This window comes from Vicia villosa, linkage group LG3 (genome assembly GCF_029867415.1).
Source record: "Vicia villosa cultivar HV-30 ecotype Madison, WI linkage group LG3, Vvil1.0, whole genome shotgun sequence".
In the NCBI taxonomy this organism is placed as follows: domain Eukaryota; kingdom Viridiplantae; phylum Streptophyta; class Magnoliopsida; order Fabales; family Fabaceae; genus Vicia; species Vicia villosa.
Genome location: NC_081182.1, coordinates 35,989,468 through 36,059,275, shown reverse-complemented (window position 1 = coordinate 36,059,275; position 69,808 = coordinate 35,989,468). Strand labels below are relative to the sequence as shown.

At 35.0% G+C, this 69,808-nt stretch overlaps 4 protein-coding genes and 1 non-coding gene across 6 annotated transcripts in view; 4 read left to right on the top strand and 1 right to left on the bottom strand.

Annotated features, from left to right (window-relative positions):
• LOC131660998 (CBS domain-containing protein CBSCBSPB1) overlaps nucleotides 1-4,805 on the top strand; it is a 7,108-nt gene extending 2,303 nt beyond the window's left edge. The window contains exons 6-14 of the mRNA XM_058930387.1: nucleotides 100-213; nucleotides 334-400; nucleotides 872-977; nucleotides 1,061-1,128; nucleotides 2,875-2,969; nucleotides 3,045-3,178; nucleotides 3,829-3,914; nucleotides 4,014-4,103; nucleotides 4,350-4,805. Of these exons, the coding sequence (XP_058786370.1) occupies nucleotides 100-213; nucleotides 334-400; nucleotides 872-977; nucleotides 1,061-1,128; nucleotides 2,875-2,969; nucleotides 3,045-3,178; nucleotides 3,829-3,914; nucleotides 4,014-4,103; nucleotides 4,350-4,523 (934 nt within the window). The 3' untranslated portion in view covers nucleotides 4,524-4,805. The remainder of the gene's footprint in view (nucleotides 1-99; nucleotides 214-333; nucleotides 401-871; nucleotides 978-1,060; nucleotides 1,129-2,874; nucleotides 2,970-3,044; nucleotides 3,179-3,828; nucleotides 3,915-4,013; nucleotides 4,104-4,349) is intronic.
• A 32,970-nt stretch (nucleotides 4,806-37,775) lies between these two features.
• Nucleotides 37,776-40,152, top strand: LOC131660996 (non-specific phospholipase C6). Its single transcript, XM_058930385.1, has 3 exons — nucleotides 37,776-39,021; nucleotides 39,239-39,415; nucleotides 39,526-40,152. The coding sequence occupies exons 1-3, from the start codon at nucleotides 37,938-37,940 to the stop codon at nucleotides 39,822-39,824; spliced, it is 1,560 nt and encodes a 519-aa protein (XP_058786368.1). The 5' UTR covers nucleotides 37,776-37,937; the 3' UTR covers nucleotides 39,825-40,152.
• Nucleotides 40,153-40,710: 558 nt separating this feature from the next.
• Nucleotides 40,711-45,646, bottom strand: LOC131660997 (mediator of RNA polymerase II transcription subunit 30). 2 transcript variants are annotated; one of them, XR_009301089.1, is made up of 4 exons: nucleotides 45,200-45,646; nucleotides 41,517-41,606; nucleotides 41,060-41,225; nucleotides 40,711-40,977 (listed from the first exon to the last, which is right to left on the bottom strand). XR_009301089.1 is itself a non-coding variant. In XM_058930386.1 (3 exons), the coding sequence occupies exons 1-3, from the start codon at nucleotides 45,554-45,556 to the stop codon at nucleotides 41,127-41,129; spliced, it is 546 nt and encodes a 181-aa protein (XP_058786369.1). In that variant the 5' UTR covers nucleotides 45,557-45,646; the 3' UTR covers nucleotides 40,711-41,126. The 2 variants fall into 2 exon arrangements, 1 of the variants encoding a protein (XP_058786369.1); XM_058930386.1 differs by having other exon boundaries at nucleotides 40,711-41,225.
• Nucleotides 45,647-46,875: 1,229 nt separating this feature from the next.
• On the top strand, nucleotides 46,876-48,136 carry LOC131655400 (thylakoid lumenal 17.9 kDa protein, chloroplastic). Its single transcript, XM_058925282.1, has 3 exons — nucleotides 46,876-47,250; nucleotides 47,348-47,532; nucleotides 47,692-48,136. The coding sequence occupies exons 1-3, from the start codon at nucleotides 47,003-47,005 to the stop codon at nucleotides 47,910-47,912; spliced, it is 654 nt and encodes a 217-aa protein (XP_058781265.1). The 5' UTR covers nucleotides 46,876-47,002; the 3' UTR covers nucleotides 47,913-48,136.
• A 14,483-nt stretch (nucleotides 48,137-62,619) lies between these two features.
• On the top strand, nucleotides 62,620-62,693 carry TRNAV-CAC (transfer RNA valine (anticodon CAC)). The gene has a single exon. It is a non-coding gene; the product is annotated as a tRNA-Val (tRNA).
• The last annotated feature ends 7,115 nt before the right edge of the window (nucleotides 62,694-69,808 follow it).

Genomic DNA, 69,808 nt, shown 5'->3' with positions numbered 1-69,808 from the left:
TCTTTCTTTGAGTTCATGAAAAATTTATATATGTAATTTGTCTGCTCTGTATGTTTGGTTGTCAACCAATTTCATTTAACGGAAAATCGCACTTTTTAGGATGGTAAAAGTTGCACCAACAGACTCAGTTTTGATGACAACAAAGAAGATGGTTGAGCTTCATGCAAGTTGTGCTGTTGTGACTATTGATGGCAAGCCCCAAGGCATCGTTACGTAAGTTTGCAGCCGTTAACATTTCCTGTAGCTCAGTAGTCCTGTTTTTCCGGATCCTGGCAGTTGTCATTATTTATGTGCACACATGTTAATCAATTATAATCTGCTTGCAAATTTCAGTTCAAAGGATATCTTGATGCGGGTAATTGCACAAAATCTTCCACCATCATCGACTCCTGTTGAGAAGGTATTTTGTTTTATTTGTATTCCATGCCATTTAGAGACACTTATGCTTGTCGACCTTTTCTATTCCTAGGTTTTGTAAAATTTAAATCTAGTAATGTTTGTGAGCATGTGTTTCTTACCCTCTTTTGTTCCTTTAAATTGAAGTTTTAAAAGAATATTTTTGTTCATATTTATCAGTTGCTGTAAAAATCCAAGATATCATCAATTACTATTTTCTGGTTATATTGTGTCTTCACCTGATATGTCAGTGAGATAATTTTCTACAGATAGCAGATTAAAGAGACATGTCTATTAACTAAATTTAAAAACTAAATAGACGAGAGGGCATTAATTGAATTTGAAATCCACATGTTGTTAGCATAAACAATGCTTAGAAAGGAATATAAGGAGTACCATGTATTAAAAAGTGGCCATTGTGGGTATTCATTCCTTTTTTATCCAGCACTTGATATATATGCAACAAAATATGCAGGTTATGACTCCAAATCCAGAATGCACAGTAATTGATACACCAATTGTCGATGCACTTCATATTATGCATGATGGAAAATTTTTACATCTTCCAGTGGTTAATAAAGGTAAATAACTATATATGGGATGGGGAAGAGGCTTGCTTATGCATCAATATCTTTTCTGATTTGGGTGTGGGTGGTTGAAACAGATGGACATGTTGTTGCTGTGGTTGATGTGATTCATGTGACTCATGCTGCTGTGGCTACAGTTAGTCAGGTACGTTGCTATGTATCTTAGGCTGCGTTCTACCACTACTATTGATTTGACCTTCTATTGAATTCCTTTTGCATGAAAATGGGGAAAATGACTTAATTTACGTAATCCTTTTACGCTTTTAGCAATTAGAGTTACTGTCTGTCGTCTGCAAAGCTTTGTGACATTTCATGCACTTGATTTATTTGTTTTGATATTTTTATTAAATGTAGCTTTGAAAGTACTATTATGAGCTAATAAATATCGAGATATCTTAGCAATAATGATTAGTATTTCTAAAATCTCCATTTTAGTCCTAAACCTGCCATTGGTTTTACACGTACACCACGATTTCCCCATAACAATAGAACAACACCAAGAGTCAACCCTAAGCCCTTATCTTTCTACTTTAGTTTTGGAAGTACTTACGGAACACATCTAAGAGCTAGCACCAAGATACATGCTTTTTTATGGATGATAGAGTCCTATTAGAAGAGTTGAGGGAGGGATTAAATGGGAGATTGAAAACTTGGAGACAAGTCTTGGAAGCGTATGGTTTCTGCCTGAGGAGAAAAAAGATAGCGTGTGGAATGCAATTTTAGCAAAAGGCGAAGCATATCTTGCTTAGAAGTTAGAGGTGAAAATTGAAGATCATGTCTTACTACAAGTTACACGGTTTAAGTATCTTGGCTCCGTAGTAGAAAACAGCAGAAAATTAGAAGGTGTAAACCATCAAATTCAAGTGTAGTGGTTGAAATTGATGTAGACCTCAAATGTTTTATGCAATACAAAAGTACCGCTCAAGTTGAAGGGAAGTTTTTTATTGTACAACTGTAAGATTGACGATGTTGTATGTGAAAGAGTGTTGGAAGTTATAGAACAACCATGGCAGTAAAATAAGTGTATTGAAAATGAAGATGTTACGTTTGATGTGTGGTAATACTATATAAGATATGGTTAAAAATTACTACATCTAGAGAGTGTTCGGGTAGTACCTATCTTATTAAAGATGGTGGAAATCCAGCTTAGGGTGTTTGAGCAGTAGATAGAATATTTGTAGAAGAATATGCAATTAGGAGAATAGATCAAATGAAAAAATAGATCAAATGAAAAGTAGTCCAATTACTAGAGACAAAAGAAGACCAAGAAAAACTATAAGAGTAACTATCAAGAAAAATTTAGAGATTAATGAGTTGGATAGATATATGAGAGAATATTATGGCGTAGTTTGATCTAGTAGCTGATCACACTTGAGATAAAACTTGGTTGTTGTTGTAGTAATCATAAACCCGACATTCTAGCAAAACATATGCGTTTTATCATCATCACTCATATGCATTTTATCATCATCACTCGTTTATTAATAAGATTTGTTTTAGTACAAAATTAATTTTATTTTAATTTTATTCCACCTTTCGTATTACCTTTAGTATTCTTGTTTTTTCATCTTCTCTATTTGTTTTCATCTTCGCCGCACGCCGCTTCGCCGCAGTGTCCTCGAGTCCGTGTCCTTGTTGTGTTCCGTGTCCGTGTCCGAGTCTGGGCTTCATAGTTCACAACCAAAGACCAAAGTTAAAAAGATTTGACTATGTTTCCTAAAAATATGTTATTCTGTTGCTGATCTTTTATTAACTGGGATTAGAGTGTAGTGCTGAGAGTTGTAAAATGGCAAACACAGTGATACCAATTTTCATCTTTTAATAAAATGTTTTTGTGAACATTTTTCATTAATAATTTTAATGGTGGTGTTATTTTTCTCCCGCTAATTAGGTCGGAAACAACGAAGTTGGCACCTCCCTGATGCACAGATTTTGGGATTCAGCAATGGCCTTATCTCCAAATGACGATGATGACGAAACACGGAGGTAATACGCAATGAAGTTGTTTGGATAACGTTTTTAGATTTTTAATGTACTCGCACATTATTTTTTATATTCCAGTGAGAACTCCTTCAAAATAGGTTCTGATGGAGGAGAGACAGGGAGATCGATTCCTTATTCTCCTGCAAGCATGCCCTATACATTTTCCTTCAAAGTACAAGATAAGAAGGGCAGAATGCATAGATTCACATGTGGTATGCAAACTATCACATGTTATCTGTTGAATCATTGTCTGTTTTTCATCTATTTGTTTGTACTGCAACACGATATAAATACTGGTATTTATAAAAACAAAAGCATATGAATAAGGGTTTTAGTATATACTAACATAAGTATTTGTAAGACTGCTTAGGAGAGCCTATGAAAACATCTTATGTTTATAATCTGTTTTCTGTTTATTTTCTTAAGCTCTGCAAGGTGACTTCTGAAAGCAGCTTATAACTTATATAAAAACAATTTATAATACATAATTATTGGAAAATTTGAATATTTGATATTTTGATCTATCTGGTTAGTTCTACTACCTAGTGGGAACTGGGGAAGAACGAGTGTCAGTTTGGGTTTTTGTTTTGAATAAGTAATGCATCTATTGAATTTTCTTGGACAAGGTCCATTATTGTTTCTGCTTTTTCATTTGATTGCTAGTTTTCTTACTAAGATGAGTTTCTTGTGTTTGTTTTTCTTTTTATTTATTCTCAATCGAAAAAAATTATAAATATAAAAGGGTCTTCTATTATCTATTTGAGTAATTTATGATTGGATAAGTCAACATATTTCACGTAAGAATGTAAAATGCGTTTGTGAGAAACTAAAATTTGAATGTTGTGTGGTTGCGTGAGTTCAGATACCCGGAGCATGACGGAGGTTATATCTTCAATCCTTCAGAGACTTGGTACTGATATTGACCCTAACAATCTGCCCCAAATTCTGGTACTTTTCTAACCATAATGTTTTATGCTTGAGATTTAACTGATATGTACCTCCACCCCAGCCCCCACTTTTCCTATGCTGACCAGTTTTTTTATTTAGTATGAAGATGAAGATCACGATAAAGTTGTGTTGGCTACAGACAGTGATCTTGCCGCAGCTGTGGACCATGCAAGGACAACTGGTTTGAAGGTAACATAGATTTGTTTGCTGATCCTTGAGTGCTAAATATGTTAATTTATTTTGACCTCGCGGAGGGTAAAATCTGTAGTTCTGTGGGTTTAGAGCAAAATAAGGATGATGGTTTTTATTTATTTCATTTTAGTCCTAATTTTTTTGTTTTAAATGGTCTCTGCAATAGTATTTTTTCTTTGTTCTGGTCCTTGATTTTTAATCAATATACAAAGGGAGTTTAAATTTGGATTGATGAATTTGTAGGGATTGAAATTGTATTTAGACTACGAAGGAGTTGATGGTAAAAGGAAAGGTTCACATTCAGGAAGTTTAGACCATGCATATTCAGATGCATGGGCCTCAGCGTATAGTGGTGCTGCTGCTGGAGCTGCTCTCGTTGCTGGTTTAGGCCTGTTAACATACTTGAAGCGGGCATGAGGGAGGAAACAAGTTTTTTTGCTGGTATAGTAAGTCCAAGCGAAAGCAAACAGAACTTTGGACCATAATTATAATCTGGACTTTTATACAACTACATTATTTTTTATACCAGAAAAAGGTTAAAGCATTTTTTTCCAGGCTGGTTATTGTATACGTCTCCCTTGCTGTATACTTGTAATTTTAGGTTTCGTAACCTCATCGCGTATTTGCCGAGGTTGTGTACAAGAATAAACTATTCTTCTGACCTTGAGTTTATAAAATCAATTGATTAGGATTGAATTATCTGAATCTATTCTTTGCAACTTTTATGTATTTGTTGTTTTATTAGGCTTTTTCGGCATATTTTCTTCTGATAGGTGTTTTGTTATGTTATCTCATTTGTTTTACATGTTTTTGAGGTTTTAGACTCGTCACTCTCTATTTCTTTTTTATTTTGTCAAAGGGGACTTGTAATAAATCTATATGTTTTGTTCATGTTCGCTAAATTAAAGTACAGGTTGCCAAACATAGAACGGAGAGACTAAAATTGCTTCTAGGGTATCACCATCTCTTAGGGGATGTTTTTTTATTTTATTTTGTCAAAGAGGAAAAACTTGTAATAAATCTGTATGTTTTGTTCATGTTGGCTAAATTAAAGTACAAATTGCCAAACATAAAACGGGGAGACTAAAATTGCTTCCAGGGTATCACTATTTCTTTGGGGATGTTTTGTTGCTTGGTTCTATATTATTTTATTAGTCGAGTCCTTCACAATAAGCACTATTGCACACTGTCTAAAAATAATTATTTTCTTACATAAAAAGACTTTTAATGCATAGAACAAATCTTTGACAAAAAATCAAAACATGTTGTTTAAATCAAAAAGTTTGTGACTCGGATGAAGAATGTTTGATCCAAAGTCATGGGCTTTCATGTTTTTTCAACATTGAATTTGAGAAACATGATATGAATCATTGACCAAGCATGATTTCAATGCTCAAACCATGGTTGTATGTGATTCAAACCACGGTTGTATGTGATTCAAACCACATGACTCAAATCATGATTTGAATAAATGAACAAAATTATGAGTTTTTTTTTTTTTTTTTTAAATTTACTTCATTCAATTTATTCCCTCACTAGATTTGCTTTAATCATAAGTCTTTGCCTAGAATCAAATGATCATTTTCCACCATTTTTGCGCCAAATCTCTAGTACATGTATAGACCTTTTCTCTCATATTTTTAAATAGAACCTTTGATAACTTTGTGTTGTTCATCATTCACACATTCAATTTTCTTAAGGGAAAACCTTGTTTTGTGTGATAGGTTTCTGAAACTTAATCTTTTACTTCAAACACTAAAAATAATTTGCAAGTACGAGTGTTGCTCAAATCTAGGAGAAAGTGTAAGTTTTTGTTGTGAGGTGATTCTTAGAGGCACTAATGATGAATGATTTTCATTGAAAAAAATGAAGAAGTCTACTCCAAAGATATTTCAGAGTATCTAGCATTTGTCATCAGATTTAGGACTCAGACAAAGTAATCCTAGTGGAATTGAGTAAAAATTATTGTGGACTGGAATCTTAGAATACTTGTGATATAATAAGGTGAATCAACATGACATCGAAGATCTTGAACATTTTATTAGTCTTATGAGTTATGTGCCCTTGAAGAAGAATCAAGAATTAGTCATTTTAGTATTTTATTTTGTTTATCATTCGTACAAAAGGGCATTTAAAGTTCACAGTGAAAGACTACAATAATTTTTTGATAGTTTACGAGAGACTATATTAGGTGTCAAGCAAGGACAAGGCACTGATGCAATATAAATCCTAACGTACAATCTCTTTAACTATTTCTCTTATTTTCTGTTTAGATCTTGCATTATAGTTTTACCATTTTTATAGCAATGTTAGGTTTATTTCTTGTGCATAGAGATTTATTTTTTGGAGTGTAGGTGTGTTTAGATTTAGTTTTGTAAATTTGTCTTTATTTCAATTGTACTGAATAATTGTAACTTTAGAACGCATAATCATTTAATCCAATTTCATTCAAATACATTAATTGTGGGAAAGACACTCTCAAAACCGCTTCTAGTAAAGTGGTCATATATTAGAAAACGTGTTCCGATAATCAATATGGTTTCATACCATTTGTCTTTTAACACTTTTGATTGTCTAATTCTAAAAATTAGTGATCTTTTATTGAGAGTGCAAAAGTTCATACATATCAATAGTGTTACCCAAAACAATAAATGTAATTTTTAAAAAAATTGATTTTACAATTCAAAAAGAGGTAGCAACAAACTTTATTACATTTGCCTACTATAGAATAGTTCCTTTATATATATATATATATATATATATATATATATATATATATATATATATATATATATATATATATATATATATATATATATATATATATATATATATATATATATATATATATATATATATATATATATATATATATAACATGAAATTACACTCGCTCAATAACTTTATTTCTAATAAATATTTTTTAAAATTAACTGTTGGATTGAAATATACTATTATATAGTTCATATCTATAAAGTTTGAGATTAATCTTTAATGATTTACTATGTCATTGAATTACATCAAAATTAACGTTATATGAAAGTTCATTTTGACATTAATATTTGAATATTTTGATGGTATAGTAAATCATTATAGATTAGTTTTAAACTTTATAGATATGATATATATATATATATATATATATATATGATAGTATGTTGTGATGCGGATTATGGTCGTTGTGACATGAATTTATATGAAAATTCTTAGGTAGACACAACTATAACATTTGGTTTAACATGCAATCAATCACAACTTTTTATTAATTAAAAAGTAAATAAATAATTTTCTCTCTTCTTCTCTAAAATAAATAATTTAAAATTTAAAATAATTTAAATTTTTTTTTCTCTTTTCTTATTAGATGTTTCTAAGAATATAGATTTATGTGTGTTTTCATTCATATATTCATATATTTGTCAAATTTATATTTATGAACATAAATTATTATATTTTATTATTTATTTTAGATTTCATGTCTTATATTTCCTTTCTAAATTTTCATATATATTTTATTAACAATTAGCCATCATTTTAAATATCATTAATTTTTAAAAAACAAAGTTTAAATATATGATATAAATAGAAAGGAAGATAGACCAAATAATTTTTGCTTTTGTGATCTAATGCGGCCGTTGCGGTATTATGATGTGGTTGTTGCAACGTTACAATACAATTTTTATTGTGATTTAAAATCACACCGAAATATTGCAGCTTCATACAGATGCTACAACAAGCACAATATTGTGGCCGCATCATCCGATACTGTTTGATCGATAGGGTCGAACACTTACCAAACTTGCACTATGAACCAACACAATAACACTGTTGGTGTTGGAAAAAGGAGGTAACCCTGCAATCTCCACAGATACAACTTGACACTTGTTTAAGAGGAGCCGCAACTCCTTATCTTGCACCCCTTTGTTACTCCTACCTCCCACTTCCATAGTGGAAGATTAACAACAACCTTTCACCATCCTTATATTTGAAAAATTGGCAATCTTCTCAACCAGGGGCAGAGCTAAGGTCCAGCTAGTCCAGGCAGACGTCCGGGCTCAATACCTATTTTCTTTATACTCTCACTACAACACGGAAAGGCTTTAAAAGCACTTTTTTTGGCCTTTAACAGCGCTTTAAAGCGCTGCCAAAGCCAGCGCTGGCGTAGGCTACGAAAGCGCTTCTAAAAGCGCTCTGGTAGACCCCCCTATAAGAGCGCTTTTTCTGGAAAAAGCGCTCTTATAGGGGGGTCTACCAGAGCACTTTTTCTGGAAAAAGCGCTCTGGTAGCCCCCCCCTACTAGAGCGCTTTTCCAAAAGCGCTTTGGTAGGTTGCTTTTTTTTTTTTTTGATCTTTGGCAGCGCTTTTTGTAACAAAGCGCTTTAGTAGGGGGACCTTTAAGAGCGCTTTTTAAAAGCGCTTTCGTTGCTCAATGAGATATTTTAAAGTGCAGCCTATAATTTCAGCCTCCCAGATCGACCTGTAATATTTTCGACCTGTAATATTTTCAACCTGTAATATTTTCGACCTGTAATATATTTTCAACCTGTAATATTTTTGACCAGTAATATATTTTCGACGATATATTTTCAACCATAGGTATAGGACTATATATATACTAATATAATACCATTATAATATCCAAAATTATATATATACATCATTATGTCAATCAAACTAAATCTCTAACATCAACAATATTATACTTCAAATATTAATTGGCAACAATATGAACAAAGTTAGTAACCATATATTCTGGAGTACTATAATATTCTCTTCAAATCGACACAAATCCTACTACATGAATAGTTGATGAATATAAAATTGACACAATTCCTCTTTGATTTCTTCCAAGTTCCAACTTAAGTTTCGGGTAAGAAGCAGCACGGAATTCGTCAAAGTACTACAGAATAAAAACATAATATGAATGATTTAGTTAAATGTAATAAATTATAAGAAGTTATCTAATTAAGTTATAAATCCATACCGTGATTGGAATCTCTAATTGATTCATTTGAAGGATTTCTTTCATAAACCTCAAAACAAAGTATCCGCAGTCTGAACTGTTCCGCTGTATCGGACACTACATAGAAAACAAATAAGAATTTATAGTTGTCTTGTTTTATCAAGTAGCATAAATATTATAAGCAAAATTGTGAAAAATAATGTACCTGCACTTTGATCCAAGTAATGTTGTTTGATTTAGTCCGGGATACCTGTGCGTCTCGTTGACTTCGGAACACTTGTATTGATCTAACAAAAATATAAAAGCATATATTTAGATCAATCTCACAAATAATTAAATATATAAATATACAAGAATATTTAGAACGATCCCACTTACAAATCAATAATTTCCTTCATAGCCGGATAATTGCTCCACTCACCATCTACCGAATTCAGAAAATATACAACTTCTCTTATCGGGTTGATAGCAAGCAACAACCAGTGTGCTCTATAAATTAAAACAATAGGTTATATAAAAATTTTGCTACGCAAAAGAAACAAAGATTAAATGAACCAAGAATGAGAAACTAACCCTACTGGTCGGGTATTATACGCCCAAAGAATCAGACTTTCTGTATTGCCGGATGACATGAATCTATCGACTAAGCGTTGTCTAACTGATTCCGGTTCCGAATCAATTGTCATTCCGCTGCAATGGGCGGAAGATACGAAACGGAATCTGTTTGACAATGCAGTCCCGCGCAACACTCTGTCATGCAACAACCTTAAATAAAAACATTATAAACATATTAGCGGATGAGTGAAAAACATAATAAACATAATGTGTAAATAAATTGTTCGACTAATTAAATAATATATCGGATGAGTGAATATTACCGGATGTACGAGTGCATATTAGCGACGCCTAGTTGTTCTTGTGTAAAAATCTCTTCCAAGTCATCTATTGCAATATGTGAAATGAATTCAACACCAAAGATACCTTCCTCCATATTGATTTGACGGAGAGCACCTTCCTTCAAATCGGACATATCAACAAGTGTTCCGAGCGTCGTCCGATATCGAGGAAAAAAAGCACCACCTTTTTTTGCCGCTTGCTTCGGAGGACCCTTAGGCGGTACGCTACGAACGACCTGTGTCACTTGTTGTGACTCCCGAGCAGATGCCTAAAAATCAAATAACGATCAATAAAATATAAAATCATGGAGTTTTACATTCAAATTATATATTAACACCTTAAATGTACCTCTTTTAGTGATGCAACAGACTCCTCCTCCTGTAAAATCCCTTTGCCCTTAATTGCGGGTTTTGTAGGAGCAGTCTAAAATTAAAATGTAAAAAATAATTAACGTAACGGTGCAAAATTGACATTCGAAAACTAAATGATTCATAATGGTTTTGAATATACCTCATCACCAATGATAATGAGCTCCGAGGGCCATGCAACAAATGACCCTATTGCATCTCGCAGCAATGTCGTCTCTGAGACCATGTCAGGTACCGGTAGCACCGCATCATGATCTAATACAACATCCACCGATACTTTCAGGTGTCCATCCGGGAGCGGTCTATGGTGAAGTAAATCTCCCACAGTGTTGTGCACTTTTCCCTTGCCAACTAGGCGATAAGATGGTGACGATAAGTATAGTTGGCAAGAAGAAATGCCCTAAACCAATAGTAAATATAAAGTCATTATCGTTAATAAAATAGAACAATTTGTAAGGAAAAGAAATTTATAATTACCTCGGGAAGTTTTCTTTGACAGTTGAAACTAGCTTTATCACTAGTTTCTTTCACCGATGCAGTATTGCACTTTTCTCTCATATACATATCTTTATCTCTTTGCAATTCAGAGACTTGTGCTTGCAATTCCGCCAATTTTTGCAACACTTCTTCATTTGAAGGATTTCTTCTCCTAGGATGCTTGTAAAAAGAGGTTGGAGTCACACCATGACCCTTACCCCTCACCCGACCGGGATACTCAGGAGCATCTAGTGCTCTACTAAGTATGCTCCTATCATCCTGGTCCTCACCGGTGGACACCGATTGCGACAATGTCTCCTGTAATTCATTTACATTTCAATAATTATTAGTGGAGATAAAAAATCATTTATATATTAAAAAACATTTGATTTAATTAAAGACACGGTATTATACTTACACATTCAGCATAAACTCTCTGAACATCGGGATCGACAGCTCGATTCTTGCCCACACGAGCTTCCTTCCACAACACATGTTCAGGAAGTGAAGTTTCCTCACTTTTAGACTCCTCTAACTATGCATTGACACAAATGATAAAATCGTCAAATAAAACACATTTAGACAATTAATTAAAATGCATTTCTATTTACTTACAAGTTTATCCTCTAAGCGTGCATATCCCATACGCCCTTTTTTGTATGGATACACGGGTTTGGATGCTCTCGCACTATTCGTGGCACTCCTTTTCCGAAAATCTTCATCTCTTTGATTTACAAACTCAGCCCAATCTTTTTCATCAATGAAGATCTCATACTTTTTTGGCCGTCCCAGTGCCTCTTCAAGAAAGTTTCCATCTTTATCCTTAAGATAGGTGTTTGTCAAAAAAGCTTTCCACCCTCTATATCTTTTTCCGGCCAAACTAAGTATGTAGCGTCTACGATCATCTGGTATCTCAAAAGTCCTCTGCAAAAAAACATACGCATAGTGTGTTAGAATAAGTAATTTACACAATTTATCGTCAAGATAATAACAACAATTAACCATATATGATATATACCTGAAGCTCGTCCCAAATCGCTTTTTTTTCGCATCCAACTCTTCGCTTTTCAGATTCCATTTAGCTATGGAGACCGGAATATGCATACGAACAAGTGTACCAATATAGCTTGTCAACTTTGCAGAATTAGGACCAATTGCTTGTTTATCAGAATTCCAATCCAAATGGTATACTAATCCTTGGTCTCTATGTCGAATGATTCCCTTCATAATGGTGATGCCTCGTGCAACTTCTTTTGCTTCAGTATCAGGTGGAGCATTTGTATCCGTGGCATCTCTTTCTTGAGCATCTCTTTCTTGTGAGTTTTCTTGTGAGTTTTCAGGTGGAGCATCTCTATCCGGAGCCATTGAACCTGTATCAAACAAACTAAAGCACATTAGTACACTTTTAATAAGCTAACAATCTATACAAGTCAAATGGAAGTCAAACCATGCATGTACAAGTAAATCGGAAACGAAATCGGTACAAATCAAAATAATCGTCAAAAAAGAAAGTTGTCGGAATTGAACGAAATTTACATGGCTATGGTAAAACGTCCCCACAAACTCAAAAATAAAGTCGGTTTTCCGAAATTCAAACCCTAAGCCCGACTTTTGATTACGGGCAGAAGCAAAACCGATAAAAAAACAGTCCCGAAATGTAAAGATAAGTGCATGAGCAGCTCCGGAATTGTCAAAATAGTATAGTTACATGTAAAGAAGTCAACAAACGGATACATGGTTCAAAAGTTATGTACAAAATGAGAATATGCACCAAAATTGAATATGTACTATACTATTGAATAAAACAATCGGTACAAATTGAATAAAGCAAATTTGTCAGAATATGTATACTATTACCTTTATCACTAACGTCTCTTTCTTTTCTTGGTAGGATTGTGTTCTACGCGTCTCTTAACAACGCGGACGGTTGGATTGATCCAAATACCCTCATTATGATCATTTCTAGTACACGATTCATTCTCATTTTGATCGTTTCTTGTACAAGATTCAATGCCAACACCAATATCACCTTGATCTTCAATGTTTTCATCAACTATTTTGTTAGATAAAAGCACTATAGACCATTTCGTACTTGTCGGATCATTGACATAGAACACTTGTTTAGCTTGAGAGGCTAGAATGAAAGGCTCATCTTTGTACCCTACCCTATTGAGATCCACTTGCAAAAATCCTGACTTATCCATTCGTATGCCACTATTATTTTCAACCCACTTGCAACCAAATACAGGAATCTGAAACTTCGCGTAATCAAACACCAAAATGCGCTCGATAACCCCAAAATATGACAAATTTGCAAATTTCGGATTTAAGTCATTCGCACTTGATATGTGCATTGCTTCAGCTACCAAGGTAACACCACTATTTTGCATAGTACTTTTATCATCCTGTTCTTTGGTATAAAATGTGTATCCATTAATTGCGTATGCGCTATAAGAAGGCACAATTACACTTGGACCATAGGCTAAACATCTCAACCTTTCTGTTACTGAAGCAGGATCTGAACGATACTTTGAATAAATATGATCCCTAAACCACGGTATGAAACTTCGATTGTGCTCTCATACTATCCAGTTCTCATTTCTATTTGGATTTAAATCTCGGAGAACAACCTTGTGCATTTCAACATACGGCTCAACCTCAATCTCATTGTGCAGAACATACAAGTGCGCTTGATCCCGTTCGACCATTGATACTGTCACAACTTTATTTCCAATTAGCCTTTTTCCTTCTTTTTTTTTCGACAATATGAGATTTGGGGAGTCCAATTGATTAAATATTTGACAGATATTCAGTACAAAACTCAACCGCTTCTTCAACAACGTATCGTTCGGCAATACAACCCTCCGGTCGACTTCTGTTTTTCACGTACCCTTTTAATATTTTCATATAACGTTCAGCAGGGTACATCCATCTCATTTAAGCTGGTCCGCACAATTGTGTCTCTTTCACAAGATGAACGACTAGATGAACCATTATGTCAAAAAACGAGGGAGGAAAATACATTTCAAGATCACATAAAGTAACAACTATCTCTTTTTGCAATGTTGGTAAGATCGCGGGATCGACCACCTTACTGCAAATTGACCTGAAGAAGAAACACAGCTTAGTTATTGCGCTTCTTACTTTTTCTGGCAGAATAGAACGTATACCTATTGGTAAAAAGTGTTCCATTATAACATGGCAATCATGCGTCTTCAAACTCTTTAACTTGAGGTCTTTCATGGACACAAGTCTTCTAATATCTGAAGAGTAGCCTTCTGGAACTTTAACTTCACTGAGGAACTTACACATAGTTTTCTTCTCCTTTCCAGATAGAGTGTAAACAGCAGGTGGCAGATATGTTCGTCTTCCTTTCGTCACGGGTCCCAATTCAGTTCTCATTCCCATGTTTACCATGTCCTTCCTTATGTTGAGGCCATCCTTAGACTTTCCTTGTATATTGAGTAACGTACCTATGACGCTGTCAAATACATTTTTTTCAATATGCATAACATCCAGGAAATGTCTTACGTACAACAACTTCCAATATGGAAGTTCAAAAAAAATTGACTTCTTCTTCCACCCACCCTTGACAAGTGAATGTGCAAAAGGCTTGCCAAACTGAGTGCTCACATCTTTCACCTTTTCAAAAATTTGATCACCTGACAAAAAAGGCGGGGCTGTACGATGTTCGGCCTTTCCATTGAATGCTTTTCTCCACCCACGATAGTGATGATTAGAATTTAAGAATCTACGATGGCCGAGAAAGACATTCTTCTGACAAAGCTCCAATCGTGTCGTATCGGTTTCATCTTCACAAACAGGACACGCCTTTTGACCTTTATTGCTGTACCCGGATAGATTTCCGTATGCTGGAAAATCATTAATTGTTCCAAACAACATCGCCCTCAAGTTGAAACTTTCCTTCCTATACCCATCGTAAACCTCCACACCGTTCTCTCACAAAAACTTTAAATCTTCGATTAACGGTGCCAAGTATACGTCTATGTCATTCCCTGGTTGTTTAGGCCCAGAAATTAGCATAGATAACATCATGTACTTACGCTTCATACATAGCCACGGAGGTAGGTTATAAATCATAAGAATCACAGGCCATGTGCTATGCGAGATACTTTGAATACCATGCGGGTTCATTCCATCAGTAGACAATGACAACCGAAGATTTCTTGCTTCTTTTCCAAATTCAGGATAATCAGTATCAACTTTCGACCATTGTGGTGAGTCTGCCGGATGTCGCAACTTTCCATCAATAATTCTTTCATCTGCATGCCAAGTCAAGTGTCTTGAATCGATCTCACTACGATACATGCGTCTAAATCTCGGAATTATAGGAAAATACCATAAGACTTTAGCAGGAGACAACTTTTTCTTATATCGAGGGGCACCAGATTTAGGACACTCATTCAACGCTGCATACTCGTTTCGAAACAAAACGCAATCGTTTGGACATGCATGTATCTTATCATAGCTCATGCCCATAGAGGACAACATCTTTTTGGCCTCATACGTTCGATTGGGAAGAACATTATCCTTTGGTAGCATATCTTTCATAAGGGCTAATAACTCTGTGAAACTTTTATCCGACCATCCATTGTCCGCCTTTAAGTTGTACAACTTTAACACCGCAGACAATCTTGTGAATTTTGAACAACCATCATACAACGGTTTCTATGCATCGCTTACCAACCTCTCAAACATTTTGGGACAATCCACAAGATCTTCTTCAAGCGCTTCTGCAATCTCTTCGACTCGATCGCAATCGTATGTGTCTGTGCAATCGTCGTTTGAAGCATACTTCCTATTACAACTCGACTCAGCATTCCCGTTACTTTTCTCACCATGCATTGTCCAACATGTATAACTTCTATCAATTCCAAACCGTAGTAAATGGGATGCCAACTTATTCCCGTCAACCTTACCCCCATAACAGCAACCCAGGCAAGAACACGGCATTCGAAGCGGGTCTTCGGAGTGCGCAACCGCAAACTCAACGAATTCCCATACCTCTTTCTCGTACTCTTTCGACAATCGGTTTGAATTCATCCATGTCTTATCCATGTCTTAATTAAGCTAAACAAATGCTTCTTGGTTTCTCTATCAGGTACTAAGGAATTCTGTCAAGATAATAAATATAGCTATCATCATAATAGAATACCTAATCAGAATACCCGATTTCTTAAAGAAGACATTACCTTATTTCAAGGTAATATAAGTCCACAAACCAAAAAATGGATTGAGAGACACTAAATTGAAATTAAATAGAACCATAAACAATAAACTATAAGCAGAAAACAACAAATTATAAGCAAGAAGAAAGGGATAGTAACCTGAGTTAGACTTGATGTGGGAGACGGGTAGGTTTGAATCGGCGTTGAACAAGTAGAAACCAGAGGATTCAAAGTAACTGTAAAATTAAACCCAAACAATGCAGTTAAATACACCACTACTAACACAATATCAAAAAAACCCCAATATAGAACTCAATTATTTAAAATGATATGAAATCAATTATCAATTAGCTAGTAACTACAAACACCTGAATTTACAAAACTGAAATGCTCAAATATGTTTTGGCTAGATGCTTTATCTTTATCTTTTGCTATAGAAATAGCTTATAGATAGGCACTTATATGATATGCACTAATGCAATATAGTACTTAATTAAACTCGTAGACAATACACAAATTTCAGCTAGTTACTGATTATGGTCCATATTAATTGATCATTGAACAAAACTCATAGACAATACTTCTAATACTTCTTTGATTGAGCGTATAGAGTTGCAAAAAAGTGACTGATTGAATTGACTTAGTAAAATTAATATGATACATGAAGGTTAAACATTTAGCTAAGACAAAAGATGCATCTAAAAATATCACAGGGAATTAAACATATACTTAGAACAAGTTGATTACAATAGACATATGAACCTGAGCCAAACATACCTCAAACAAAGTGCAGAAGAAAACTAAAAATAATTTGCACATTATCATGAGCTAACTAGAAACTAGAAAAGATAATTCTAATACTCTTAAAGATGATGTCCAAAATAACCGAAAATAACTACAATTTCATCTCTAAATCACATAACTGGATAACTACAACATTGAAAACAAAGTCGGACATAAACGAAATCTTTTCCTATGCTTAAAGGTAAAACTCAGAATTGATAAACCACCATAGAGGGCTCAAAACATGCACTAATAAAACATCATTTGAATGACAAAATTGAGCTTAAAGAGGAGCAAAACACAACAACACAATAGTAGGCCAAAGTAAACAGAGAAAAATAAAGTAAAATGAGTAGTGATGCAATAACATATGTATAGGAACCATGTTAGGATTCAAAGTAATGCATGTAAAATGATCCAAAAGAAAACTCATCAATGTCTAGTTCATACAGCAAATATATAGGTAGTGGCGGAGCCAGGATGAAATTGTTGAGGGGGCCAAACATTTTAAAAAAAAACTAATAAAAAATATAATGTTAAAAATGTTTATTCATTTACCCAATAGCACTTGAATGAGATGGTAAGAGATTTCTTCCGCATTATTTAAAAATTTAAGGTTCGATCTTGGCCCTGGACATGCAACCTCGTTAAATTTTTTTGAGGGATCCGACTCGAAAGATTAGTCTGTGCAATTGCGCGTAGAGATATCTCATTTCTACCCAAAAAAATCATTCTATTTTCTTTCACATTTTTTGTTACTAGCAAAAATAAATGTATAATTTTTTTTTAAAACTCTTGTGCAAAAGTGTGTCAAGTTATACTATAAAATTTATTGACACATCTTCAAAAATCAACTAATTATTGTCAACATAAATCAACTAATTATTGTCAACGTGTCTAGCAATATTATTATGTTCTTTATTTTTGTAGATTTACGATTTTTATATGCTCTTTGTTCAATAATTTTGTATAGTGATGATTGATTGAAATCATTTTATGTGAAAAAAATAACAATCAAATAATCTATGCGTGATTGTATGTGAGGAGGAAAGAAAATCAATGACCAAACAAAATATGAATGAGAGAGTGTAAAAAAAATACATTCAAACTTATTTTAGAATAATTTTAAAAAATTGAATTGGATGGACATTATCGTTAATAAATAAATTGGGTAGAATTTTTAAAAAGAATTATTAATACTTAATATAATATTAAGTTTGGGAATACATAGACAAATATTTTTAAAAAAATGTAAAAAGACTCAATAAAAAAAATAGCCAGCAGATTTTGATCCCATGACAATTAGGTTCCAATTATGCAACATATCCACTAAGCCATTTTGTATTTATGATAGCATGGTGCTTTATAAATTTATAAATATTAAATATTATAGAAAAAATTATATATTATACCTATTTTTAAAAAAAATCATAAAAACTTTGGGGTGGCCATGGCCACCCCCTGTCCCAAGGAAGATCCGCCCCTGTATATAGGGTTTTAGATTAAGAACTCAAATATCTAGGGTTTCAGAAGAAGGATAAATCAAGTTGAGAAACATACCTGTGATAATTTACTGGTAATTTAATTTGTAATAACCCTAGGCAGCGACGACGACGGCGACGAAGCAGGGACACCGGAGCAGCGAACAGAGATGAAGAAGGATACGGAGACGACGACGGCGAACGATTTGGAGAAGAAGCTCTGAGTTTGTTTTGTTAATTTGGAGAAGAAGCTCTGAGTTCGTTTCGTGAAAATACGCCCAAACAGAATACTGAATCTGTTCGTTTCTTTTTTTTTATTTTAATTAAAATGCCTATGAAAGCGCTTTGTAGAAAAGCGCTCTCGTACCCCCCCCCCCTTTACCAGCGCTTTTAGAAAAGCGCTCTCGTACCCCCCCCCCCCCCCTTTACCAGCGCTTTTAACAAAGCGCTCTCGTACCCCCCTTTACCAGCGCTTTTAACAAAGCGCTCTCGTATCCCCCCTCTTTAGCAGCGCTTTCAAAAAGCGCTCTCGTACCCCCCCTTTACCAGCGTTTTTTTCACCTGTTTTATAGTTTTGTTTTTAGCGCAACTCTATAGCAGCGCTTTTCATAAAAGCGCTTTCGTAGATGCGCTGCTAAAAGACAAAATTGGCGTAGTGTCTCTTCAATTTAATAGTTAATTTTTAGACAAAATTAAAAATAAATATAAGGACAAAATTAATAAAAATAGAATGTGAAAATTAAAACAGATGAATAATCAATAGTGTAAAAATTTTGTTCAGACTGCATAAATTTTTTGACTCCGTCACTGTTCTCAGCTAATGGTTGGCATTGTAACCTTACCTAAAGCTTCCAGCCACACCGCTCTAATATTAAGGTCCACACATCCCACCTCCAATAAATAGCCATCTATAGTCACCCACACATTTCCTAAAGAAACCAACAACTCGTGATATTCGCCCATGGTTAGAACACAATGCTCTAATATAAAAACTAAGTGATTTTTATATTACGAAGTTAAAATCTAAATTTTATTTTTATTGAAATCGTAAAATCGTTAATATAACTGGGGATTGATTCCTATGATATATTTATCCAATATTTAATTTAAGTGAAAAATGACATTGTTCTTCTTTGTTTGTTTGTTTTCTGATCTCACAGTCACGGACTTACAAGTAAAAAAAAAAGACAATTAACGTCTTAATCACCATATGGATTTAGTTACTATATGTAGTGTGTGTTTACGCATGCATGGTTCAACTATAATCCAAACAATGACCAAATATTTATGAATGCATAAGATTGATTGAAATTATCACGCGTTATGTACTATAGCTACATTTACCAACCAAATTGTATAGGAAATATCAAGTGGGACTATGGAATCTTTCACAGCCCTACAAACGTTATTTTATTTATCATTTGTTAACATTTTTATAAACTTGTCATATCATTGGATAGGAAAGGAGTTTCAGATTCATTTTGCAAAGCCACCTAAGCAGATTTTGGCACGACACACTTACATATTTTATATTTTATATTTTATTGCAAAATTTTTTAATTAAATATTATACTTATTAATTTAAGTTTTTTTTAGACAATATCTCAATCCATTCCATAATATTTTTAGGCACCTGTTTATATTTTATTTTTGCCCCTGTTTTTAAAGGTGTATATTCGGAAGCACTTTTTTTTTTAATTTAACGTTAAATTGTTCCGCACATGCATTTACGAAACTGTTTAACGTTAAATTAAAAAAATATATACTTTCGTAGATACACCTTCGAAAGCAGAGAGTATTTTTAGAAACGTCCATGGCGCGTGCTTAATCTCATTTGATTGTGCGTTTAATATGAGAATGACTCAAATCAATTCAGTCTCTAAGCCACCAAACAGGAGAAATAATACACTTATTCTCTCGTCTCTATTTCTCTTTTGGCTATTTCTCTCATGTACACCCTAACATTCATTTTTCAACACTTTTTCAAACGCTTTCTTTTTTATTGTTCGAAATATATATGATTTTTACTAATTTATATGAGATCTATTTTTAAAGTGAGACATATATTTTAACCAATAAAAATATACTGTTAAAAATAAAATATTCTGATACTAACTCAAAAACTCTAAAAAAGAAATTTCAAAAATAGTTGCCTAACTCCAAATGATATAAGCCTATTATCCATAAAAATCACACATTTATCTAAATTCCATTAAACCTCTAAAAGACATTTAAAAGTGTATGTAATTTATGATCTCTAGGATAATAAGATGGATGTGTTTTTTTTTTTTTTCTTTCAAGATGACACGAAGAATATGCATCATTATTTTCACAATTCTTTTTAAAAACAATAGTATAAAACAACATGATCAGTTTTATTGTAATAATTACATTTAATCATATTACATTTAGAAAGACATATTCACATAACAAATATTAGTAAAATTTTAAGCATTGATTTTAGATTCATAATTTAATCAGATTTAGACTTTGTTTGATAAAATTAGTTGGTAGTTTATAGCTGGTAGTTGGTGGCTGATAGCTGATAGTCGGTAGTTTATAGTTGATGATTGATAGCTGATAAGCTAACATGAGTGTTTGGTAAATTAATTGTTTCATTAGTTGATAGATAGAAAATGACATAAAAGATCATTTTAATTAATAAGGGTAATGATATTTTGTTAAAATAATAAGGGTATAAATGAAGAAAAAAATCACAAGTTAAGAGCTATAAGCTCAAAAGCTACTTCAAATAGATTTTGAAAAAAAAAAAAAAAGCTAAAAACTAGTTAAAAAAACTACAAGTTAAAAGCTAAAATAGTGTTATCAAACAAAGTTTTTTCATTAATGTGAGCTGAAAAACTAAAAACTCTTTTTTGGGTCTTACCAAACACACTCTTAAATTTATAATAGGTAGCTCTCTTAAATTTATCTTTTAAATTTTTTACATGATTCTTATAAGACAAAATGCATTTTTCGAAATCATCATTTTCTTTGCAAACTTTAATACTTAAAGAATACATTTGTTTTTAGGAAATAATGGCTACATCATCATCGTCGTTGTCTTTATCATCACAAGTAATTTTAAGACAAAAGTTTACCTCTTCATCAAATTCTTCTAAGGAATCTTCAGATAATTCTTCATCTAATTATTTTAATGACTCTTTAGATGATTTTTTAGATATTTCTTTAGATGAATCTTTAGATAATTTTTCAAATGATTATGAAATTTTCTCTTTGATCTCGTTCTCATTTTAGAGTGATTGAAGGTAATATTTTTAGGGTTTTGATAATCTTTAACTTATTCGATTTATTTTGTATTTTATCAACAACATTTGTATCTCCAGATTATAGTACTGGATCAAGTTTCCAACACTAGTTCTTAAATCTTAGATACTCGCACTACTACGTAAAAGCCATTTCATCACGATTAGAAAAGGGATAACATCACAATTGATCAACCGTTGTGAAGTATGGGTAGTTGTAAGTATGATGCTTTCCACCACGGTCGTGTGACCGTAATTATAAACCATGTAACACACTACTTATCACACCGGTTACATTAAACAACCGTAGAGAAATTTTTAACGCATAATATTTAACAATAGTTGTGTTTTACAACCGTTATGATATATACACTTGAGTTTACTGTAAATTACGTGGAATGCTTATTTCACCAATGCTCACTACACATATGATCTTTCAATCTGATATAGCAATTAATAATATGACAAACTAAGTTATCTTAGAAGAATAAATTGCACTAATCAATGTTGTACAAGTTTTTTGTAGTCCATAATCTGCATTTCGCTCATTAACAGTTAGATTTTGTTTCAATGCTCCTAGTTCTTCAACTACCCCACTCATTCACCTCTAGTTCATTACAAAATGTGATTTACTTTGCAAACAAAATTAGAGGTGAAGGAAGAGATGATTGAAGAACTAGAAGCATTAAACTGAGTTCTAACCATCAAAGAGTAAAATGCGGATAATGAGCTGGAGAAATCTAGTATAACATTGATAAGTGTAATTTGTTTTCTAATATAACTTAATATCACATATTATAATTTTCTAATTCAATTTTAAAAGTTATATATTCGATAAGCAGTTGGAAAAACACTCAAATCACATACTATATAATAAACTCATCTTCTAGATCTTAACAATAACAGACATCAACAACAAACTTTAAACAACATACATCAACAACAAACTTTAAACAACATACAAGATACAACAAATAACTTTATTAACAACAACAAAATCATTAACAACATATCATAAAAAATACAACATACAACTTTTATTACCAACAACAAACAACTTTTATCAATAACAACAACATCAACTCATAAAATGTTTCACGAACATACCTGTCTTAGAATGACATCCACAATGAAAGGAGGATGAAGTTGAAGTCAGAACTACAAACTTGTTTTAAATTTGAATGAATGTTATTCTGGGTCTTTCACACAAGTTTGCAGATTTCACTTTAATCATCCTCTTTATATTTTTTTCTTCATAGCAACACAAACCATTTATGAATCACACCCATAACATGAGGTTTCTTGAGTTAATTTTTTTAATCCACCTTCCCTACCTACAAGTCAAAATGTATTTGCATGACACTATAAGTATGAAAAATTTAGAAAGTTTCGTTCTATAATCCATATACTTCTATAATCCATAAACCAACATAAAGTTCACTCATCTTAAGTTATACATGTCATATTATCCTACAAATAACATGAAAGAAGCTATTGAAACATAAATTATGATACATAAACAACATAATTCACTTCTTAGGTTATACATTCACTCATATTAAGTTAACTTCTAAAGCTATTATACTAATTTTAAGTACACTTCTTAGGTCATATTATCCTACAAACAACATGAAAGAAGCTATATTATACATGTCAATAAAAGTTCACTTCTCAGGTTATACATTCACTTATCTTAAGTAAAACAGATTTGGAAACATAAACTATCAAACCATCAAAGAATGTATATTATATATTGTGAAGAATAACCTGTAACGTAACCATTTCCTAGGATTTGGTAGAGTTAAATCACATTTTGTAAGCTTTGGTGCAATTAAGGTAACCATTCGAAGAAGCTGAGTTCGTTGCATGAGTTTGATGTTTCCATTTTGCATGTTTATGAAAAAAGGTTGTCAAAATGTTAATGGAGATTAGGATACATGAGAGAGAGGAGTGAACTAGATGGTATGGTTTTATTTTGCGAGAGACAATTGTTATGTACTGAAGCGAGATAACTTTGCTTATACAAGCCACTGTTCACTATTCATGTCACTGTTCACCGTATATGTTTTGGTGCAAGAATAGCATTGCTACATATCATAATCATGATTTATCTTACAACACAGCTAACCAATCACATGATAGAAATGCACGGGTAAACATAATCATGATTTAATTTATAACACAATCAATATATCATTCGAAGAAATTGGCTTGTAACCTTGTGATATGTGTGTTGAATTCACTACTACAATATATGGTTGCATTTAGAATGGACTAACTTTGGAAATAGTTTGTGATGGTTTAATTTTTCAAAACTAGTAGATTGATCAAGATTATGGATTTTATTATAGGTCACATACACTAGCCATATAAATATAACAACCCTAATTAATTTATGAACCATTTCATTTGATTGTTTTCCACAAAACTACCCCTACTTCACAAATATTAATAATATCATACTAATAAACTAATAAACAAATAGAAGTGTAGTAAAAAGGCAAAGATTCTAATACCCTGCTTTTTTTTATATGATCGTTTTAATTATTATTATTAGGGTTAAACAAGTTTTTCGTCCCTATAAATATACCATAATTCGTTTTTCGTCCCTCTAAAATTTTCCTTCAAACAATGGTCATCCCAAACTTTTCCGTCCATAAATTTCGTCCCTCCCGTTAGCTCCCACTAATGGAGGCTTACGTGGCATTTTATATGTGGAATTTCTTTAATCGATTTTCCAGCATGGGATTTATAACTTGTCTAATGAGTCTAAAGGTCACAAATTGAGATTTTCTTTAAGTAACGAAACTAAAGTTTCTCCTACCTTGCCCAAGAATTTCAAAGAACACAAGTTGTAACTCATTCGTTGTTATGGTGTACCCCCTGCGTTCCTGAGTGATTCTCTTGTCCAGCGGTGGTCCCTTCCATGTGAAAGCAACATTGTTGGTCTCCTTTTTCAAAAACATTCATTTTGTTTACTTGCATGATTGTCTCTTTCTCTCTTCCTTTATTAAGTGGTTGTGGTCCCGTGAATTTTGTATTCTCTTATTTTGGTATATATTGCTCACATCGCCTGATTATACATAATATTGTATTTTACCGTATTATGACCTTTGACCTAGATTGAATTTTTTTGACCGTATGTATATTATTGTACAAGACATGGATAAATTTAAGGTTGTTTTTATACAAAGGGTTGCTTTGTAAAATACCCTAACCTAAGATATAAGGGTGGAAATGTGTATGCATATAGTGGCCAGGATATAGATTATTGGTCCTTTTTTTAAGCATGTGATTTAATTAAAGGCATCAATATTGAGTTTGAGGCTAGTTCTGTGAAAATATGGTGGAAACACGAGGGTGGTAGCTTTGAAGAACATTTTAAATCTTTTAGGGATGATGGATATACTATAGAGTTATCTATGTTTGCAGTTGGAAATAGTTGTGAAGTTGAGATTTACACAGAGGAAAAACCACTTAATGGAGAGACCACCTTTATGGATAAGATTAGAGAGAAGGCAAGGGGATTAACTGTGATCAAGAGGTTAAGAGTCCTAGTGAAAGTGAAGGGGAATATAGTGACGACTCTATGAAGGATGTGCATTTTGATGATAGCGGTGAAGATAGGATGAAAGGGTTTGATGAGGATATTGATGAAGTTGTAGATAAATGTTTAAATGAAATAGTTGCTTGTGAACTTAGAGATGACGTGAGATCAAGTGAACCACCAAGTAACACTTTTATCAAGTGAACCTAGAGTTTACTTTCAAAGTTGTGATGGAATTTTCTTCCTTGAAACAATTTAAGAAAGTTGTACTAGAACATAATTTATTTATTGGAAGGGAAGTGAAGTTTGAAAAAATGATGCTGATAGATGCAGGGTAGTATGTAAGGATAAAAAGACATGTAACTGTATTTTGTTGTGTAGTAGAGTTTTAACCACCACGAAATTTTGGATAAAGATACTGTTTAACAAGCACAAGTATGAAAGACAATTCTTTAACAAAAAAGCCAAAGCTGAGTGGGTTGCAAAGGTCATTGTTGATGGGTTGAAGAATAATACAAAAATGAAATTAAATGAGGTGGTAGCATATGTGAGGCTTAAGCATGCAACTTAAATATGATATTGTAGAGATTTTAAGGCATTTGGCAAGAAAAATTGTAGAAGGAGATTCTAGCAAACAATACAACTTGTTATGGTCATATGGTGCTGAGTTGAGAAGGGCTTAAGTTGTAAACACTTTCAAGTTAAACACTATTACTCCAGTTCCAGGGTTGCAACCAAGATTTGAAAGATAATATGTGTTTGGATGGGACTAAAAAGGCTCTAACAAAAGCTTGCATACCTTTCATTGGATTAGATGGATATCATTTGTATAACATATATGGGGGGTATATTACAGATTGTAGTGGGGAGGGATCCTAATGATCAATACCTACCTATTGCTTTTGAAGTTATAGAGACTGAATCAAAGGATACATGGAGTTGGTTTATGAAGTGGTTCCTTGAGGACACTGAAGAAACCAAATTGTAGATGTTTTGATTGGCTGCATTTTGTGGTAAAACATTCATGTGTATTCTGTTGTCTTGACTAAGGTCATAACATGTGGTGTGTAGTGTTAAAGGTTATGCAGGTTTTGGTTGTGCAAGCTAATACATGCTGTGAGTTGGATGTCATGCTCGACGTCATGACATCAGTGTCTGACAGCAGTAGCTGCTACATTTTCTATTCTGTTTCTATTATGTTTCCTTATTTATCTTAGTCTTTATTTTGGGAAACTAAAGATTATGTTGATTGTACATCAGTAATAGAACAAATCATGGGCTGTCTTTTTGGCATCCTGATATGTGAGAAGCAGAGAATTGAAGTGAAGAATACTGTTTACTGTGATTTATGCAGAACAGGTACAGCATCAAGATGTTCTATGGAATGTCACGGCATGCTCTGTGACATCAGTATTTGACAGCAGTTACTGTTATATTTAGCTGTCACGCGCCTGCTGAGCTGGAATATAAAGATTCAGTAAGTACTCAAAAGATGCAGAATATTCTATGGAATATTATGCAATCCTATGTGGCGCAGGTTTAAAGGTCAAGAGAATCAAGATTAGAATATTCGAGAATTATGCAGTTTCTAATTATGAAGATAAATTAGGAAACTTATGATTGAAGACCTTGTTTGTAGCAGAAGAAATCTGCTGATTTGTAACAGCTTTGGAGTGCTGCGATTTTAAGCCCAAGTCCAACTAGGATCAGGTTATATATAGGAATCTTTGTAGCCTTGTAAACCTAACGATCATAATGTAGTCATTAGGGTTTGTTGTTTAAGTGAACCACCCAGGTTGTGGGATGGTCACTGATTTGTGCCTCGAAGCCTATAGGTAAGAGGTTTGTTTTATTCACTCAGAAGCTATGAAGCAATGAGTGAAGATTGTGTTCTTGGAACTACGCTATTATGTATATTTAAGTTGTTGGTGATTAAGCCGTCGATGCAGTGGCTGAGTTGTTGACTGCTAGACATCGTTGCGATGATTGGGAGTGGAATGGAGATATTCCATATCTAGGGAGAACCTAGGTAGAAGGGTCATTGGGTAGTGATTAAGTGAGGAGTTGTAAACTGGGAGTTTAGCTCTGAATTGATACTGCTAATAGTGGACTTCATCCCTGGCTTGGTATGCCCCCAGAGTAGGTTGATTGAACCGAACTGGGTGAACAATTCTGTTGTGTTGTTTATGTTTCTGCATCGTTTATTTGTAAGTTCAGTTTGGATGTCATAACATCGTGCATGACATCAGTGTGTGATTTAATGATTGTGCTAACACAGAATCTCTGCTAAGCAGATTTGTTAATGTTAACTGAACTGATATGGGATCCCAACACTTCCAGACTTCTGGATGTTAGATGTAATAAATAATTGAGGGATCTGTATGTACTGCCTCAGCCAAGCTGATGACAGACCAGATGTCACAACATCGTATATGACATCTGGGGTCTGTCTTACCAGAATTTCAATTGGTATCAGAGCAGGCATCCTGTCTGTTTCTGGATGAGATCCATGGGAGATACTTTCTGGTTGTTGGAGGTAGTTGATTGTTTGAACATTCATGTTCATATTGAATGGTCCCTAGAAGTGGAGGATGGACCTATGTGTGGAAGACTGGACCAAACTGACCATAACAGGTGTTTTCTCTTGGCAAGGGAAGATGGTGTTACTGATTTCAAGGATATCCAAATGATTCATGCGGGAGTGAAGAATTTGGGGTGTTTTATTCAGCATATAGCAAGGTACAGAGAAGAAGATTGTCAAAAACTTCATGCGGGAGTGAAGTTAATGATAAGGTATTCCTTGTGCTTATCTGTTTCTTTCTGGTCAGAATATTGGTTAGGTCTTGTTGTGTTGCTTGAAGAAGAAGCAAGCATATTGTTGGATTGTTCAGCTGCAATTCTTGGATGTCATGCTTACAACTGGTTCTGGGAGTAAGCATTGTGTAATCTCTGTTGATATATGGCTATTTTCTGCTGCATAGCATCTGATGCATAATCCTATCTTTGAAAGAAGATCTCTAGGGTTATATGGTTTTCAACAGAATTTGTAGCAGATTGTTTTCAACTTTAGTACAAGTGTCAAAGATACTTGAGATCTTTTCTCAAGTCCACTCATAAAGGCATGGTTATTGAGGTTGAAGAGGTTCAAATGATCAGTGCTCCTCATATTCATCTGCAAAGTTGTTTGATGATCTTCAAGATTGTCAAGAATTGTGTGTTCCAAAGAGAAGGAACTGATGGCATACTGGTATGCAGCTACCAGTTGAAGAACAGATGTTCTGGTGCTAAACTTATGTAGTGTGAGTACATTTGTTTGGAACCTACTCCTGATCTGGAAGAGGAGACATCTGCTTTTTGTGTTGATTGGTCAGAATACAATCAATTGAATCTTCCATCCCAAATGTTAGTTTATTTCAGGCATAAGCTTATGGGAGTTGGAAGAAGAGCTCAGTGTAAGTGAAAGGATTCATTCAGGTTTTCTTTTCAAGACCTCTATGAAAATTCAAGATGAGCTTGTATCTGGTATGTCCTTTTGATCAAAGGAACCAGATGTGTGAATTGTTTTCTTAACCATAGAACAGTTAGTGGTGAAAACTGAATACTGTGTATCGTGCATAGTGAAATATGGTTTTGAATATTGTGTGATGATTCAAGGGAGTCAGATTACTGTGTGGAATCTGAGGTATTTTCAGGAGTTATGTCATAAGTGAATCTGTTCCAGAAATCTTGTTGAGATATGGCATATATTATCCCTTAATCATGAATGATGTGTAGCTGACTGATGCAAAGGTTATTGTTTTAGGCCTGAGGTTTATTGAGGATAAATTTTAGTTGTTTTCCGCTGCATGGTATCTCTGTTAACCATGGTTTATGTAAGTATAGTATCCTCAACTGGTGTATGAAGTATGTATAGGTATAACTCATGGAGTTAGTTGCCTTTAGTAGGGATGTTGTATAATGAGACTTTTATGTACAATGCATGGATAAGCTGTGTGGAGTTTCCATGATTGCTTGTTTGAGGGGGAGATTTGGTTAACCTCCCCACGTCTGATTCAGCCTTGTGTTTAGTTGGCTATTGAACGGTGTCACATGGGTTCTGGTTGTTGTGTGACACATTTGTAAGGAAAGATTCATCTCTCTCTTTCCTAAGGGTGAATCTAACTGGGAAAGGATTTAAGATCAATTGTTATTTGTGCAAAGTACAAGTATTTAATTGATTATCCTTGGAAGTTCAAGATAACTGATGTTCTTAAAGATGTTGGAACATCTCTTCTTCAAGACCATGTACAGGAAGGATAGTGCAATTGTTTTAAGATCTATCTCTTTGGTGGCAGCAGAAGCATATGATCACTAAAAAAAAAGGTTTCCTGGCAAGAAACATGTTCAGCTTTGGAGTGCACAAGAAGAAGAAGACATCATAATCTTGATGGTGGTTACTTGGATCAGTTTATTTCTGATCTAGGTAAGGAAGTGCATTGGCTAATGCACACTGTGAAGTCAAGAACAAGTGGTAGTATTCTTGACATCATGGAAATAGCTTTGCTCAAGGAAGTGGCATCCTTGGTACAGCTAGAGGATTAGTCTCTAACTAGTCCTTCTGATGACTCATGCATCAGAGTGTCTGATGTTGTTGGAAAAGAAGCAGGGATTCATAAAAGTGTGAGCTTGGATGACATAACTGCATAACTGCAGGATGGAGGTTGCGTACTCAAACTTGGTTTCACAATCAGGTCTATGAGAGCATTGAACTCTGGTTCTGTAAAGGGAGGAAGTTTTTTCAAGTGGCAGAAGAAGGAGCTGAATTCAACAGCTAGATGTTAAAACACAATGTGTTGACATTTGGTTCATCTCAGAAGTGGGTTCGAAGGATCAAGATAATCAACATATGGCAGCTGATTATTCTTGAGGATAGTCTTAGACAAATTACTTTTGGGCAGAAGAGTAATAAGTTGAAGACAAAAAGGAGGTGTTTTCTATTCACCTCTTGGAGCTTGTGGTAGAAGTTATGAGCTATCTATGAAAGAGTGCATCTTGTAATATAGATCTCCCATTGTGGGTGACTTATTGTATTCTAATCAAGCTGGTGGCGAAGTGGTATCTAAAGATTATCAGATGGTGTTTTTTGTGTGTGTCGTGGTCATGTCATGCAGAGTAACTTTTAAGGGGGAGCTGTACGTTGCTTTGGCAACATTTATGGCCAAACAGGGGGAGAAGAGATTGTCACCCCAAATCATATTGAACAAGTTGTTTTTGTTCATGTTATGTGATGGTGTAGCTTGTGGAACTTATTCAGCAGGTCTGATGTTTTGATGTGCTTTGCATAACTGGTAGTTTGCTAGATGTTTTTCTACTATGTTTCTCTAATGTGGTGACAGGATGTTTTAGCCAAAAATTTGCCAAAGGGGGAGATTGTAGATGTTTTGATTGGCTGCATTTTGTGGTAAAACATTCATGTGTATTCTGTTGTCTTGACTAAGGTCATAACATGTGGTGTGTAGTGTTAAAGGTTATGCAGGTTTTGGTTGTGCAAGCTAATACATGCTGTGAGTTGGATGTCATGCTCGACGTCATGACATCAGTGTCTGACAGCAGTAGCTGCTACATTTTCTATTCTGTTTCTATTATGTTTCCTTATTTATCTTAGTCTTTATTTTGGGAAACTAAAGATTATGTTGATTGTACATCAGTAATAGAACAAATCATGGGCTGTCTTTTTGGCATCCTGATATGTGAGAAGCAGAGAATTGAAGTGAAGAATACTGTTTACTGTGATTTATGCAGAACAGGTACAGCATCAAGATGTTCTATGGAATGTCACGGCATGCTCTGTGACATCAGTATTTGACAGCAGTTACTGTTATATTTAGCTGTCACGCGCCTGCTGAGCTGGAATATAAAGATTCAGTAAGTACTCAAAAGATGCAGAATATTCTATGGAATATTATGCAATCCTATGTGGCGCAGGTTTAAAGGTCAAGAGAATCAAGATTAGAATATTCGAGAATTATGCAGTTTCTAATTATGAAGATAAATTAGGAAACTTATGATTGAAGACCTTGTTTGTAGCAGAAGAAATCTGCTGATTTGTAACAGCTTTGGAGTGCTGCGATTTTAAGCCCAAGTCCAACTAGGATCAGGTTATATATAGGAATCTTTGTAGCCTTGTAAACCTAACGATCATAATGTAGTCATTAGGGTTTGTTGTTTAAGTGAACCACCCAGGTTGTGGGATGGTCACTGATTTGTGCCTCGAAGCCTATAGGTAAGAGGTTTGTTTTATTCACTCAGAAGCTATGAAGCAATGAGTGAAGATTGTGTTCTTGGAACTACGCTATTATGTATATTTAAGTTGTTGGTGATTAAGCCGTCGATGCAGTGGCTGAGTTGTTGACTGCTAGACATCGTTGCGATGATTGGGAGTGGAATGGAGATATTCCATATCTAGGGAGAACCTAGGTAGAAGGGTCATTGGGTAGTGATTAAGTGAGGAGTTGTAAACTGGGAGTTTAGCTCTGAATTGATACTGCTAATAGTGGACTTCATCCCTGGCTTGGTATGCCCCCAGAGTAGGTTGATTGAACCGAACTGGGTGAACAATTCTGTTGTGTTGTTTATGTTTCTGCATCGTTTATTTGTAAGTTCAGTTTGGATGTCATAACATCGTGCATGACATCAGTGTGTGATTTAATGATTGTGCTAACACAGAATCTCTGCTAAGCAGATTTGTTAATGTTAACTGAACTGATATGGGATCCCAACACTTCCAGACTTCTGGATGTTAGATGTAATAAATAATTGAGGGATCTGTATGTACTGCCTCAGCCAAGCTGATGACAGACCAGATGTCACAACATCGTATATGACATCTGGGGTCTGTCTTACCAGAATTTCACAAATGGTGTTTTATCTCTGATCAACAAAAGGTAATTCTTTAATGCATGAACTTTCTTGTTTTCCTAAATTGTTATGAATTCATACTAACTTAAGTTGTTTAATTTTTTTTGTTCCAAAGGGTTTTCTTAATGTGTTTGAAAAGGAGGACCCTAATTTTGAACACAGATTATGTCTAAGGCACTTGTATGCAAACTTCAAGAAGAAGTTTGGAGGAGGAACATTATTTAGATACTTAATGATGGATGTAACAAAGGGCACTTATTTTGAAGCACATGAAGCAAAGATGCTTGAAATCAAGGGTGCTATTTTGGAGGCATATGAATGGTTAGCGGCTGTTCGCATTTCAAAATGGTGTAAGCACGCCTTTTCCATATTATTCTAAATGTGATGTCCTCATGAACAATTTAAGTGAATCTTTCAATGCAACCATCTTGTTACAAAGGGACAAACCAATATTAATCATGTTTGAGTGGATAAGGAATTATTTGATGGGAAGGTTTGCCACACTTAGGGAAAAGGTATATAAGTAGAATGGGCAGATTATGTCCAAACCACTTAGGAGATTAGATAGAAAAATTGAAAAAAGTGCTAGTTGGACTGCAACATATGTATGTAGGTTGACTTTTCAAATCACCCACGTCCTCTTTACTGACAGCTTTAAACTGTACCTGGAAAAACGAACCTTCACATGCAATTACTAGGACCTGGTGAGGATACCATGTAGACATGGTGTAGTTGCAATCTATAGGAAAGCAGATGACCCCATAAAGTATGTTCGTGAACATTATCACAAGAACACATACAAAAAATGTTGTAGTGAAATAATCACCCCCTTAAATGGCCAAAATAAGTGGCCTAGGACATTTGATCCCTTGATATTGCCACCCATGTACAAGTGTGGTCCGGGCAGGCCCAAGAAACTTCGCAGGAGAGAACCAAATGAGGCAAACCAACATATATGGGAAAGAACCAACACCATTCATAGGTGCAAAAAGTGCCTTAAACTTGGCCATAATGCTAGGACTTACAATAAAAATAAGTAACTTGTGATTGTTCCACCTAAGAAAGTAATCCACGAGTTGTCTACATAGGCCAATTAGTCTGCTGGAGCCAATGTGGCATAAAAAACGGGTCTTATTCTAACTTATGTTTGTGTAAATTTTTATGTGTTTTATAAGGGTATTGTTCTAAAATTAATGTGTTATATCTGGGGAGGCCTAATGGTTCAATCACTCCTAGCACAAGTAAGACATCACAGGAAAAAAAGCCACAGAAAAAGAAGAAAAAAATGATGTGGATCAACCGCCATTTGCTACTGCTGAACACCCATCTGCCATTATTGAACAACCATCTACAACTGCCGAACAACCATACGCCACTGCTGAACACCCATTTGCAAATATGGATCAATATGATGGCAATGTCTTTGACAAGTAGGATGGGATGCTGGGACATTTGAAGAAATTCTTAGTAGTGAAGAAGTCTTTGATATTCAACCGTTGAGTATTAAAAATTCACATGTGAAGTCAAAAGCAGAAAAACCAAGTCAATCAAAGAAAACTGCATCTGGTGTCTGAACTTCTTTAGTAAATAACCTAAAGCATGTACTAACAAAGACTTTAAACCACCAAGAGTTGGGACATTTTCAGAACCAATGCCAAGCAGGATTGATCCTGAGATTCCAATTAAAAGGTTGAAGAAAAAAGCTGACTTGACAAATGCAACAAGAGTGACAGGCTTAGGATTCTCAAATCAAGGGACATGGGTGGACCCGGTAAAGAACCTGAAAATCCATTGGAATGAATGGAGATGAAGAGACCATAGAAGATGTCATTGGTGGTGCAAAGACTTCAAAAAGTTGGGCAGACATATTTTGTTATGTATTTAACATTAGGATGGATCAATGTGTCAACTCTATTGAGACCAATGGAACATGTTTTGTATAATTATCTTGACCGGATCAATGTTATGACTGTATTTTGCTATATGGTTTAAAAGCTATTTTTCTATCTGGTATATACTGTCATAATAAAGCACAAACATAAGGATTTATAGCATGTTTCAATTTAAGCCAAATAAAGGCATGTAACTATCAAAATTATAGGTCATCCTCACTCAAAATTATAGGTCATATTCACTCAAATTTATAGGTCAAACTCACTCAAAGTTATAGGTCATTTTAACAACAATTTAACAACAACTTAACAACATTTGAGCAAATTTCATTAACAACATTCCAACCAGTTTTTAACAACATTTGAACTAGATTTGATTCACTAAATCAACATTGAAAAAATATTTCAAGAACATTACATTTCAATACAAACATCAACATTTGCACTTCAATAACAAGTACATGTTGAGCATACATTCAAGTTCTTCTTCAATGAAGATTCATACCGTTCCTTCAATATTTCAAAAGCTTGCATCCCATTCAAGTTGCTCTCATCCTTGCTCTAATCCTTATCAACATTTTTACAAACCTCATTTTCTTGTGCTAGGTCTTCATCTCATATGAATAAATTTCAAGTTTCCTCACTTTGCCAGAATGGGCATCTCCAGAACAGTTTTCCTTTGTTAGATCCATGCTTGCAATGATATGATATCATACGAACATTACAAGCACACTTTTTCCCTGGACAGTTGCTCCTAGTTGTTTAATGAGAAGGTCTTGATTTGCTTCTCCCTGTGAAGATACCATGTGTAGTAACACGAAGAACACGAAGGAGAAGCAAAAGAATAATAAGGTGCAATACTTGGAACGACAACAAGAAACTGATGGCCGAGAAGGGAACAAAACAATTTAGGGTTTTTCAGAGAAGTTTTGGGAAAATTAAATACTTAAAAAAAGATAAGCCAGCGTGTAATTGCCAAGTGTAAAAAAAAATTACATTTGACCATCCACGTAGGCAGGTGTTATGCCATTTTAACGAGAGAGATGAAATTTATGAACGCAAAAGTTTGTGAGGACATTGTTTGAAGGAAAATTTTAGAGGGACTAAAAATTAATTATGAGCTATTTATAAGTAGGGATGGGAATAGGTCAGACCGGCCTACAAAGGCCTATAGCCTAGCCTATTTAATAAAAATGTCAGACTTAGACTTTTTTAAAAGTCAATTTAATTAAATAGGTCAGACTTAGACTATTAAAAAAACTCATGAAATCTTATAGACCGGTCTATATATATTAAAACTAGTCTAAATAGATTGACATACATATATATATATATATATATATATATATATATATATATATATATATATATATATATATATATATATATATATATATATATATATATATATATATATATATATATATATATATATATAAGAAAAAAATGTTAAATAGGTCGACCTATAAGGTTTTTTTAAGTAATATGGATTAATTGAAAATCTTAATGAGAAATAAATTTTTAAATAGGCTTTCAGCTCAGGCCCGAATTTTAAATATGTCAAGTCAGACCGAAAAAAAAGAGTCTATAGTAGGTCATAGACCAAACTCAGACTTTGTAAGTTTATCGTAAGTCAAACTCGGACCTTTTAATACCTTGTCTACTTCTCATCCCTATTTATAAGAACTTCAAACATATCTAACCAATTATTATTATTAGGACTTCAAAGATATTTAATTGACTTTTTATTTTAGAAATATTATAATTAAATAAAAAACATTGTAAATCAGCTTGTAATAGGAAACAGCACCCCAATTAGAATATACTTTTGTATTAGAAAATTCCGCATCTGATGAGAAAATTTTGACCATTAACTATTATTTTTCCTTACTACTGATTTAAGTAAACTATTTTTTAAATTCATTCAACATATCAATTATTTTTTAAAAAATAAAATATATTTACTTATAAAATAATATTCTAAGAAGTATTATTTAAATAAAAAATTTTATTATGCAATTTAGGAGCGTGTTGTTTGAATCACTGAGAAAAAAATTTGACTAATTTAAAAATAACTTGTATTCTGATTCAATTTTAAATGATTAAATAAAAAAATAATTTTAAGACTCTGTTTGGTAAGGCATAATTTTGAGTTTATGTCTTATAGCTTATAAGTTCATATGACAATTTAGACCTGTTTGATAATGATTTTTTTATTACTAATTTATAGCTTATTTTAGTAGCTTATACCTTATTTTCCAGACGCTCTTTCAAATATCGTTTTAATTTAAAACTTATAGTTTATCATTTTTTTTTCTTTTTTTGTATCCTTATTATTTTAATATAAACTTATTTTTATCATTTATAATTTATTTTAATTTCAAATTAAATAATTATGTATTAAATATCTTTTATGTCATTTTACACTTATAAGTTATTTGAACGGCTAATTTTACCAAACACTTCAATTGGTTTATCAGCATTAGTCTCAACCATCAACCATAAGCTATAAGCTATCCGTCATCAGTCATCAGTTGTAAGCTATAAGCTATCAACTAATTTATCATTCAACCACTATTTTTTACCAAACAGACTTTAATTTGATTCGTTTTGATGTCGTTTAATTTGAACTAATATTTTAATATAAAATTTATAAATTATAATTTTCTTATTAATATTAACATTATTAAAATACAATAAAATAATAAACTTAGAGTAATATATAACATATAATATTACAAAAATTAAAATAAGAAATGAAAATAATAAATAATGTTTAAAATTAAAACAAATAGGTAAACAGAACTAATCAATTCTAGTATTAAAACAAATTTAATATTAATTAACTATTAATAAAATAACAGTATATATTATATTAATAAAAATAAATAAATATTAAAAATATATGCATGCGGTGGTTTAGTTCACTCAGTATCTGTTTTAGAAAAAATCCAATTTACAAATGGTTTTAATAAAAGTAAAATCAAACACATTCAATAATATTTTAAAAAGTTACTATTTTTTAATTTTGATAAATCAATTTACAATTTTTATTTACATTTATTTGGATTTAATTGTCCATTATACACACTCGAGTATCATAAATATAAATTTTAGAAATAATTTTAACAAAAGTTAAAAAATATTTAATAATTTAACTTTATAATTGGCTGATAAATTTAAAAAATCTATTTAAAAAATCGGTTCTTTTTATAGTTGTTGAAATTTTACTTTTTAAAAATAAATATGTGACATGTAGTAAAATCAAGTTGACTTAAAAAGTAAAATATTAATTAAGTAAATTCCTTACGATATTTTATGTAATATCAAGTTGATATTACATAAATATGTGACATGTCGTAAAGAATTTAAATAGTCAACTTGATATTACATAAATATGTGACATGTCGTAAGGAATTTAAAAATCGGTTCTTTTTTCTATATCTTACATAAATATTAATTAAGTTGACTTATGATATATTTTATATGTCTTTCTATATAAGTCACTTATAAAAACAAAAATATATCAAATCATAAATCATTTTATAGTATTAATAAATTAGTAGTTAATCTATTAATTATATTTTAAAATATTTTTTATTTTTTCTATTATTTTAAATTATTTTTCTCATACTATCAATATATATTAATTTTTATAAATATAGAAAATGATAATTTTCCTTTTACATACTAAATTTTTTTGTTTAGCAGACTTATTGTTTAGACTTTTATCATAAAGGTGAAAATATGGTAAATCCAATGTCTATATATAAACAACCCACTGAATTAGTTTGACTAGACACTAGTACATTTCTTAATAAATGTGAAATAGTCTAAAGCCACTATGACGGTGGATGAAGAAAAAGAAGCACGTAAAGTAAACTTGTTTGTTCCCATATTCACAAAACGACACACTTCATTCACATTCCTTCAATTCCGTTTCCTTTTCTCTTTATCCACGGACTCAACTCAAGTAAATTAAAAAACCAGAACCTTCTCTTTCTTCTTCTTCTTCTCTCTTTTGCTACACCTATAACTTAACTAACTTTCATTTCACACACATTTGCAACAACAATGGAACTTATCAAACTCAGATCCTTCATTCTCTTCCTTCTCCTCACTCTATCAACAACCTCTGCATTCAACCAAAACCAACCCATCAAAACCATTGTAGTTCTAGTCATGGAGAATCGTTCCTTTGATCACATGTTAGGCTGGATGAAAAAGGCCATCAACCCTTTAATCGACGGTGTAAACGGAGATGAATGCAACCCCGTTTCAACTGAAACCTCAAAAAAAGACACTATCTGTTTCAGTGATGATGCAGAGTTTGTGGATCCGGATCCAGGTCATTCGTTTGAAGATGTTTTGAAACAGGTATTTGGTAATGGTAATGGTAACGCTTCAAATTCTATTCCTTTAATGAATGGTTTTGTGGAACAAGCATTGTCTGTTTCTCAGAATCTTTCTGAGACTGTAATGAAAGGGTTTAAACCGAAATCTGTTCCGGTTTATGCTGCTTTGGTTAAGGAATTTGCTGTTTTTGATAGGTGGTTTAGTTCGATTCCCGGTCCGACACAACCCAATAGGCTTTTTGTGTATTCTGCAACTTCTCATGGTTCAACTAGTCATGTTAAGAGACAATTAGCCATAGGGTATCCTCAAAAAACTATCTTTGACTCTATGCATGAGAATGGCTTGGATTTTGGGATTTATTTTGAGAACATACCAACAACTTTTTTCTATAGGAACCTAAGGAAGTTGAAGTATATATCGAAGTTTCATCGGTATGAGTCCAAGTTCAAGAAAGATGCTGGAAATGGGAAGCTTCCGTCGTTGACGGTGATTGAGCCGAGGTACTTTGATTTGACGGGCTCGTCTGCGAATGATGATCATCCTTCTCATGATGTTGCTAATGGACAAATGTTGGTTAAGGAGGTTTATGAGACTTTAAGAGCAAGTCCACAATGGAATGAGACTCTTTTGGTTATTACATATGATGAGCATGGTGGGTTTTTTGATCATGTGAAGACTCCTTTTGTTAACATTCCTAACCCGGATGGGAACACAGGGCCTGCTCCTTATTTCTTTAAGTTTGATAGGTTAGGGGTTCGCGTGCCGACTATTATGGTCTCTCCTTGGATCAAGAAAGGGATTGGTAAGCTCAAAAGCCTCTTAGTTTATTCATCATTTTTCAACTTTTCCTCTTTGGTCAAAACCATTTTACCTGTTTTTTTATTACATTGGATGTTGTATTTTTTTTCTATGGGACCATTGTCCTTTCTGTTTAATGGTATTCACTATTCCAATGCATTTACCTTGGTTTGATTGGTTCAACATGTCTACAATTTTGTTTACTTGTTTTGGTTTTTCAGTGGTAAGAAGTCCCAAAGGACCAGCTGCGAACTCCGAGTTTGAGCACTCGTCGATTCCCGCCACCATAAAGAAGATGTTCAACCTTTCCTCTAACTTTTTGACTCACAGAGATGCATGGGCTGGGACATTCGAGGATGTTGTTGGCGAGTTAACTTCACCTAGAACAGATTGTCCAGGTATGAATTCCTCAATAATCATATATACTGAACATGAATTACAACATGAAAAACATAAATCAAGGGTGAATAGACTTCACTACTAAGCTGGCTTTATGTGTGTATTTCAGTCACTTTGCCGGATGTGACGCCTTTAAGGACCACTGAAGCGAAAGAAAATGGCAGCCTCTCTGAGTTTCAGAGTGAGGTTGTTCAGTTGGCAGCTGTTCTGAATGGAGACCACTTCTTGAGCAGTTTCCCGAATGAAATGAGTAAGAAGATGAATGTGAAGGAAGCTCATGATTATGTGACGGGAGCTGTTTCGAGATTCATAAGAGCTAGCAAAGAGGCTATCAAGTTGGGGGCTGATGAGTCTGCTATTGTAGATATGAGATCCTCTCTCACTACTAGATCTTCTACTCACAGTTAATATTATGCAACACCCAAAAAATGAAGAAAAAAGAGAGTTGTGTGGATATGCTTGAATTATTATATTAGATTTTCTTAGGATTGTGAAAAATATAATGCATTAGATCATATGGGAGGGGAAGTGTGTGTTTATGTGTTGGCTAGAATGCTGTCAGAAAATCATGCAGGCATGAAATGTCTTTCTATGTTTGATATTGAAAGAACTTAGGAAAACAAAATAAACTTTGGGAGTTTTAGTTTGGTTGGTGAGTGATTTCAAAGACATCTTCAATCCTTTTGTACCAAGTACAAAATGGTATTCTAAATGTAGTGTCATAGTTTTGTTTTGATTTGCTTGTATTATCATATGAATTTCTTGATTGCCATGAGCTAAGCTACATGACATTTAATTGGTGCATTATTTTTTGGTAAAACATTTTATTTTAATCTATGAAATAAGAGCAATTCTGGAAGGATAGATAATGATAAACATAGCTCTTCAAATGAAATCACATGATGTTAGAAAATTCACTTTTTCCGAAAGAAACCGGATATTCTCTGAACACAAGAGACTAATCACTCGAATCGGAAAAGACCGGAAAAGACCATAATAAACGGAAAAATTCTCCATAAAGAGAATTATTTAACAATGTTGCATGTCAGAATTATTTGACAATATTGCATGTCCAGAGCGGAGTTTAAACTCAGAACCTTTGATTAAGCTAGAAGAGATCTCTTAATATCAAAATTTATAAATATAAAATGGATTGGGTGCCTTTTAGAGGAGAAAGTGCATCATGACATTAATGTAATTTGATGCATTTTTAAGAGAGAAAGAAGATTAAATAAGTTGAGAAACAAATGCAGTATATAAATAAGCTTGATATATAAAATGCAGTATATCCATCTAAGGAACAAGCTAGGAATTGCACATATTGATTGGTGAATAAAATCATTAAAAGTTTCATCCTTGTACAAAAGACCGGCACCTTCTTGAACTCTAAGAGAGAACTATATTGATACAATTTCTAGCAACTCAAATAAAAGATTACATAAGACTGTCATCAAAGATTGACAGGTTTCTATTTTGCAAAATTTGTCGACTATTCTACAAAATACAAGCTGGATTACCACGTTCAGACTTCAGACTACAAACACCACTTCATTCCACAACTCTGAAAGTGTAGTTTCAGGATAAGAACGTGCTAATACAACTGATTCAACTTCAATTGGTAAAATATAAAGAAGCTTCATTACCATTTACTGTAATCTAGATCATGTTATCGTTTTTTATATCACCTTACAAATGCAAGCACATCAAACTTCAGGTTGAAAAGGGACTTTGCCATGTTGATATGTCAGTGATAAGCTCTCGAAGTTGATCTATGAGTATCTTCAGGTGCAAGTTCTTGTTGCCAAGTTCCTACATTTATGGATAGAAATCCAATATTTAACACACTAATATAATTGAGTAAAGATAATTACTTCAAAAAAAAAAAAGCTAGGCTCCCAACAACTCTAGTCTAGAGCCAAAAAAACTTTTCCCAATAGTTTCAGGGTTTCGAAAATAGATTAAAAATATAAAACATCATAAGATTCTCTAAACTGCAGCTAACATAGTTTGATTGAAAAGTGCTATCCGAAAAGCCAAAACCTGAGACCAAAATAATAAGCTTTTCTTACAAGGATAGAGACAGATGTTAACATAACAAACCTTTCTTAAAGAAGAGGCTTGCTCTTCCAACTTCTCGATTTCAGCTTCATCCGCAGGGCTAGCAGCTGAACCATCGTCAAATGTGTTTGTCTACAATGTTAACCAAGTTAGTTTAACATGGAAACAAATGCTTTGATAAATAAAATGATGGTCACACTGCGCACAGTAAGATGCAAGTTTGTGTGTCAATATCCTTAACCATTTAACAGGACTTGGAGTCTAAGTCTATGCAAGGAAGACACTGATTTCTAAATAGAATTTTCTATTAATGCAGTTTCACTTTCCTAGCAATAACATAGAGGCACATTAACATAGAAATAGCGAGTTTTTGAAGTAATTTAGCAAGTATTTTAACCCCGTATTGCTGAAGTTTTTCATATACTGATCCTTAAAACTTTCAATTCCATTTCGAAAGGAGATAATATCAACCCTTGGTGCAGAGAGATTTTCAGTGTCTCATACTAAGTCAGAAAGATATCTAGAGGAATTGAAATTCACTAAAAATTCGGAGAACAAAAGGATAGTGGGTTTTTTATTTAAGGGGTTTAAGTAATAAAACACAATCAGAACTCAAAACTCATCAGTTAGGTCACTTAATGCTTCACTCAGTTCTGCATCATTATAAGGTTCTATAAATAGGAGCTTTAAAACTTGTCATCATGTGTTAAGCTTATCAGTGGTATAAATTTAATATCCTTGTGCAAGAGTAGAAAACCTACCAAAATGGAGGGTCACTTCATATCTATGATTAAGTCTCAGAACTTCGAAACTAAGGTATTTTTATATTTCCATTCTAGGAAATGATTCATCCTGATAGCGCTCATTATTAACACCACATCAGATTAAAAAACTCTGGGGTCAGCAAGGTTCGTCTTGATAATTGACAAGGAATATAATTTGTGAATTACATGAACTTCTTCCTCTCTGCTACAGTGATCATCGAATGGAAAACCAGATTGAAGACAATATGAAGTGCTAGTGGTAGATCATCATAGATTGACATCATAAATCATATCTCACAAAACATAATTTCTTTTTGGAGTTGTTTTATTCATAAAAGTTCAAATATAGTGAGAGTTATGACTCAATACTCCAGTTCAGCGCATGACTTGGCAACTATTTTCTATTTGATTGGGAGATCCAGCCCAGTCAACATCAGTATAAACAACTATAATTGTATGAACATTGCTATTACTAAACCCTTCCTGGGAGAGACCTTAACATTTCACATAATCGCATCCCAAATATCACCATGATGAGATTTATGAACTTATGAAACTTATTCACAACATCAAAAGTGAGCAATATGCTAATGCCAGGCCTAGTCAGTAGTCACAGTGAGCCATAAAGGACCTGTTTTATTAACGAACTTCCAACACCAATAATTACAAATAAAAATCATTACTTTCATTTGTTTCTTAATTTGAAATACTCGTAAAAAATTGATTCTGTGCTGGCCACATCTTGAACCTGCTGAGAAGGGTCTCCATAATAAAGATCTTCTTTGACAAGCAGGCCTAGTTTCCACAAACTCAAATGTACCCTATTAATATTAAGTGGTTAGGATCTTTATATAAAAATGGATAATGGGAAGAAGGTTGTTGATCAACAATATGGAGTTGTTTTTTACCATCTCCCCCTTTGATCAACAATATGGATAATGGGAAAATGGCGGTTTGTTTAAACTCCGCTACGCGCGGCATCTGTAGCTGCTATTTCACAAGATTTTGTACTAAATAGTGCATTCCAAAACAATAACGACTTGTTCATAATCAAAATCCTCTATAGCCGCCAATTAACAACACTGGAAAACAAAACAGTTTCTTGCCTTTCTAGTATTTGATTTTTGAAGTATTTTACTTTCAATTAGAGTCAAATGTTAGTGGTTAATTAGTTAAGAGGAGGCGAATTCGAGATCGAACCTTAGATCTCCTTAACTCTTGATGTTTCAATTCAGTGAGATTGAAAGGTGAACTCCTCCCATTTTCAACCCATCCTACTAAGTGGCCATTTCTACCCACACCATTTTCCAGTATAAAACAGATGGCAGATTAATTCCACCCATGCTCGATTGATTTTCATCTACCTAAAGTTCAAGGTTTCACATAATCCAAAATCCATTATTGTGGAAAGCATTTTAAATTGTGGTTAGGACATTTGTGAAAAGACCCAAAAAATTGCCCAACAAAGATGGTGACCAAATGGAAGATAGTCAATGCATAAAGATAGAGGGAGATCCAAGAAAACTACTATATGTAAAACCATCAAGGAAGACAATACATGGTTATATATGTGAACTTCATACATGATATTACAATATTATGGTATCGTTTGACCCATCAGGTACCCACTTTATTGTTGTCGCATTGATGAAAAAACCAATATTGTCAATGATGGATAGCGGAAAATAGCGGTTTGTTTAAATTCCGCTACGCGCCGCATCTATAGCTGCTATTTCACAAGATTTTGTTCTAAATAGTGCATTCCAAAACAATAACGACTTCTTCAAAATCAAAATCCTCTATAGCCGCCAATTAACAACACTGGAATACAAAACAGTTTCTTACCTTTCTAGTATTTGATTTTTGAAGTATTTTACTTTCAATTATAGTCAAATGTTAGTGATTAATTTGTGAAGAGGACGGGAATTCGAGATCAAAGTATCAAACATTATATCTCCTTAATTTTTTTCATATTTAATTAAATTAAATGATTGTAATCGCAAGAAAATGGAGACACATGATATTTTAATCAGATTTTTTAATTCAAACCGTTAATTTCAATCGAATGTGTGTTAATGAGAGTTCTTGTTTCTCACAATAAACATAAATTGTTGCTTGATTCCACAATAATAATTAAGATTTAGGAATACAATCATCATTACAATAAACTTGGTAATTCTTATTGTGGAAAACATTTAGAATTTTGGTTTGGACATTTGTGAAGAGACCCAAAAAAAAAGCCAGCAAAGATGGTGACCAAATGGAAGATAGTCAATGCATAAAGATAGAGCGAGATCAAAGAAAACTGCTATATGTTAAACCATTAAGTAAGACTATAAGTGATATATATGTGAACTTCATACATGACATTACAGGATATTATGGTATAGTTTGACCCATCAGGTACCCGCTTTATTGTTGTTGCATTGATGAAAAAACCGATGTTGTCAATGACGGATAGCGGAAAATAGCGGTTTGTTTAAATTCCGCTACGCGCCGGATCTATAGCTGCTATTTCACAAGATTTTGTCCTAAATAGTGCATTCCAAAACAATACCGACTTGTTCAAATTCCTCTAAAGCCGCCAATTAACAACACTGGGATACATAACAGTTTCTTACCTTTCTAGTATTGGATTTTTGAAGTATTTTACTTTCAATATAGTCAAATGTCAGCAATTAATTTGTTAAGAGGACAGGAATTCGAGATCGAACATTATATCTCCTTAATTCTCGATGTAACAATGAGATTGAAAGGTGAATTCCTCCCATTTTCAACCCATCCTACATATTGGCCATTTCTACCCGCACCATTTTTCAGTTCCAAACAGATGGCATCCATGATCTACTGATTATCATCTACCTAAAGTTAAAGCTTTCACATAATCCAAAATCCACTATCAAATCAAACAAACATAACACAATTAAACCCAGATTACAAAACTAGGGTTCAAAATCATACCTTCTGAGAGTTCGGAATAGCAACAAGAACACTACGCAATCCAGCAACAGCCTTCTTATACCGAAATCGAGCTTCATCAAGAGCCCCACCAGTACCACCACCGGAAGCGCCTCCATCCCCGTGTTGGCCGGAGTTATCAGAATTTGCATCACCATTCGAGGAAGGACCATTGGGAGACGTAACCGCCGAAGGAGAAGTGGACCACAGAGCTGGGTTACAAAGTTCGTCGTTCATAGAAGAAAGTATCTTGTAAGCATATTGTATAGTTTCTTCCAAGTATTTATGACCTTCCATCGCTAAATCCTGCGTCGTTTTGCCAATGTTTGACATTGCACCGTTCACTGATACTTCTTCCATTCCAAACCCTAATCAATGTAATGGATCTGTTTCACACAATCTGAAGAATCAGAAACTAGAAAACCTAACGATGAATGTTCAAACCAAAATTATTTGTTTATATACATATTAAAAAATTAAAATTAAATATTTTTAATATATTGTTAAAAAAATTAAAATTTAAAATTTTATATATGACATAATATAAACTGAAAATAATAAAATCAAAATCCAATTAAAGTTAATTTGATAGCCAAAAATATATATAAACTTTTTACTTACCCTTATAGACTAAGGTTTTAATCTTACATCCGCTCTGAACCACCATTTTTTTTTGTCGATTTTTGCGAGTGTGGGTATTAACTTAAACTTTTACAATTTTTAAGTGTTAAAGATACAGTGTCCGCATGTCTATCTCTCCGTGTCTTATTTTTTAGGAGGTTGGACAAGGTTTTAGGTCTCCGTTGTGTCAACAATGCTCGTTCTAGACTATCTTTTTTTTCGGAATTTTGCAAAATAAACTTAATCGTGCGGACATACCTATTTGTCATCCTAAACATAGACTTAGAAATCAAATTTAATTGTCTCACTTCGAAGTTAACAAGAAAGAATCTATTTAATTAGATGCAGAAATGAGAAAAATCCAATTTTTAATTACGATGGCACAAGCGGGAATATCAAATTTATTTTATCATCTTTATTTTTAATAACTTTTATTATTGATTTATCCTTCTTAATTTTACATATCAAAATTATTAGAACTAATATTATTTTTAAAAAGAAATACAAAATTATTAAAAATGATTAAGTATTATGATTATTATTATTAGAATATTAAATATTTAATTTAATTAATATTTTTGTTAATATGGAAAAAGATATGTTTTAAACTTTTTTTCAATTTATGCATACGGGGGCAGAGCGGGTCGAAGAAGTCCATTCCTTGCTAGAAACATGAATAGATGGTCAATTGTTTTTCTGACTTGAGTTTGGAAATGGAGACGAGTGGTGCAAAGAGGTGAGAGAAGAATAGTTTACTTGTTAAATTTGCTCCGTCGTTTATCTCAATATTGCAATTTAATTTCATAAATTATTGACACGATTTAATTGTAATTTTTGTATGTTATTGAACATATTGACTCTTTTTGCAAAAATTATTTTAATTTTAATATTTTATTGTCACTTGAATAATATAATTATTTTCTTTTTTTTTAACCATGCAATTCTTTTTATGTTATTTTTATAAGATAATTTTATTGTAATTTTTATTAAAAAGATATACTAATATACTTTACATTTTCTATTAATATCCCAAACCGGGGCAACTTAGCATGTGATGGACAATAAGAGGCTTCAAGAAAGGATTAAAATTCATTCAAGAGGACAACCATTACATGTGGCTAGAAAAAACATAATGGAGCAAAATCATGATGCAGTGAGTGGATAGAAGAAGAGTGAATCAAAATCATGACCTTCCTTCTTGGTCATCTTCCTCTCACTGTTTCTTCTCAAACTCAAACTAACACCATTCCCAAATTACCAAACCTTACACCCAAATTCATACCTAATCTCTTCTCTCTTGCCATTGCCATAACATTAACCTCTCCTCTACCTTCTCATGCAATCCCTTCCCTCAATTCTTCTAAACCCCCTCCAATCTCTCTCACCACCCCCTTTTCTCAATCAAAGAACTTGCAACTTGGACTAGAAAATGGGTATATTTTACCCAATTTTGGTTTCTTATTATAGAAATGATTTGTGTATATGCTTGTTGTTTTTATTTTATTATCAATAAAATTGTTTCTCTTGCAGAAAAATTAGACCTTGTCCTTCGACTAATCCCGGTTGTGTATCAACAAATCCAAAGTCATCAAATTTTGATTTTCCTTGGACCATTCCAGAAAATTCAGTGGATAATGCTATTCAGAGATTACGCGAAGCTATTATAGAGACTCAGAAAAATGTCAAATTCCAGCCTGTGGAAGATACTCCAGATGGTAATTCAAACACACTTCAGTTTTAGATCAATTTACTATTTTGTTGCTGTCATTTGCTAAAAATTGTAGCAAATTAGCAATATATAACTTGTCAATGCAGAAGCATTGGTTTTACAGGCCAATGGGGATAACTTGACTTACGGTGAAATGAATGTGCAGGACAATATCTGCAAGCTGAAGTTGATGGAAAATTTGATAGAGATGTGCTTGAGTTTCTGGTGAAAGGTGATGTGGTTGCTTATAGGTGTATGGCAGCAAAGGTAACTTATGTATACCCTTTCACTACTGCATTTGGAGATTCAAAGGGTCAAGAAGCAAGACTCAAGCAAATCAATGACCAATTGGGCTGGTATTCTCCCAGTTTTGATTCCATGGAGTAGTTAATGCCTTTGTTCTTTGTTTGTTTGTATATAGCTCAATGAATTAATGCATGTATCATTATAGAGTATATTCTGCATTGATATGTACAATTTCATGTCCTTTGCTGTTTTGCAGTTGAAGGTTACTATTATAGAAATGCTAAGAGTTTCAGATTCAGCAATGCAGAAACAATTTTATGGATTTTCTGTTTGATAGCATTTTCTATGGCTGTTTGTGCTGGCTATTTCACTTGCGCATTATTTAGTATTTCTCGTTATCCTTTTATGTTTTGACTTAAAGTTTTTAACACTACTATTTAGGAATAAGGTAAGAAACTAAGAAACTACTATTAGTGTCTTGTAAAATTGTGTTCATTGTAGTATAAAATAAGATCTATTTTATGTTTATATAATATTAAATTAGATATATGCACCAAGCTATTTGTAGAGTATTAGGAAAACTAGACAACTTCCCTTGCAATTGCAAGAATTTATATATGAACATTAGTGCTATCAGTGTTATGTTAAGTGTTAACAAAATATATAATTAATATATATTTGATTGAATCATTGATAATATATTTGATTGTATCGGGGTTATATTAAATCTAGGGATGAAAATGAGTCTAGTCGAACTCGCCTTAGTTCGGCTCGACTCGTTAAAAAATAGTTCAGCTTAAATATCGGTTCGAGTTCATTACGATTTTTTTTAGCTCAAATTCAACTTACTAGAAGTTCACGAATAACTCGGTTCAACTCATTAGGTTTATCTCGTTAGCTTTACGGACTTAAAAGTCATTTTTTAAATTCTTTTTTTTTTATATATGTGACATTCTAAATTAATATTTTTTAAATAAAAAATATAAAAATAAAATAAAAGTTATAATATTGAAATTTATACAACGTTGATTTTATTTGTATAATTTGTTCGGGATGAGTCAGAACAGATGGTCAGCAACGACAACTTGATCTTCGGTGATGGTTGAGGAAAAAAGGGGTTGTACCTGCAAAATACTTTGATACTAAAGTAAGAAAGAGAACAAAGGTACAACAGAAAGTATGAAGTTTTGGGCAAAGTTTGGATTACCTTGCCCCCTAGGTGTAGAGGGCTATTTATATTGTTCTCTTTGGTGGTGGACTAGGTCGTCCTATTTTTGTGGGCCTGGACGTAATTTCAGGGCCCAGAATATAGGAAACAGTGGAATGGGTCTTGGTTAGCCGAGCAAGAGGAGCTAGCCGTTGGCGGGGACAAAAGCCTAGCTTGCTCGAATAGTCTTATGCTGTGGGGGACCTACTAATTAGCCATGCTCGGTCGAAAGGGAGATTTGCCCCCTGCTTGCTCCATGGATTGTGTCAATGCTTATTGGGTCACTTCACATTTATGGGCGGATTGGGCCAATTAAGATAATTGGGCTAGTCCAGAACATGAGCCCCCCAAGTCGTTGCTTCCGGGCATGGAAGTGGTGACTTAAGGTCGTCTAGCGCGAATGCCGAGGGGATCCGTCGAGGAGACGACGTTTGAGCCGAGTAGAATGGAACGATGGGGCGTAGTGATTGGTAGACGGGGAGATGAACAACTATCTGAAGGTGGAGAGGTAGTGTATGCTTGTGTGTCCGCCTCGAGATTTATGCAGCATTTAATGTTCAATGATAGCTAGTCTAATAGTTAGGGTTTAAGGTTTAATGATGGCTTTTCCCCTTCCCGAGCTCAAGCGTGCAGGTCACGTGGTGTCATAACTGCCTATAAATATGTGGAACCAGATTCCATTTAACCCTTTACACTCTCTCTATTCACCCTTAAATCCTCTCGCTGCTACTACTTCCTCTGCCACCCGTGCCACCGTTACTCTTCATCTTCCCAAGTTTACAAGTCTTCTTCCACCGTTCCAAGTAAGTTTGGCCTATTATCGTCTCTATTTTTGTAATATTTTCAAAGTTTTTACTTAGAAATGCATGTGGTTAAGGTAGTTTTTAGAATGATTTCTAGGCGTCTCTGGTGAGGTGTTGGTGGTTCACGGTGGTGAAGCAAGCTTCTCCATCGTCACCGATGAGAGTGTAGGCGGACTTGGCCGTTTCGAATGGTGTTTTGGGCTGGAATCCTCGAATCCTCTAGGATTCCGGTTGAAGCTCTTTATTTTATTTAAACTTGCATGAGCTTTTCGATGGGGCTTCATGAATTTTCCGGTAGAGCTTCAACCGGAATATGGGTTTGACCCATGCTTCTATTAACGATCATGAAGTTTATGACGAGCACTGTCGTCGTGCGTCGTGATCACCTGTTCCTCTGACGAAACTATTAGTGGTCTGCTCTTTTGAGTGAGGGCATGGCCCGAGGGCACTTTCCTTGGACCAACTTACGCCATTTCACTTGATTAACGGTGGAAGGGTGGATTTGATTTATCGTCGAATTCACTTGTTTCCTTTGCTTTTCAGGTGATAATGGTCGAGCCGGTGGATGATATGACGCTTACCTCTACCTCAGCGTCTTCTTCTATTACCCCTCCCGTCGAGTGGGAGGTTTCTGTAGAAGATTGGGTGACCAACGAGGTGCTCGTCTCGGAGTTCCTCTTTGTTACAGATTGTACGGATGTCCATACCGTGGTCGGTGGACTAGTGGGTGCCACACAAGCCGAGAATAATTGGGTCATCTCCGTTCCTGACGAGGACGAGCGAGTTTGTAGTACTTATGCACCTGACCTGATCCCGATGTACGAGATCATCTTCAGGGATATGAGGTTTCGTGTGTTGTTCAAAAACTTCCGAATTTCCGTTTTCAACCATCTGGAGCTCGCACCCGACCAACTTCATCCGAACTCGATTTCCTTTATCAGGGCTTTTGAGCTGACATGCCAGTATCTGCAAATTGGAGCGGCACTCTCGCTGCTCCTCTATTGCTTTCACGTCCAACAAAAGACAGATCGTGGGCAGTTCAGCTGGGTTTCTCTAAAGTAGGAAAAGAAGCTTTTCAAGGCATTCTCTGATTTGATCAAGCATTTCAAAACAAGGTATTATCTGCTCTGGCCCTAGACGAGGACGGTCAAGGATTCGGTCTTCCATCGAGTCCCTCTATTGGATAAGCAGGGTTGTAATACGGTGAACTGACTTTATTTGAAATGTTGCGGATAGCAAGAGTCGCCACCGACTTTTATTTTATCCAATTGGAAAGGCTAAAAGAACAGGAAAAACATTTTTAAAAGAAACTGAGTTCGGGGGGTAAGTTATGCAAAGGGAAGGTGTAAGGCACCCTTTGCATCCATGGTTATCCATGGGCTCTTAATTGCTTAGCCCACTTTTGAATTGTTTGAAAAAGGATGTGTGAAAAGTAAAAACTTTGAAGAAGAACTTTAGCTTGTAAATAAGCGTAGTCTTTTTGAATTTGATTTTGAAAAGAGTGAGAAAAAGATTTTGAATTTGGAGCAAGCAATTAGTAGCAACTACCCTAAGTTTTAAAGTTTTGTTCTTTTAGTCTTTCGGGCGAAAGGGTTTATCCATACCATAAGAGGGCAGGAAGTCTTTCAATTGGATGTTGAAAGGGTCATCGAGTAATCATTCGCCATAAGACTGTCCCTTGCCATAAAGAGGGCAGGTAGTCTAAGGGAAGGATATAATAGTCATTTTATCTATTTAGGCATCATGCGAGGATACCTTAGCAATAGGACAATCATCTTTATTTTTCCAAGGCAAATTCGAGGGAGTTTCAATAACTTTGAGGAAGCATTGCTTTAGGTATCCTCGGAATCGAGGGACTTTGACTATTTAGTATATTTAGAGGCAACAAGGCAACAATATAAGGCAACAAGAGGGATCACCCTAAAGGTGTGTGGGTGCAACAATCACGTGGTTCAGTTCGAATATTTAATCTTGTATTGTTAGTGATCTAACGTTTGATTGATGATCTTGCACTCCCTAATTTACTAACCACGCAGTTAAAATCATACGGAAATTAAAGGCGGAAAGATAAATGTCCTGCGCTATTACAATAAACACCTGCGGGGATGGGGAAAATTAAAAGACAGAAAAAAAATAAGAGGGATGAATAATTATCTTGAGCCTTTATCTTCCTCGAACCCTTGATCAACCCTACAAATTAAGAGGAAGATAAATAAGGGTGAGTGCGTTACAAGTTCAACAAATCCTATTTTAATCAAAAAGGGAAAAATAAAAGCTAAAATGATATTTTAAACCAAAAGAGGGTTAGACACTTAGCTTTTTGAGTGTGGCGCGTGGCTGAAGAACCTTTGATTAAGCCTGAAAAAATAAGAAGAGAAAGGTAGAAAATTTTTGTGGCAAATAAAATGCATTGATAAGAAATAAAAGCTCTAAAAAAGGCAAAGGTTTTGAAGACATTCAGGGTAAACCCTGATTTTTAGGGAATGAAGGTTTTATGAGAAAACTCGATTAATGGACAACACCTACCTACCTAAATTAATTACTAAGTTAATTAAATCAAATATCCTAATTATTCTAAATAAAAATATAATCCTAATTAACTTATTTAATCAAATTATTAACCTAATTGAATTAAAAACATTTTTAGTAATAAAAAAAAGTTTTCTTAAAAGAGTAAGTTTTGGAAAGAAAAGAAAAAGGTTTAAAAGACAAAAAGAAAGACAATTAAAATTAAACAAAATAATAAGAAAAAATAAAGAATAAACCGGGCTGGATTCAGTGTGGGGGAGCCATGATGGATCATGATATGCTTGTAGGCTCTGGCACGTCGGATCTTTTTTAGCCTTGATCTAAAGGCTGGTAGCGTGAGTGCATATGGTACGCGTGAATAGGCAAGCCGCGCTGGATCTGCAATGGATCAAGAAGAAAATAATGTTAACAAAACATTATGGCGGAGGCAGGGATCGATCCTGCGTTCTCTCGCCTGAAGACCTTTGGATACGTCTCTCCTCCACTATGCCATTTTCGTTCGCTGCCAATATAACACACGAATATTAATATATATAAAAATTGTTCAGAAATTCAAAAACCAAACGCGCGCCCCAAGAGCCTCATCTTCTCCATTCAGACTCTGTATATGGCTACGACCTTGCTACCATCTTGCTGCGATTTTCCTCCATAGCCAAACCTGCCAATTTCTAATTCGCGATACAAACACGATGAATCATAAACAAAGACTCAGATCAACTACAAATTGTGCTACGAATCCGATGAGCCCCACGATTTGGCTTGATTTTGCTCCTATTCAAAACCCCCATTCGAGAGCTATATAACCCTAACAATGGCGGATTGGGATACCTACGCTTAAACTGTAATCGATTTATGCCAGGAGCTTCCAAATCTCATTATAAATATATGTATGCTATCAAATCATGTTAATTATGCAGGAATCAAAGGGATGGATGCAGAGAAAGATAAACCAAACCGTGAGCTCTTAAGACACGATTTTGGACGTTACGATGGACAATGATAATCGCAAATGCTTCAGAGAACCACGAGCTGACTTGTTGGATCTTTAGAGACCATTAAAGATGGCTGCACCTCCGAAATTAATCCTGCCCTGTTTCAAAAAAAAAATTTAGATGTTCTGCTCTTTCTCGAGGCTGCAAACCTTGTCCCAATCCCCTATTCCAATTCTGAATAGTGCATATATATAAGATATGGATTTAGGGTAACAAAAAAATTTGATTAAATCTTTTTTAATCAAAGATTGAAAGTTCTATGGAAATTTGATTTTTAATATTTCTAAAATAAGTCCAATTTCAATCTTCTCTTATCACTATTATTTTTCACAAATTTGGATAAAAAAATATGATTTTTAATTGATTGAATTTGATTGGAAATCAAATCCAAATCAACCCCATTTCATAATCTTTTGATTATTTGATTTTTATCATATTTTTTAATGAATAAAAAATCAAATAAATTCAAATATTCATCACAAATTTGTGGCTTTGAGATTGATTATACTTGGTGACTTGAGGAGCAATATCAAATCAAAAATGATTGGGCCCATTTGCAAGAAAATTCATTTTGAACCATGTTTTACTTCACATTTTTCCCTTGAAATTGCCCGACTTTGACAAGGCATATCTCCCTCAATTTTTGAGGTATGGAGGAGATCTAAGACTTTTTGGAAACCTTGAAGAGTCCTCTAACCAGTGTTTTTGATCTCATGTAAAAATAATTTTCCATGCTCCTTTTGTGCTCTTTTGAAAAAGATGACTTTTGGTTGACTTTTGAAAAGGACCTATAATGTTTTGATCCATATCTCTCAAATGAAACATCTTTAGACTTGGCGTGTGAGAGACAAAGTTGTAGAGAATTCAATTTCCTTCAAATTGAGCTCTAGATGGAAATTTTTTGATGTTCCATGTGGAAATTATGACTAGTCAAAGTTGGTTTGACTTTCTCCTATGAAAACCCTAATTTAGAAACTTGTCCTTTTGATGATCTCTGAACTCTCCTTGATGAATCATGATCAACCTTTGATCAAATGATGAATATAACATTAAAATGTTGATGTTCACCAAAAATCAGAAGTTTTGACTGTATTTTGACCACAGTTGACTTTTAGGTCAAATTAGTCGACTGTTGACCATTTGAATTTTTTACTGAGCAATCTTGTGAACTGGAGCTTGCAACCTGGCATGAGGGTACTTTGAATCATATGAGAGATCATGGAATCCGCTTGAGGTATCAGAAGTTCAAATTCCTTGATTAAATCAGAAACCCTAATTTAGAGGCTGTTGTTTAGGAGAGAGACTGCATGTATGTCTTTGAGCATTTTGAAAGTCAGATGGATTGAAATATGAATAAATATGATGGGCAAATTTTGGGGTATGACAAGGGTAGTCCGGTTTTGAAAGATATTGGGGATCCGAGGATGGCGTTAAAGCGTAGATTCAGGTTTCAGTGGTTGCGGGACCACTTTAAACATGGTATCGACTAGTTCATTACCAGGGTCAGGGATCTGGATATCGATAACTGGGCTAGTTACAAAAAATTGTCTGACTTCGTGCAAAGCTTTTCTCTTGTCCAGAAGGTGGACCAGACTGGGAAACTTTTGTTTGATGCTGAGGGGGAGCCAGATTTGGAGCCCCGGTATATATTTTGTAAAGAGCTAGTTGAGTGTGAATCTGCCGATGAGGCCATGATTCTCTTTGGTAACAACTTGCGCTTTATAATTTTTGTAAGTGTGTGATCGTTTTAACATTTCGCTGATCAGCTCTTTCTTTATTTATTTTGTAGGATCAATGGCGAGCAGGCAAGATCGTGCTTGGAAACATGCTGCTGTAATGTCGAAGGCCTCAAAGAGGGGTAACCCTAGTCGTCTGTCTCAGGTTCAACCTGCTCTAGGGACTGGCTCCGGGACTTACTCCTCTTCCCCTATGCGTGCTCGGTCTCCTCTTCCAACGGTAGATCAACAGCCTCCCTCTGTGCTTGTTCATGTCCAACTTCCTCCTTCTGCCTCTTTAGCTGACCCAGATGCTTTGGTCCAGAGGAAGGGTCCCCGGACAATGTTTGTAGACAACATATATTTAACTCAGGATGACTCTCCCGACCAATACCAGTTGCCCTCTTGCTTTCATCAGCCAAATTTCTTTGAAGGTGGATCGTCCCTTCCTTCCATCGAGCTAAATCTCTTCACATGGAAGGGATGGAAACGAAACTTAAGAGGAGGATCTTGGCTCAAGATGTCGTTGCAGTGATGTGCATCCTCGAAATGGTTGTTATGTACTTTGATGTTGCCCCTCACTTCGCTGATACGCTGAAGAAGATCGTTGAGGACTACAAGGGCAAGCTGGTCGCTTTGGAGGAAGATCATAAGAAGGCGCTGTCAACTAAGGATGAAGAGCTGATGAAGAAAAATGATCATTTAGCGGCCAATGCTTAATCCTTAGCCGAGAAGGATGTTGCGTTGCATGACCTGGGCTACCAGCATGCTTTGCTGATCCGCACTTTGTATTGGGCCATGGAGACTGCTGTTGTTAAGGAGGCTGCTCTCCGTCGCTCTCTTGCTCCTGCTGAGGATGAGACGGACGAGGAGAAAGCTCTCTTGAATCAGGCGGATTTGATCGGCTATATCCGAGCGCTTGGTGATGACTGTTTGGCCACCGGTCAGGATACGTATGACTCAACCATAGGCCAACTAAAGATTATGAATTCGGGGGTTGAGTTAGTGACCGAGGGCATTGGGCCTCTTCATCGGGTGGAGGAAGGGCGGATTGTGGCTCCCGATTTTGGCGACGACGGCGGCGGAGAGGAGGGATTTAGTGCAAGAGAAGACCAGAGTGTGCCCATGGTGGAGACTGCTTGATCTTGACTTTTGTTGATTTTTTTGTTAAGTTTCTGGCCTGTGTGCCGAGTTATTTTGAATTTCTTTTTGGCGGGGGGGTGTGGTATGCCCCCTTTTTATTATGATGTAACTAATATTACCGTCCTGACCATAATGGTCCAGTGTCGGGCACAATCTTTAGGCCTTGTGCCCTTTTTATTTTATTAAGTTTTTGCTCCTTTTTGCGTGCGTGATTTATGCTATATATGTATGCTTTGCTCGTATTTTTAGGACAAGGGGTTTTTTGTTCGGTATTTTGTGGTCGTCAAGTGTGGGGAACTTGATCAATTTTTCGGGGTCAAGTACCTAGCATGGGGTGAATCTCAGGCTCCGTTGATATGGGGCCCAAATTTCAAGACGTGAACAGTCTCTTCGCGAGCAAGGTGTTCTACCATCGTGGTACGTTTATGACGGGGGAACTCGTTTTGAGTGTCCCCCGAAGGATCAAGTGTTAGCTCGTCAATTGAGCGGACTCTTGTCCTTTTTTTTCAACACAAGGTGCTCTGCTTGTACCTAGGCTGCACCTATGACCTTGATCGCCTCCTTGTCCAGGAGGAGTGATATGTTCGGTCTTAACTGTAATATTGTTTTAGCTTTTCAGCATTCTAGGGTCGAGCAAGTTCTTCTCCCTGCAAATTTTCTATGTAGTAGGCCTCATTCCCCGTCTTTGCTCGGACGTGATAAGGGACTTCCCAGTTCGCCGCCAGTTTTCCCTCATGATAACCTTTGTGATTTCTCTTGAGTATTAAAATGCCTATTTGGAATTCTCATTTGATGACTTTAAGGTCATACCTCAAGGCTATTTTCTACCTGAGTGATGCTTCGCGGAGGGCAACGCCCGTCCAGACTTCTTCGACCAAATCAAGCTCTTCCCTGATGGCCTCGTCGTTCATCTCCTCGTCGAGAGACTCCTCTATTCGTCTGGTCGGTTCGTATATTTCAATAGGGATCACGATCTCAGTTCCGTATGTTAAGCGGAACAGAGTTTCTCCTGTGGTAGAGTATAAGTGGTTCGATAGGCCTAGAGGATGATGTGTAGCTCTTCGACCCACATCTTTTTAGTTTCGTCGAGCCTCCTCTTGAGACCTCTTAGGATCATCCTATTTGCCGCTTCTGCTTGACCGTTGGTCTGGGGATGCTCCACGGAAGCGAAGTGTTGTACTGTCCCCAGCCTCGTGACAAACTCTTGAAAGTTCTTGTCAGTAAATTGGGTCCCCTTGTCAGTGACGATATTTTGGCTAGTGCCTATGCTTCAATCCACTTGGTAAAGTAGTCGACGACCACTATTAGGTATTTATTTTGATTAGAGACGATGATGAAAGGACCGATGAGGTCCATTCCCCACCAAGCAAAAGGCCAAGGCGAAGATAGGGATTTGAGCTCGTTCGGAGGGGTAAGGTGCATATCCCCAAATCATTGAAATTTGTCGCATTTCTTGATGTGCTATTTGGAATCTTGCTGCATAGTGGGCCATTAGTACTCTGCCCGTAAGGCTTTTCGAGCGAGTGATCTTCCTCTTAGATGTTGGGCATTTATCCCCTCATGTATTTCTCGTAGAACGTGAGGAATTTTCGTCTCATCGATACATTTTAGAAGGAGGATGTAGAACCCTCTTCGATACAGCTGGCCTCCTACCAACACATAAGAGCAAGCTCTTCTTCTAACCACGGAGGCCTCTTTGGAATCGCCCAACAGTTCTTCATTTGCTAAATAATTGTAGACAGGGGTCATCCAACAGGTGGCGTCCCCGATTGCGTTTACATCAAGGGTTGTGGCCGGTTTTTTGATACTTGGTCGGGATAGGACTTCTTAGATAACAGATTTGTTTCCACCTTTCTTCCTGGTGCTTGGAGTTTGGACAGAACGTCAGCTTGAGTATTATGTTCTCGAGGGACGTCTCTCATTTTGGTTGACCTGACATGGACTATCCTTCCCCGGACAATGGTCATGTACTCCGCGAGGTTATCGTTCTTGACCTAATACTCCCCTGATACCTGGGACGCGATCAATTGAGAGTCTGTAAATATTTCGATCTCCTCAGCCCCAATGTCCTCGACTAGTCATAATCTTGCAAGGAGAGATTCATATTCTGCTTGATTGTTTGAAGTGGGGAAAGATATAGTGAGGGATACTTCTGTTAAGGTTCCTTATCCACTTTCTAAGATTATGTCAGCGCCACTACCTATTGAGTTGGATGCTCCGTCGACGTAGAGGATCCATTTTTGGGCGTCGCTCATCGATGAATCAGCGAAAGTCATTTCGGCCACGAAGTCGGCTAATGCTTGTGCTTTCAGTGCTTTTCTTGCTTCGTATCTGATGTCAAACTCAAATAGTTCTAGAAACCAGCGGAGCATTCGTCCGACCATATCTGGACGCCCGAGCAACTATTTTATTGGATGTTCGGTTCGTACCACGATGGTGTATGCTAGAAAATAATGCCTTAACCTTCTGGCCACGTAGATTAGCACCAGTGCCCCCTTCTCTATTTGTTGGTATCTGAGCTCTGGTCCTTGAAGTGCCTTGCTCTTGAATTATATAGGCTTTTGTCCCTCTTGGGTCTTTTGGATGAGGGTCGCGCTGAGCCGCCACAGCTAGATACAAGTACAGTACCTCCCCGTTATCCGCTCGGGAGAGGACTGGTGGCCGCAATAGGGCTTGTTTGAGATGGACGGGGGCTTTGTCGCATTCATCTATCCATTCAAATGTAGCCTCTTCTTGCAGAAGTTTGAATAGAGGGAGAGCGTGTTGGGCTGATTTGGCCACGAAACGAGACAGTGATGTGAGCATTCTGTTCAATGATTGGATGGATTTCTTTGAATTCGGCGTAGGGAATTCGGAAAAAGCGCAAGGATTTATTTGGATGGATTTTATTTGTATAATTTGTTCAGGATGAGTCAGAACAGATGGCCAGCAACGATGATTTGATCTTCGGTGATAGTTGAGAAAAAAAAAGGTTGTACCTGCAAGATACTCTAATGCCAAAGTAAGAAAGAGAACAAAGGTACAACAGAAAGTATGAAGTTTTAGGCAAATTTTGGATTACATTGTCCCCTAGATGTTGAGGGCTATTTATATTGTTCTCTTTGGTGGTGGACTAGATCGTCCTAGTTTTGTGGGCCTGGGCGTAATTTCAGAGCTCAGAATATAGGAAACAGTGGAATAGGTCTTGGTTAGCCGAGCAAGAGGAGCTATCTATTGGCGGGGACGGAAGCCTAGCGTGCTCAGATAGTCCTATGCTGTGAGGGACCTACTGATTAGTCGTGCTCGGTCGAATGCGAGATTCGCCCCTTGCTTGCTCCATGGATTTGGCCAATGCTTATTGGACCCAGAATATAGGAAACAGTGGAATAGGTCTTGGATAGCCGTGCAAGATGAACTAGCCGTTGGCGGGGACGGACGTCCAGCATGCTCGGATAACCCAAGGTTGTGGGAGACCCCTTGATGAACCATGCTCGGTCGAATGGAAGGCTCGTCCTCGTCGTGCCTCATGCTGTGGGCCAACGCTTATTGAGCCTCTTCATGCTAATATGTGGATTGGGACAATTAAGATCATTGGGCTAGTCCATAACTGTAGGCAACATCAGTTATATTTCTATAATGTCAATGTCACCGTCTGAGTCACTATAGCCTTTCAAACTTATTAGAAAATAATTCCCCATCGTTGTCTCTTATGCAATGACAATAAACAAATCTCAAGGATAATCACTGAACTTTGTTGGATTATATTAGAAGACTATATGTTGTAATCTCAAGAGTCAATAGCAAAAAAAACTTAAAAATTTTGATTCATAATAAAGAGAACGAAAAATTAACAACAACCAATGTTGTATTTAAAGAGATTTTTCAGAATCTATAAAATTCGGAACAAGTTGATTACATATTAACTGTTTACTTGCTAGATAGACCTATTTCAATAGAATAATGCTTTTCTGAATATTTTATCATGTACTCACATCTTTGAACTAATACTTTTACTTATGATTTTCAAACTTATTTGAATAAATTAAAATTATATTATTTTTTTATCATTTATTTTTTATTATCATTATCTAATATAATTGAAAAACTAAAAACAACCCGGTGTGTAACGCACGGGTACTCACCTAGTGTGATAGGTGAAAACCAAGTATTTCAAGTGTAGTAATTGGTTATCGCAGGGGTGTAATCGATTACAGTTTGGAGAAAAACACTATTGGATGAAGGAAAAAGTTTGTTTTGAGTTGGCGTAACCGGTTACGCATTCGTAGTAACCGATTACACCTGATTGTATTTTTAAGTATTTGTCAGCTGTAACCGGTTACAGGTACTTTCATTCCTTATCATAGTAAATGAAAAATAATACCCTCACCTTCAATTTTCTCTCTCTCTCTCTCTCTCTCTCTCTCTCTCCCACACACACACACTTTCTCTCTCTCTCTCTCTCTCTCTCTCTCTCTCTCTCTCACACACACACACACACACACTCTCTCTCTCTCTCTCTCTCTCTCTCTTTCTCTCTCTCTCTCTCCCACACACACACACACTTTCTCTCTCTCTCTCTCTCTCTCTCTCTCTCTCTATGCACTCAAACCCTCCATTATTTACCAATATTGCGATTGAATATTCTAGCATTTGGCATCAAGAATCTGGTTATATTCACCATACACCTAGTGTGCAACATGAATTATGTCTCCAATGAAAGAATTCCTACAAACCTACCAACTTTTGATGCGAAGAATTACGACAAATGGTGCAAGCAAATGAAGGTGTTATTTGACTATCAAGATGTTCTTGAAGTGATCAAGAATGGGGTGAATCCCCTTTTCGAAGGTGCAATGGATGCACAACAAGCAATGCATAAGGAAGAAAAGAAGAAACTTCAAGGCGTTGTTCTTGATCCATTAATGTGTAGATAGTGACAACTTTTAAAAGGTTAATACTTGAATTAAATACTTTAATTATGATTTTAACTCTTGTTGATGGACTCGGAGGATTATGGTTAATACTTGAACTATCTTGAGCATATACTGCAGCATAACAAGGAGAGGTTGATTAAATACACTGTAATGAGGAAAACCTACTTAGCCAAGAGTAAGTTCCAAATGAACGGTAACATTTTACATGCAAGAGTTGAAAATTGTGATTGAAGTAATTGGTCCCAACTTCAAGTGCAATCAAAATCAGTGGTGAAACATGAATTTCAATAGGGTAATCAAGCAACATCAGTAGCAAAGTAGCAACATATGTATTATAAAAATATACTGAAACCCTATTTTCATACTTGATCATCACAAAATTCATAAATAATGAATAAGTGAATATAGGATTATCACTCATTATGTTATTACAAATTTAGATCTTTAGTTCAATACATCTGAATTGTTTGTCCCAACAACATACGAAAATATTATAAGACAAGGTATTGCACCTGTATTAGTAGCAAGATTGCGCTGGCAGAGACCTTCGTAATAACCACATATATTCTTGATGTCTTCTATGTATTCCTTGTCCTCATTGTAGTCCCTTAAAAGTAAATTCCTCTGTCATAGCATGAAAAGTCTTGAGATAAACTTAGTTCATTTATATTTATATGGTTTTGAAATGGAAATATATTTTGAAACTCAAAATATTGCATATATTCGCGAATAAATGTATAAAATAAATCTATCAAATATTGGAATGACTAGAATTAACTAAAACAATTAAGAAATTTCACCTAGAATAGAATTTCTATTCTAGGTGAAATTTCTTGATGGTTTTAGTTAATTCTAGTCATTATAATTTTTTATGGTTTTATTTTATACATTTATTTATGAATATATGCAATATTTTTTAAAGTAAAAATTGTTTAAAAGATGTTTTATAAAAATTATTTTAAGAAATAGGTGAAAAATCTAATTGAAATGTAAAAAAAAAATATTAATCTAATAAAGAAATACAAGAAACTGGCGTCTAATTCCGCCGCTCGTCAGTCTGTCACTTTGACGGGCTTTAGGCGGAGTGGACTGGACGGTCTGTTTTGACACCCCTAATTCAAAGCACTTTAGAAGAATTATTCAAAGTTTGAACACACAAAGATGTTTGATGTGTGAGGACTAAGAACAATGACAACAAAAATAAATATTTTAAAGCAACACAGTAATCTGCTAAAAGTGAAAGCAAATCCACAACAAGTCAAAACAATATAAAAGAAAAAAAATAGCTCTCTAATTCATTATATTTTCAAAAATTGTTAAAAAATATTATCAATAAATTACAAGAAAATAATCACTCAAATTCATAAGAATAAGCAAGGAGTTAAGGAGTTACCATAAGTTTAATTGCAAATCATTAGTTGATAAAATAAATGGAAGACTATAAAATTTGAATGAGTTTGACACTTTTTGTATGAAAAATATATCTTGATATTTTTTTAGTATGCTTAATAGTATATTACAATTAAATTAAATGAACATATAACATGTCTGGGTGGTGTAGTTGGTTATCACGCTAGTCTCACACACTAGAGGTCCCCAGTTCGAACCTGGGCTCAGACAATAGATAACTGATGTAATGGTAAATATCATTTTGATATAAAGATTCTTTTTAATTTCCTATTTGTTTTTAGTGTGCAATTTATTCCAAATCAAACACAATTATATGAAAAAAAATTATTTGTAAAGTTGATGGTTGAATGATTTAAGAATGAAAATTTGAGTTCGAATTTATCATTATATTTGTATATAAATCATTGTGAGAATTAAGATACCTAATTGTTTATATAGATTTTATAATTGAATATTAAGTAGAGTAACATTTATCGATACATTATTTATTATTTTGAGAGTATTTTCATTAAATTTCAGGCATTATAATGAGTCAAATCTTTGGGCATTATATAATTTGACTATGCATTAGATGTATTGACATTGTTTGAGCAAAATATCTCCTCTTCTTTAATGATTAAGAATAGGAAATATTGACACTGTTACTTGATTATTTGTTAACTTATTATTCTCACTCTTGAAGCTTTTAAGCATATAGTTGAGTATTGTTTCCAGTAAAAAGCTTGGAGGAAAATCTGATTTGTTTTTGTATTGGAAGTGTAATATTCTGTTTTGATTATTGTCATAGGTTGTGACTGTTTTTATCACTGAGGTGATTGGTTGTAGGAAGTAAGATGGGGATCTCATATCTAGAGGGTTCTAGATAGAAGTTGCACAAGGTAGTCATTAGACGAGAAGTTGTAAACTGAGATTGTTTAGGCTTTGAACTAATATTATCATAGTGGATTTCCTTCCTGACTTGATAACCCCTAGAGTAGGTGAAGTTGCATCAAACTGGGTTAGCAATTGAATTGGTGATTTACCATTCTGCAATTTATTTTTGCACATTATAAAACTTAACTTATTGTGTATTGTCAGTCAGTAGATGTCGTTACATCTATCCTGACATTGTGTTATGATGTTGGGACATCAATATTAACATGTTTTAAGTGCCAGAATTTCAACCTTAGCATACTAAAACAAAACCCCATGATACATGGCATGTTGCAAGAATATTGAAGACCTTGATTATTATTTTCTATCGCAAGCAACATTGGAACACCTTTAAACATTGACTCAACTACTAAAAAAGGAAGCTTTTATCATCTCTTGAATTTGTTAAGAATCTTAGTGGATATAGAACTTAATAATGATTTGAGATATAATGTGCTAGTGGAAAGAAACGTTTTTCCTTCTTTGTGGAGTTAGAATATGAGAGTTACTTGACTATTTCACCTTTTGTTATTACATTGGACAATATGTTAAGACATGTAAGTAAGAAAACCATGAGTGAGAACACTTTAATGGACATGGTGGACTGGAGGAAGCTCAAGAAAGATTATAAGAATTTTGTTCATATTGCAAACAAGAATTTAGAAACTACCAATGAGGTGGAACAAAAGTCCTGGATTCGATGAGTTCAATTTCTCCCTTTCAAGAGGTTATACCATCTTCGTAGGTTCGATTTAGGGTTGATGTTCCAGTAGTTTCACAATCTAGCCTCTCTTCGTGTATCTTTACCTCTTACTTTGTAACTTTGATACCCAAAGTTGATTCTCCCTCCTACTTAGGTGGCTTTAGGCCTATATCTCTTGTTGGTTCTTTGTACAAGCTTGTGGCCAAGGTCTTGGTAGCAAGGCTTGTGAAGGGGATTGATGATTTTATTTCTCCTAACCAGTCAATTTTACTTAGATGTTGGTTTTTGGTTAATGGAGTGATGGTGGTGAGTGAGATTATTGACTTGGCTAAGAAAACCAAGAAGAAATATATTATTTTTGAAGTGGATTTTGAAAAGGTATATGAATGTGTTAGTTGAAGTTTCCTTGATTATATACTCAGTAAGTTTGGTTTTTATGCTAAGTGGCGGTCTTAGATTCTTGCATGTGTCTTCTTTGGGAATATTTATGTCCATGTTAATGGTTGTCCTACCCATGAGATAAATATCCAAAGGGGTCTTAAATAAGGAAACCCTCTTCCTCTATTTGATTTCCATCTAGTGGTGGAAGACATCAGTGGTGATTTAATCCAACGGCGGTCGAATAAAGTTAGCTTCACTCCTAGTATGTAGGAGTAATGATCAAGAAGTAAGGTTAAAACGTGGGAATGTAAGTTATGAGAAGACATCTTTGAAAATGACAAGACGTTTCGGAAACAGGGTCATCAATGATTATGACGTTAGTCAGCAGTCTTGGAACTCTCAAAGATCAATAAAGAACGAAATCTTATAATGACAAGAAACGCCTATTTCTGTTGACTCTCGAAACAGGCATTTATTGGGGGCAATTTGTTAGCTGAAGATTTCGTTTTGTAGTATTTATCCTTCGAAGAAGTAGAAAATCGAAGGAAAGATGGTTACTGATGGCCATCCCTTAAAAATAAAAGAATGACTACTGATGGTCATGCTTCGAGAGTAAAGATTTCTAAGTTCGCTATGAAGATAATGAATACTGAAAGCTAGTGAAAAGTATGTGTCTTCGGGGACTTAGACAAATTTATAAATATATTCAAGTATTACTACTTAGCGCGTGTTTTTTTCGTAGTGTTTGTTTAATACACTGCCACGCGTCGAAGACAGACTCAGGCGGGAAGATTTGAAATTCGAAGACGGTTTCGTAACTGTCCAAGTAACAGATGGCATCGCTAGAAGTTCTTATGAGAAACGTGGCAGCAGATTAGTATAGGACCGTTAAGGTCGAAACTAGTATAAATAGGAGTCTTAATGTTAGGATTCTGTGTGTTCATTTTGTACAAATCACTCACATATTTACTCAAGTATCAAGCGTTAAGAGAAAGAGTTCGCTGAGAAAATGTACGTATGACACCACCATTTTAATACATGTGTATTATCCTTTGTTTTTAAATATCTTCCAGAATTACTGCATTTCGTTTACTTCTTGCCATTTACATTTCTGCGTCTTTACTTTAATGTCATTTACTTTCGAATTACTTTCATGTTATTTACTTTCAAAGTCTTTTACATTTCTGCAGTTTAAGATTCTTTACGTTTCAATAGTCCTTTTAATTTTCTATGTTATGTTACTTATCTTTTCGTTGAAGTCACATTTATATGTAACAAAGTGATTGTCAAGACTATTGGTTCTTTAATCGAACAACGCTTATTGAAGAAGACAAATAATGAATATGGTTCGAATGAACGTTGATGACAATCTTCTTGACTATGTGTCCTAGGATCAATCTAGTCGATCCTGTGAGTAACCAAATCATATTTATTATAGTTTGGAAGACTAGCGGTTGTTTACCGGAAATCACCGTAAACAAATTGGCACGCCCAGTGGGATAGTGTCAAGCAGATTGTTTTAATCAATTGCTTTATTTTTGTCTAGACAATATCAAGATCTTGTATGAACCTTAGGAACGGTAAATTAAAGAACAGTGCACAACCGATTCCCAAACGAAGGTACAACAGGAAAATGGTCGTTACGGCCAGTGCAGGGGGTGATCAAGATCCCCCACAAGGTTCAGGATCAGGAGCGGCAAATTCGACTTCTACTCAAGGAACACGAGATGCAACGGGTCCAAATGGATCGAGACCTGCAGATAATTCCCAGGCTTTGCCTGAAAATAATACAGGGCTTTCAGGGACTATTCCAGTTTCAGTGTCGACAACCGCACCCTCATCCACAAGCGCAGAGGACGTATTGTTTGCCTCGACAAATGCTGCAAATAATTTGCATGGTCAAGGCACGAATTCTGCTTTCGAATGGAGACCAAATAGTTCATATGGAATGCCATACCCATATGGAACAGGCGTACGAGGGGCAGGACCTATATATGCCCCAACTAACAATGCGACATTTTCACCGAATGTTAGTTCAGTGGGTCGAAGTGCACATAACACTGGTTTTTCTACCCAGGTGCCTCACTTTACCACAAATAACCAAGCAGCATTTCGACAAGAAATGGATGCAAGTAACCATGATATGGTAGGGGTTTTGGCCAGAGAATTGACTTCAGTTTTAAGCCCACTAATGGCAAATGTTACTACTACAAATAGAGAAAACATGGAGACTTTCCAAAAGATATCATCTCAAATGAATCGAATGGCAGAATTCATGGGAATAACACCACCTAAAAGGAAAGACAAACAGCCTTCGAATCAAGAAGAGAGGCCCATTTTAGAACGTGTACAAGACATAGTTCCGTCATCTAGGACAGCCACTAGGGATGTAGGCCCCTCACGAAGAACAGAGATGTTCGAAGGAACTCCAATAATTAACTTAGAAGCTTCAAATCAAAGAACCGTCCCCGTTCGACAAGAAACGGAGGAGGAGCGACCCAGGTTAAGGATTGTGGGTAGGAACGAACACCCAGATGAGGTTGTTCAAAGAGTCAGAAGAGAAAATCTGGCTACAGAAAATAACTTAACTGCCATGATAGAAAGGGTTATGGCCAATAATGGCCTTAGTACTGGACTTAGACGTCCAAACTATACATCCCCTATATCAGATTATATCATGCAGACAGAATTGCCTAGGGGCACTAAGGTACCCAAATTTACAAAATTTTCAGGCGAAACTAATGAGTCAACGGTGGAACATATTGCTAGATATTTGACAGAAGCAGGAGACTTAGCGGGAAACGAGGATTTAAGGATCAAATATTTCCCTAGTTCGCTGACAAAAAATGCCTTCATTTGGTTTACTACTTTGCCACCAAATTTGATAGATGCATGGGCATACTTGGAAAGGCGTTTCCATGAGCAATTCTACATGGGTCAAACTAAGATAAGTTTGAAAGAATTGGCCAGTGTTAAAAGAAAATTCACAGAAACAATTGATGATTATTTAAATAGGTTCCGTTTGTTGAAATCAAGGTGTTTTACAACAGTCCCAGAGCATGAACTTGTTGAAATGGCTGCAGGTGGTCTAGATTATTCAATAAGAAAGAAACTAGATACCCAATACCTTAGGGACATGGCCCAATTAGCAGACAGGGTTCGACAAGTCGAACGACTGAAGGCAGAAAAAGTTAGGGCGAATAAAAGTTATAAGAAAGAGAGAGTAGCGTACGTCGAAGCCGAGGACGCTGATGATGAGTCTTTCAATGACTCGTGTAGCCCTGAAGAAGTCGAAATAGACTTAGCTGAATTGAAAGAAGCGCCACCTTACGCCTGCAAATTGCTAAATCCTGCCAATGGAAAAAACCCAGTAGAAAACGATAAGAATGATAGGTTCCCTAAGAAAACTTATACATTCGACATTACCAAGTGTGATGAAATATTTGATTTATTGGTAAAAGATGGCCAAATGATACTACCTCCAAATTCAAAAATTCCTCCGTTGGAACAACGGAAGAAAAGAGGTTTTTGTAAATATCATGGGTTTTTAGGCCATAAAACTTCTCAATGTTTTCTTTTCAGGGATCTAATTCAAAATGCTCTCAATGATGGAAGGTTGAAGTTTCCTGACAAGACCAAGAGTCATATGAGGGTCGATACCAATCCCCTAAACATTGCTGACGCTAGCCTCTGCGAGGTAGAAGATATCAACATGGTGGAGGCCTCTGAAGTTGAAGTTGTGGAGACTAAAGCAATGTTCAATGGAAAGCAGGCTACTGAAAGCCTAAAAGGTGAAATAGTCTTCAACACTGTTGTCGAAGAATCTTCCAAGACAGGAATAACTGAAGCATCGAAGGAAGAAAACAGTGAGGCCACTGAAGACCTCAGGCTGAAACTCCAGAAAATCCAGATCTCTGAAGTTCCTCCAGCAGCGGTTAACATGGTCAGCGCCAGACGACCAGTGTCTGAATTTGGCGAACTAGAGACATGGCTGACGAGGCAAAATGGGGGCATCGAAGTTCCTCCAAGAACCGAAAGCCTCAAAGAATATCTCTGGAATTGCCACGAGAGAAATGGTGGTAAGCAATGGATGTGTCCAAGGTGTTCGATCATGCTGAATCGAAGGGTCGAAGCCAACTTCGAAAGGGTTCGACGCGAAAGGTGGGAACACCCAGGAAGAGAGCCAAATCCCCTACTACAACTGTACCCAAAGATGGAGGAAAGCTTGGTAGGATTTTTGGTCAGATGCCACAAAGAAAACACTGAAGTTGCTCTCTGCCCAAGATGTGGGGCAGTCTATGACAAAATGCTAGCACGATCATTCGAACGTGTGTATTGCTACATGAGTCAAGAAACTCAGGGGTTGCGTCCTAACCTGTACGGTTTCGACATACGGACTCCAACAAAGAGGCCTGATAGCCCACACCCCAGAACTCGAAGGGTAACTGTTATACCCCAAAATTTGCCCGCATTATTTTTCAAGAAAACTCCAATCTGAAAATTAAGAGTCTCATATAATTATGGATTATTTCAACAAATATCCTAACATATGAAACACTTAGTTTTTAGAATTTTTCTTATACAGTAATTTGGCCTGCAGTTGAATTTATTCTTACGCAAACGCCAAATACTGTTTATTACTTCACACATGCTATTTATTTATTTACAGATAAATAGTACTGACACAATTGGTACAGAGTTAAATCTTTTTGCAGGCGCAGAATCAGGAAACTCAGACTGTACTGGTAACAAGTAGATTATTATTATCTTTTGTTTCCCACTAATTTTTGTACTATATTCCATTATTTTCAAAAATCTTTTCAAATCTCTTTTTCAAAAATCAAATCCTAACTTTATTCTCTACATCTCTCTTTTTCCCAACACTATCATACACTTTCTTTCAAATCTTACTTCCACTCAAAATTTCCTTTTGTACGGAATCACATCATTCCCCAACGTCTCTATCCTTCTTTCCATTCTATAAATACCTCCCATTTTCTTCCATAAAATCTCACATCAAATTCTAACTCATCTTTCAAATTCCTACCTCATATCTATTTTTTCTTCTTCCCTAACAAGAATGGCAAAGTGGATAGAAACACTGTTCCTTACAGTCATCACCATTGCTACGGTGATCATGACTTTCTTCTGCCTGCATAGTCCTGAAGAGTGTGGACCTGCAATGGTTGCACTCCCAATCATCTACATGTTATTGTTCATAGCATGGGTCATTAACCGTCATTCTTAAAATTTGCCGTATTTCTTATTTCTTAAATGTACCGTTTATTCGTCGTACTGTTCAATATAGTATGAAATATTTGTACTGTCA

Excerpts from the sequence above, each read along its gene's own strand:
- LOC131660996 (XM_058930385.1), top strand. The coding sequence starts at position 37,938 with ATGGAACTTATCAAACTCAGATCCTTCATTCTCTTCCTTCTCCTCACT. Across the intron at positions 39,022-39,238 it reads TTGGATCAAGAAAGGGATTG|TGGTAAGAAGTCCCAAAGGA; the intron begins GTAAGCTCAAAA and ends TTGGTTTTTCAG. Across the intron at positions 39,416-39,525 it reads ACCTAGAACAGATTGTCCAG|TCACTTTGCCGGATGTGACG; the intron begins GTATGAATTCCT and ends TGTGTATTTCAG.
- LOC131660997 (XM_058930386.1), bottom strand. The coding sequence starts at position 45,556 with ATGGAAGAAGTATCAGTGAACGGTGCAATGTCAAACATTGGCAAAACG. Across the intron at positions 41,607-45,199 it reads CTATTCCGAACTCTCAGAAG|ACAAACACATTTGACGATGG; the intron begins GTATGATTTTGA and ends TTAACATTGTAG. Across the intron at positions 41,226-41,516 it reads AAGCCTCTTCTTTAAGAAAG|GAACTTGGCAACAAGAACTT; the intron begins GTTTGTTATGTT and ends CCATAAATGTAG.
- LOC131655400 (XM_058925282.1), top strand. The coding sequence starts at position 47,003 with ATGACCTTCCTTCTTGGTCATCTTCCTCTCACTGTTTCTTCTCAAACT. Across the intron at positions 47,251-47,347 it reads CAACTTGGACTAGAAAATGG|AAAAATTAGACCTTGTCCTT; the intron begins GTATATTTTACC and ends TTTCTCTTGCAG. Across the intron at positions 47,533-47,691 it reads TGTGGAAGATACTCCAGATG|GACAATATCTGCAAGCTGAA; the intron begins GTAATTCAAACA and ends ATGAATGTGCAG.